General features: G+C 34.5%; 4 protein-coding genes across 5 annotated transcripts in view; all 4 read left to right on the forward strand.

Annotated features, from left to right (window-relative positions):
- Positions 1-4,614, forward strand: part of LOC111810782 (WPP domain-interacting protein 2-like) — a 7,507-nt gene extending 2,893 nt beyond the window's left edge. Inside the window, exons 1-3 of one of the 2 annotated variants that reach the window (XM_023697564.1) lie at positions 929-1,270; positions 1,572-2,724; positions 3,632-4,614. In XM_023697564.1, coding sequence (XP_023553332.1) covers positions 1,665-2,724; positions 3,632-4,335 — 1,764 coding nt within the window. In that variant the 5' untranslated portion in view covers positions 929-1,270; positions 1,572-1,664 and the 3' untranslated portion in view covers positions 4,336-4,614. Of the gene's footprint in view, positions 1-928; positions 1,271-1,571; positions 2,725-3,631 lie in introns of those variants that run through there. The other variant, XM_023697565.1, reaches the window with a different exon arrangement.
- Positions 4,615-19,015: 14,401 nt separating this feature from the next.
- LOC111810830 (subtilisin-like protease SBT5.4) lies at positions 19,016-23,830 on the forward strand. The gene is made up of 11 exons (XM_023697637.1): positions 19,016-19,124; positions 19,211-19,320; positions 19,540-19,637; positions 19,895-20,059; positions 20,148-20,250; positions 20,963-21,497; positions 21,713-21,810; positions 22,247-22,492; positions 22,670-22,781; positions 22,887-23,100; positions 23,259-23,830. Exons 1-11 carry the CDS (start codon positions 19,041-19,043, stop codon positions 23,801-23,803), a joined length of 2,310 nt encoding a protein of 769 aa, XP_023553405.1. The 5' UTR covers positions 19,016-19,040; the 3' UTR covers positions 23,804-23,830.
- Positions 23,831-30,230: 6,400 nt separating this feature from the next.
- LOC111810764 (subtilisin-like protease SBT5.3) lies at positions 30,231-34,801 on the forward strand. The gene is made up of 11 exons (XM_023697541.1): positions 30,231-30,332; positions 30,421-30,530; positions 30,620-30,717; positions 31,010-31,174; positions 31,276-31,378; positions 32,016-32,550; positions 32,736-32,833; positions 33,268-33,513; positions 33,642-33,753; positions 33,864-34,077; positions 34,236-34,801. Exons 1-11 carry the CDS (start codon positions 30,249-30,251, stop codon positions 34,778-34,780), a joined length of 2,310 nt encoding a protein of 769 aa, XP_023553309.1. The 5' UTR covers positions 30,231-30,248; the 3' UTR covers positions 34,781-34,801.
- A 7,008-nt stretch (positions 34,802-41,809) lies between these two features.
- Positions 41,810-46,498, forward strand: LOC111810765 (subtilisin-like protease SBT5.3). Its single transcript, XM_023697542.1, has 11 exons — positions 41,810-41,911; positions 42,000-42,109; positions 42,199-42,296; positions 42,564-42,728; positions 42,814-42,916; positions 43,690-44,224; positions 44,435-44,532; positions 44,852-45,097; positions 45,272-45,383; positions 45,489-45,702; positions 45,861-46,498. Exons 1-11 carry the CDS (start codon positions 41,828-41,830, stop codon positions 46,403-46,405), a joined length of 2,310 nt encoding a protein of 769 aa, XP_023553310.1. The 5' UTR covers positions 41,810-41,827; the 3' UTR covers positions 46,406-46,498.
- The last annotated feature ends 5,708 nt before the right edge of the window (positions 46,499-52,206 follow it).

Here is a 52,206-nt window from a genome sequence, read left to right on the forward strand (position 1 = left end):
TTAATTTTCAAAAATTAAAAACAATATTTTCTTTTTCCGATTATTTTTTTTAATATATTTTCTTATATGTTTAAATTAATATATATATTAATATTAATTATATGAATTTTCCAAGTAATTTTTAAAATAAAATAAAACATATTTTAAAAGTTTATCCTATAAAGGGATTTTCTAAAATTACTTTTATTTTTATTTTAATATAATTATACATTTTAAATTTTAAATTTTAAATTCAAAACGTATAAATATTATTTTCAAGATTTGCAATAAAATAATCTGAAAAATAATTTTTAAAAATTAAAAGAATTTTAAATATAATATTACAAATTTAAGTGAATTTTTAAATACGTCATTTAAACTTCAAAAATTCTAAAAATATCTAATAATGAGTTGAATTTTGATACTGTTATTAATATATCAATTAATTTTTAAATATTTAAGATTCTAGCTATTTAATTTTTTTTTTAATTCACAAATTTATTAAATACAAAATTGAAAATTTAAAGTCGACATAATATTTTAAAAAAATTTAAACGTAAAAAAATTCAAGCTTAAAAATAGAGGGATAAAAAGGTGGGGTGTTCATATAACTTGAACTATCTAACAGAAAGTGTAAAAATTGGATTCTATAGTTGTTCGGGTCATCAACCTAACGAACTCGAAATTTGTAAAAATTGGGTTTTATTCAAGTTGCTCGAGTCATCAACCTAACAAGCTCGAAACTTCGAATTCATTCAAAGGAGTTATCCGACCCACTTCAAATCTATATCCACCCGGGTCAGGAAATATCCTTGATCTGAGAATCCAACCAACTTGAATTACGTAACCAAAGCTTAAAAAATTGGGTCCTATTCGAATTGCTCGGGTTATCAGTTGATGAGAGGGGGCGGAGATGGATCAGACGGTGGTGGAGAGAGGGCGACGGGTGTGGCTGCGTAGTGGGTGGTGATTAAGTAACCCACAGTGCGCCATGTGGCCCCCATCGTTCTCCTCCACGTTCTTGCTCGTTCATCTTTCGAACAAATTTCCCCTTTTCTTTTTCCCTTTTCTCTGTTTTTCTCGTTCCCATATTTTGATTTTTCTCTTCTAAGTTCTTCCCCCATGGTTTTGATTCTTTCAATTCCTCTTTATTTCCATTAATTTCCCACTTCCTCAACGATCTAGGGTTTCCAATTCCCTTTAATTTCCCCTCTCTTTCGCTCTGTCCTTTCAATCCCCCTCTTCTAAACCTTCTACTCTTGGTGGGAGGTGGGGGGCTTTGAAATTCAAGGTACGTTCCCATTTCTTTCTCATACTCTCTTCACTAAACCGCGATTAGTTTGTTAATTGTTTCATGAATTTGGACTGTTTTTAAGCTTCTTCCGCTTTGCAATTTTCTGTCCCTGTTTTGCTTGTTTTACTCACGATCGAGAACACCCAGTTTCGATTTCTTTTTGGTTTCCGTTTTGTGTTTGTTTTTGTTATCTGGGTTGGTTCTGTTTTGGTTTCTATTATAATTTGTTTTTCATTACGTGGGTTGTTGATTGATTGTTTCTGTCTTGTTTTTTGTTTTTTTTTTTGTTTTTGTGTAGATTTAGTGCTGCTGATAGGAAGGATTGTTGTTGTCTTGATCGGACTTACATTTTGAGCATTCGGGCTGTTTGAGATCTCACTGGATTTCTCTCATGGATTTTGAAAGCGAATCTTCGGCTCTTGAATCTGTGGAAGACAATGAAGTGAACCACGAAACTATTCCTTTTGATGATATCAACCGAACCAGAACCAATGGGAGTTGTGCTAATGATGCTGACCCGATGGTATCCATTTCACCGCCTTCGAAGGGAAATGATTTAAGTGGAAAAGCTATGAATTCACAATCTCCTCCTCCTCCCAACATTTCTTCTCCTGTAGCAAAAGGTTATGGATTGAAGAAATGGAAGCGTATCCCTAGAGATTTTGTGAAGGATATGAATTCTAGCGACGATACTAGTAAAATTTTGAAGCGGGCACTGTCCACTTCTGGGAATCTGCTTAAACCTCAACATTCTCCGACCGGGAATAAGCAAGATAACGAAGGTTTAACCCCGTTGAGGAATATCGGAAATGTTGATAGCCAATTCCATGGTTCGAGTTCCAATTCGAGGTTTGCTGCGGGGTCTGCCTTTAACCATGGAACAGATTCGGAAAACAGCGAAGATCGGAGTAGCAAATCTTCCACTGCAGCGAGTGCTCCGAAGGCAAGGTATGATCTGAATACCGTCTTAGGACATGTGCGGGAAAAGAACAGGATAAAGAACGTGAGTGGGAAAAATCCAGGTGGTTCTGGTCAAAAGGGTCATCAGGGAAAGGGACGTGCTGAAGGAAGTAAAAAGGCGAGAGGAGAAAGAATCAAAGTCGAGAAGGAGAATTCTCAGTCTAGCATTGAATCTGACTCGAGGAGATCGTGCTTTGTCTTTAGGCAGGGCATGATTGCTACTGCTAGCAATGGAAACCAAAATGAAAGGTCTGTTACCGACGATGGAGACAACAGCGATGGAGCTTACGCAGGTGATCAACAGTTTAGTGAAGAAGTTGAAACTGCATATAGGAAAGACGACGAGGTCGAAGCTGAAGATAATTTAGCTGCTGACTTGTCTTGGGAAGTTAAGGATGAAAAGGATAGGAATCATTGGTCACCTTTGAATAAGGATCCCATGGAAGAGTCTATTCTCAGCCTCCAGTCAGCTCAACACGCGCTCGAAAAAGGTTCATATACCTTTCTTTTTAAATTTGTGGAATATTTTTCTCTATAGTTTTGTTGCCTTAGAGATGAGATTATTATGCACTCTTTCTAATCAAGAATGATGGTATTCCTTGAGCCTTCATGAACTTAGAATGAAGTAATGATTTATTATCCATCATGGCTTTCTTAGAAAGCTTGTAGATGTTGCAATCTCTCGTTTGGACAATAGTTATAAAGCGTTCTTTGTGACATATTCCATTACGATTGTTGGGGAATCTTTCAGTGACGCGCTTGTGAGTAGACCGTACGATTTATTACGCTAGTACCTCTTACTCATCTACATTTTGTTGAGTTAGAAGTCATATAGGCTGATCACTTATGTATATGTAGAAGGGTGGGGAAGCTTTGTATCGCTGGACAAGTAGCTAGAACGTTTTCGTTGACTTGAATATATGACATGGTGGCTATGGTGTATACCTACGTAGGATTTAATATTGTATGAGTTTCTTTGACAATTGAATGAAGTAGGCTCAAATAGTTGTCTCGTGGAAATAGTTGAGAGTACCTCGTACTCGTTTATATTTTGTTGAGTTATATGTACATTTTGCTGGGAACACCTACCAAGGATTTAATATCATACTTTCCTTGGCAACCAAATGTAGTAGGCTAAAACATTTGTCTCATGAGTTTATTCGAGGTGTCTGCAAATTGGTCTGGACGTTCATGAGGTCGATTAGCTCATCATTCCAGTTTGGATACGACGTTTTTAAAGTTTCCTACAAACCTGATTGTTGTTTGTTGCCATTACACACATGGAGTTTGGTTTTTATCCATCAGTTCTGGTTGTTTCTTGCTGGTTTTTTCTGCACTTTGTTATTTTGAGTTGAGCTAACAATGTGATATCTAATAATGCTGTTCTACACTTCCCAGAAATCAAGAAGCTAGGGGAGATAGGAAGGGACGAGATACCATCTTCCAGCATAATCGACAATACCGAACCTTCAAGTTTTGGGTATGACAACCTAGAAGCACACAAATCAAGTTCTTCTTTCCAAATGGGCTCTGGGAAGGCTGTTTCGAGTTCCTTCGAAGCCACAGTTCTTGGCTTGACAGGAAAGGTTAAATTTCTGGAGAACAAGTTAGAAGAGACGATGACCATACTCAAATCGAAGGAATCCCGAGTCGCTGAACTGGAATCCTCCATTAGCACCAGAAAATCACCCAAGGAGGAAGCAGTAAGGGATGAAAAAGTCAAGGAAATAGAGAAGGAATTTGAGATGTTTTTTAAGCAAAGACTTGAAGCAGAAATTGAATATTTGGCAATAGTAAGAGCCATTGAGAATTTACAATGTGAAACATTAGTTGATGCTAAAAAAAAATTGGCTGATGAGCAAGCAGAGACGATGAACATATTTAGAGAAGCCGAAAGTAAAGCTACGGCGCTTAAGAAACGAGCAGAGGGTTTGGAGAAATGCTGTGGTGATATCTTGGATACAAAGGAGGTTTCAACGACTCGAGGAGACGTATTCAAGGTTAGTTCGTGTGCGTTTCTGCAGTTGATACTCTTGAGCTTGGTTCTTTGGGTTTTTGTCTTGCAAATGTCTTCACCTGCTGGAGTAGTTGTACCAACATAATTAAGCCTAGAAAAGGACATAACATATTTTGTGAATTGATGAACAGTGTTTAAACTAAACGGCTTCGTTCCCCTTTTATCATTTTGCATAGAAAAAAAAGCAAAAAAAAGGAGGAAAAGGGGAAGGGGCAAGTAGGAATCTCAGTTGTAAGTTGTTTAATGGGTTCTTTTTTCCTTTGTTTCTTCTTGTAACTGTTGTTGTAGTCGTGATTTTTGATAGACAACTAATAGAGCTTCTAAAAAGGTTGCAACTGCTGGTTGAATTGTTATACTGTGTTAACATCCTGGCTTCATGTGCATTCATTCATTGGGATTATACATTTCTGGCATCATATTTGAATAATGAACTTTATATTATTCATATTACTAGCTATTGGCTGTCTCTAGAACTTCCGGTCGGGTTCATTGGGATGTATTTGTAATAGCCCAAGCCTACTGGGTGCTAGTGAGGACACTGGGTCCCGAAGGGGGTGGATTGTGAGATCCCATATTGGTTGGGGAGGAGAACGAAATAGTCTTTATAAGAGTGTGAATTGTGAGATCCCACGTCGGTTGGGGAGGGGAACGGAACATTTTTTATAAGGGTGTGGATTGTGAGATCCCATGTCGGTTGAGGAGGAGAACGAAACATTCTTTATAAGAGTGTGGATTGTGAGATCCCATGTCGGTTGGGGAGGAGAACAAAACATTCTTTATAAGGGCGTGGAAACCTCTCCATAGTAGACACGAAAGTCTAAAGAGAACAATATCGGCTAGTGGTGAGTTTGGGCTGTTACGGTATTTCTATTATTAGTTACAATATTTGATCCAAACAATATCGCCTAGCGGTGGGCTTGGACTATTATAGTATTTCTGTTCGAATATTTGGAGTGTTGATTAGATTGGGGAATGCCATATTGTAAGTTAATATTTGGAGTGTTGATTAGATTGGGGAATGCCATATTGTAAGTTATTGAAGACATGAGGTTGATGTTGTGCATTGAAACTGAACAAACTCTTGGTTTTATTTTTGGGAGCGTTTAGTCAAAATGGTATAATTCTCTTATTCATGTTGTGTTACAGTGACTAACAGGAATTCCCCATGGACTATCCCTTATCGGTCTTGAAAACCCGCCACGTTTCGCAAACAAAATAACGTGAATACTGAGGAAAATATCCCGTTGTATTTCTTGCAAAAGATTGAATTGTTTTCATGTGGTTGGAACTTTTGAATCTACATCTTAACTAGTTGAGCTACGTTCACGTTAACTGGTCACTTTGGATTGACTTACGTTTTATTAATATCGTGGTTTTGCCAAACAGCCATACCTCAGATACCATTTGCCTTCGTCTAACAAAATTGTTCCCTCCCTCTCGTGTCTTCGTCACCTCCTCGCTCATCGATTGGCCTAAACTATTTTGAAGTAGTTGGATTTTGAAGTTGCATGTACCAAAAAATCCAAATGTATGGTTGGATATGTAAACCTTTTGATTTTTACATTTGACTTCTCATGGAAATGCAAAATGCTGGTTTAAACAGCGGTAATCCATTGTGATTTCCAATCATTTTCGTTGTTTTGCATTTTTATTTTTGTTTGAACTTTTTTTTTTTAAACTAAAAAAATAGTTTATGCTCGATTTTAGTCCAAACACGCTTTTACGAGGCTTTGCAAAATGATTGTGCGGCACTCACTCCCACCAACAAGTAAGTCAGGCAACTCATATTTGTGTCGTCACTGGCACGAGCGAGGTAGAAAGAAAGGGTCTGTGAAATTCTAAAATGTTTTGAAAGTAATTTTGGAAAGTAATGTTATCGGCTGGCAAGCAAATAAGAGATAACGACATTGATAACATATAACTTCGAGTAGAAAAAATTGATGACTAATCGTATTTCGCTATACACATGTATGTGAAACAATATGACTATGTTATGTTTACGAAACGATATGACTATGATATGTTTACAAAGTGATATGACTATGATATGTTTGTAAAAGTATATGACTATGATATGGTTATGATACGATATATGTGATACGTTTATGAAATGATATGACTAAAATATGTTATGAAATGTGGATGATATGTTATGTTAATGTTACAATATGTGTTATGATGTGACATGTTGACGATACGATATATGTTATGGTGTAACATGTTTGACGATACAAAACATGTTGTGACGTGTTTTATGATATTATCTGATATGATATGTCGAAAGATATATTATGTGCATGATATGATATAAGACCAAATATGCTATGAATGGTACGAGATTCAACCCCGATACATGCCTTAAAGGCTATATTAAAATATGATATGATAGGAAGGAAAAAATGAAAATGTTGGGACCTCGTGCATCATTGTGTATTCATGCATCGGGGAATATCTCCTTATTACGATGTTATGATCATGTATGTTATGAGGCAGGAAAACGATCATTATGTTTATCATAATGCTGCGACGATCGCTATTTCTAACGGGTGTCCTACATCAACAACTCCAGAGAATGCTCGCCTGACCAAGAAAGTGACCCAGAAGATGTGTGAATCGACTGGTAGGCTCATACTCGCACGTGTGGGCCATGTGTAGACTGAAAGGATAGGTCACATTCAATTGCTTGTTTAGGATACCCGCTTATGGGAATATAAACTGAAAGGATAGTTCACATTCACTACTGTATGTGTTTGCATCAAACCCGAATAGTGAGGTCACTTACTAAGCATTTATTAAAATACTCAATCCACGTGTTACTTCTATTTCAAGTAAAGGCAAAATACTCCTGTACGGTTAACGACAATATCACAAGTCAAGACCATGACACATGCATAAGATAGTTGTATTTATTTTTTTAGACTTAGGTTAGAATAACTTTTTTAAGACGTTTTCGAACACTTAAGTCCATGACAGTGCTTTATGTTGAAGTTTCAAATGATTATTTATGCACAAATGAGTATGTTATGTATACAGTAGTGACTTTAAACTTCCATAAATCTAGGGTCGTTACAGATATACCCTCTGGGTCTTCGACAACAGCCCAGATAAGCTAGCCCGACCATCAAGCTTAGAGGGTGTGCGAGCTCACTTGGTAGGCCCATGCTCGCATGTGTGGATCGTGTTTAGAGAAGTACTACACATCCAATCTGTCCAGGTTGGAAAGTTGCTTAAGAGAAGACGATTGTAAATGATAGGTCCCATCATTCTATATATGTTTCCATTCCACGACCCCAATAATGGGATCACTTAATACTTCTTAAATACTCAATCCTTGTGCTATTCTTATATTCACGTAAAGGCAACACACCCTTATACGGATGACGACGACGGCGTTGCATTGAAGACCATGAAACTTTTGTTAAGATAGTTACATTTTATTTATTTTGTAGCTCTTCAGTTAGATCAAGATATCGTCTTAATCTTTTCTTTGATTTATTTATATTTTTGCATTGATTATTTTTCTTTATTTTGTTTCAAGGCTTTTAATGCGAACATTTAAGTCCATGACATCATTTTATGAATTTAACTTATAATTTAATCTATAAAATCAAGTAAAGATTGTGTAAATATTGGATTATTTATTTTGAAAATGTTAATGTAATCAACCTAGATTTAAAGAATTCAAAATAACCAAATCTAATTTAAATTATTCGATCGAAATTTAGAAAAAAGATTGGCACGAACCAAAATCTGATTGATATAAGATATAAGATATAAGAGAGAATAGAACGATATATCGAAAATTTTAAAATTTTGCTACAATTATCTCGAACTTTAAAATCTAGTTTTGATTCACAAAAACTTTGAAAGAACCTTATTTTGGATACCCTCTTCCTATATCTTCATGTTCTTCATGTTCTTCATTCACACAATTATGGGAACTTTTGAGGATGTTATTTATGCTACAATGACATTCACAACCAATAACTCAATGGAGCAATCAACAAAGAGGAATCAAGTAAGTAAAATTTATGTCTTCTTGTCTCCAAACATAAATAAATAAATAAAATAATAGTGATTAGGATGATTGTTGCTTATTTGTTTTGTGAAATACATTTTTTTTTGTTTACCATTTGATGTCTACTTGTTTGTACTCGATTCGATTTGGTTGGTAGTGTGTGTATATATATATATACTCTTGATGTATGAATCTGATACGTGTGGATTTACACGAATCAGACTAAAGAACAGGTATGAGACAACTTGCATTAAAGATCCACTCGTATCAGATTCGTGTATCAAATGGGTGACAGAGATGAGAACGGGGAAGCTTTCTCCATCCTCACTCTATTATCTTGAAGCTTCTCAAACAACACCATCGATTTGCCTAAACTTTCAAAGACTCTTTACAAAGGTGTCGAGAACTTTAACTTCAAAACGCTTTTCGGAGAGAATTTGAGAACATTGTTACTGTTTTTCATTTTGATTAATCTAACTTAAATTTTTATTGATCTGAATTGGAATGGATTCTTATAGCATCCTCTCTGAATGTATGTTTCTCACCGGGATAGGGAGGGTGAAGCCTTCCTTGTCTATGTCATCTGTTTCCATCTCCATACTTTCGAAATTATTTACTTATTAACTGGAAATTTAAATTTTAATATCGTAATCTTAAACATATCTAAACAAATGGAAATTATATATACGACGGGGCGGGGAATTGAGAGAGAATGGGGACGGAAAATATAACTTGTCTCCATCTACATTTAATTAACGAGGAGAAATTTCTTCCCGCTCCCTCCTACCTTTCTTGTCTAGCTCTCTTTACAAATTTTTGTTTATACATTTTTTCGGTCAGGTTCCTAAAGTTTAAATGGACATCTCAATTTTTCATATACTTTCATCTATTATTATTATTTTTTTAATTTTTGTGAAACAAAATACCAAACTAAACTAAACTTGAATTTGGTGGTGGTGTCATTTAATATCCTAAGTTTTTCCAATGTTTATTTTGAAAACTATGATTGAACAAGACTACTATGTAAATATTGATTCTTTTATATATTTGATGTGGAATGCTTTTCATTAATTGGATTTAGGGCATTTTGATGCCAATGATGAGCATTTTCTTTATTTACTTTTGTTGGTATGGCTAGATTTCAAGATTTTCATAATTGGGTCTTGTTATTTCTATGAATTTTGTATGATTGATCGAATTTTCTAATTTAGTTGTAAAGAGTTATTAATTGCAATATTGATTCAAATTTATAGAAGGTAGCGACTCGACTTTGTAAACCTAGACCGACTAAAAGCAATATAAGGTGAGATTCCATATCGATTGGGGAGGAGAATGAAACACCCTTTATAAAGGTGTGAAAACTTCTCCCTGTTTTAAAAACCTTGAGGGGAAGCTCAGAAGTGAAAGCACAAAGAGAACAATATCGGTTAGCGGTTTTTTGAGCTGTTACAAATGGTATCAGAATCAGACACTGGGCGGCGATGTGCCAGCGAAGAGGCAGAGCCCCAAAGGGAGTGGATTTGGTGGGGATCCCACATTGACTGGAGAAGGGAATGAGTGCCAGCGAGGACGTTAGGACTCAAGAGAGGGAGAGGGGGTGGATTGTGAGATTCTACATTGGTTGGAGAGGAGAACGAAACACCCTTTATAAGGGTATGTAAATCTCTCCCTACGAGACGTATTTTAAAAATCTTGAGATGAAGCCCAAAACAATCAGATTCATGACTCGTTACAAAGACAATTTTTGTTCACAAACGTAAGTCCACCAGCTTGTGATCATGGTGATATAATTAACTTATGACATGACAATGGATCGTTACAATCCTTTTTCTTTACGGATCATTTGATTCTATACCTACAAAACATTTCATATATATACAGAACCCATCGAGTCGAGCTAAACTAAACGGAACATTGATATGTTTTATTTTTATAAATATAACCTTTATAATATTAATTTTTCATATACAATTTTAAAGTATTTGGAAAATCTAATCTTGTAGATGCATCAAGATAGTCAAAACCTAAGATTTGAAGGTGGCCCTGCTTCTTCAAATGATGAGGAAGATGCATCGTCTTCTTCATCTTCGTCATCTCCATGTTCGAGGTCGAACGAACAAGCTTTTAGCCATAGCTGCAATATTAGAAGAAAAGGGTTTAAGTCTGAAAACTCTCAAACTACCAACAGCCATATAGCATGCTATAGCTCCATTACTAGAAGTGCAGCTGATAGCTTGGAGAAGCCCAAATGTGGACGGTGCAATGAGGTTTTTTCATCCATGAAGGCATTGTATGTGCATATGAGGTTTCATTTGGAGGCCCCATGGAAGGCTTGTATCTCCTCTTTGAATGATGCTTGTTGGAGCTGGTCTGTCACTGGTCGGAGAGGGCGAATAAGGACGAGAGTGGAAAAATTCGAGGTTAGCCTCATGAATTTTGCTCAAACGGGAAACTCGACTACAAGTTCTCTCAACATCGTAAAGAAAAAGGACAATTAATGAGCTTTATGATAATTGCATTTTTTTAACGTTAGATTCTGATATTCGGATTTTAAATTTGAATCAACATTCTAATAAATAAATTTGATAGTTGCCATTTGTTGAAATTTGTTTGTTCACCTCGTGAAATTTGGCAACATTTTAGGAAAAAATCGTATTTAATTCCTTTTCGAAATACAAGTGTTATCGTCAAACCAAAATCTCATTGATACTTGATGAACAACCTCGATCTACTCAAACTCATGAATTCATCATAAGCATGATTATGCCAATCTAGATAGAGTGTTCATCGGATATTGTCAATTTAAACAAATCCCTTCTTAGGTACGAGTTGAAAATTTCCATATGTGCTTTCGATCTTATTCTAAACTTTGAGTCTGTTCCTTTTGGTGAGACGACTCCTATCCCTATCAATTGAACAACTTAGTTCCTTCACCTTGGTTCATTAGTTAAGTGATGAACAACTTCTCTTTAAATAATAGATTTATTTGTGAACCGATAAAAAAAAAAAAAACTTGACACCTTCATTCTAAACCAAACTCTTCCATGCTATCGCACAAAAGGTCATATGGTATTGGTATACCGCAATTTTATGTCGACGCCTCACTACTACTTAATTAATTAACGGCATTTTTTTTTTCCATATGGTTGATAAGCCCATTTATATTATATATGTAAGAGAGATCAGTTTGAGAAGTAAGTTCTTTCGGCCAAAATTTGAGACCATTCAAAGTGCTGTCAACTAAGGATGTCTAGAGTCGCACAACAATTGGTTTCGAACCGCACAAGAAAGATTAACTAATAGTCTCATTAGAGTGATTACTCATTTAGTATTACTTTGTGTTAATGATATTTAATATTAAATTATAGTTTACCATATATATATATATATATATATATATATATATGTGATGTTTTATTATAAGGCAAATATCTAGATATTTGACTTCTTTATCATAGGTGTGGTGGATTAAGCAAACATTCTCACCATATAGAGCCCTTTTGGTTTAGCAACCCTGATCCCTTATTTTCAATAGCTTTTGAATCTCCTACTCTTCTTCTTCTCCACCACCCCTGCTGGCTTTGACGCCGCAACGACAGTCTCTATGGCTACCGCAAATGGAGCCGATTGATTACTCTTCGGTTCAACCTTTTGACCACCAAATCACCCTTCGTCATACTTTGTACAGACAAACCTCACATTCTCCAACATAATCAGTAGTTTCCCCTTGGCCAACATAGCCTCTCTCATTTTCATCCCAATCAACCCTTCATCCTTCACAGAAACCCTAACCTTAGAATCCTCATGAGCGTTCCCATCGAAAATATATAGAATCTCAAGAAACCTATCGACGTTCTGCAGAGATTTACCTTTGGAATCTAGGCACTGCACTAACCTCTTCACCAACCAAGTCGCCAACCCTTCTCGCCAAAATTGGCTCCTTCACCTAATGTGGCGACTCTTTCGGCAGCCCTTCTCACCAAAATTGGCTTGTTCGCCCAATGTGGCGACTCTTCCGGCTTCAACATTGTTTTTGTCCTTTGCTCTAGGTTTCCCATTCTACTTCTTGGGTTAGACATATTTCTCGCCAGAGCCAAGGCAACATCGCCGCTGAGCAACGATCCCTCTACAGTTTTTGATGGGCATGAAAGTGTTTCTCTATGCCTCCTCCGAATCAGGTTGTTGACATCTTCACGAAAAGTGTTTCTCGATCTCTCTTTGAATTTTTCAGATCCAAAATTCACGTTCGTTCAAATCCGACCCTCAGCTTTCGAGGGGTGTTAACGATATTTAATACTAAATTATATTTTACCATATATTTCATATATGGTATTTTATTATAAGGAAAATATCTAGATATTTGACTTCTTACCATAGATGAGGTGGATTAAGCAAACATTCTCACTTTAGCTTTGTCGTATGTATTTTGCTAGCACAACCAATATTAAAGGAATAAATTGAGTACTTGATATCTAACAACCTTATAAAAAAAGAAAAAGGTAACGGATTTCCTACCATCCGTCAACTCTCACCACTCCGGCAAAAACAAACACGAAGCAGATTTAGTTTCGCTAGAATGTAAGTGTGNGATAGAGTGTTCATCGGATATTGTCAATTTAAACAAATCCCTTCTTAGGTACGAGTTGAAAATTTCCATATGTGCTTTCGATCTTATTCTAAACTTTGAGTCTGTTCCTTTTGGTGAGACGACTCCTATCCCTATCAATTGAACAACTTAGTTCCTTCACCTTGGTTCATTAGTTAAGTGATGAACAACTTCTCTTTAAATAATAGATTTATTTGTGAACCGATAAAAAAAAAAAAAACTTGACACCTTCATTCTAAACCAAACTCTTCCATGCTATCGCACAAAAGGTCATATGGTATTGGTATACCGCAATTTTATGTCGACGCCTCACTACTACTTAATTAATTAACGGCATTTTTTTTTTCCATATGGTTGATAAGCCCATTTATATTATATATGTAAGAGAGATCAGTTTGAGAAGTAAGTTCTTTCGGCCAAAATTTGAGACCATTCAAAGTGCTGTCAACTAAGGATGTCTAGAGTCGCACAACAATTGGTTTCGAACCGCACAAGAAAGATTAACTAATAGTCTCATTAGAGTGATTACTCATTTAGTATTACTTTGTGTTAATGATATTTAATATTAAATTATAGTTTACCATATATATATATATATATATATATATATATATGTGATGTTTTATTATAAGGCAAATATCTAGATATTTGACTTCTTTATCATAGGTGTGGTGGATTAAGCAAACATTCTCACCATATAGAGCCCTTTTGGTTTAGCAACCCTGATCCCTTATTTTCAATAGCTTTTGAATCTCCTACTCTTCTTCTTCTCCACCACCCCTGCTGGCTTTGACGCCGCAACGACAGTCTCTATGGCTACCGCAAATGGAGCCGATTGATTACTCTTCGGTTCAACCTTTTGACCACCAAATCACCCTTCGTCATACTTTGTACAGACAAACCTCACATTCTCCAACATAATCAGTAGTTTCCCCTTGGCCAACATAGCCTCTCTCATTTTCATCCCAATCAACCCTTCATCCTTCACAGAAACCCTAACCTTAGAATCCTCATGAGCGTTCCCATCGAAAATATATAGAATCTCAAGAAACCTATCGACGTTCTGCAGAGATTTACCTTTGGAATCTAGGCACTGCACTAACCTCTTCACCAACCAAGTCGCCAACCCTTCTCGCCAAAATTGGCTCCTTCACCTAATGTGGCGACTCTTTCGGCAGCCCTTCTCACCAAAATTGGCTTGTTCGCCCAATGTGGCGACTCTTCCGGCTTCAACATTGTTTTTGTCCTTTGCTCTAGGTTTCCCATTCTACTTCTTGGGTTAGACATATTTCTCGCCAGAGCCAAGGCAACATCGCCGCTGAGCAACGATCCCTCTACAGTTTTTGATGGGCATGAAAGTGTTTCTCTATGCCTCCTCCGAATCAGGTTGTTGACATCTTCACGAAAAGTGTTTCTCGATCTCTCTTTGAATTTTTCAGATCCAAAATTCACGTTCGTTCAAATCCGACCCTCAGCTTTCGAGGGGTGTTAACGATATTTAATACTAAATTATATTTTACCATATATTTCATATATGGTATTTTATTATAAGGAAAATATCTAGATATTTGACTTCTTACCATAGATGAGGTGGATTAAGCAAACATTCTCACTTTAGCTTTGTCGTATGTATTTTGCTAGCACAACCAATATTAAAGGAATAAATTGAGTACTTGATATCTAACAACCTTATAAAAAAAGAAAAAGGTAACGGATTTCCTACCATCCGTCAACTCTCACCACTCCGGCAAAAACAAACACGAAGCAGATTTAGTTTCGCTAGAATGTAAGTGTGAAAAAAAAAAGGAAACAAATTGGAGGAAAGAAAATATCTGAGAAATGTTAAAGGTAGCATGAAAATAATATTGTAACAAAAATAAATAAACATTTCACGACTTTATTCAGGCAAGAGTCTAATGTTAGCGTGAAATTTAACACATGAACCAATGTAAATTAGGGAAATAGTTTTATAGAAGTTTGAACTTGAAACTGATGTCATGAGCTCCCATAGGTCGTCGAACTTTCATTAAGGATAAATTCGTAACAACAACTTAAGCTTACCAGATAAGTAACCTCACTATAGGATAAACTAAAAATTGTATGAGCTATAATATATGATTACTTGCGATNTTTTTTTTTTCCATATGGTTGATAAGCCCATTTATATTATATATGTAAGAGAGATCAGTTTGAGAAGTAAGTTCTTTCGGCCAAAATTTGAGACCATTCAAAGTGCTGTCAACTAAGGATGTCTAGAGTCGCACAACAATTGGTTTCGAACCGCACAAGAAAGATTAACTAATAGTCTCATTAGAGTGATTACTCATTTAGTATTACTTTGTGTTAATGATATTTAATATTAAATTATAGTTTACCATATATATATATATATATATATATATATATATGTGATGTTTTATTATAAGGCAAATATCTAGATATTTGACTTCTTTATCATAGGTGTGGTGGATTAAGCAAACATTCTCACCATATAGAGCCCTTTTGGTTTAGCAACCCTGATCCCTTATTTTCAATAGCTTTTGAATCTCCTACTCTTCTTCTTCTCCACCACCCCTGCTGGCTTTGACGCCGCAACGACAGTCTCTATGGCTACCGCAAATGGAGCCGATTGATTACTCTTCGGTTCAACCTTTTGACCACCAAATCACCCTTCGTCATACTTTGTACAGACAAACCTCACATTCTCCAACATAATCAGTAGTTTCCCCTTGGCCAACATAGCCTCTCTCATTTTCATCCCAATCAACCCTTCATCCTTCACAGAAACCCTAACCTTAGAATCCTCATGAGCGTTCCCATCGAAAATATATAGAATCTCAAGAAACCTATCGACGTTCTGCAGAGATTTACCTTTGGAATCTAGGCACTGCACTAACCTCTTCACCAACCAAGTCGCCAACCCTTCTCGCCAAAATTGGCTCCTTCACCTAATGTGGCGACTCTTTCGGCAGCCCTTCTCACCAAAATTGGCTTGTTCGCCCAATGTGGCGACTCTTCCGGCTTCAACATTGTTTTTGTCCTTTGCTCTAGGTTTCCCATTCTACTTCTTGGGTTAGACATATTTCTCGCCAGAGCCAAGGCAACATCGCCGCTGAGCAACGATCCCTCTACAGTTTTTGATGGGCATGAAAGTGTTTCTCTATGCCTCCTCCGAATCAGGTTGTTGACATCTTCACGAAAAGTGTTTCTCGATCTCTCTTTGAATTTTTCAGATCCAAAATTCACGTTCGTTCAAATCCGACCCTCAGCTTTCGAGGGGTGTTAACGATATTTAATACTAAATTATATTTTACCATATATTTCATATATGGTATTTTATTATAAGGAAAATATCTAGATATTTGACTTCTTACCATAGATGAGGTGGATTAAGCAAACATTCTCACTTTAGCTTTGTCGTATGTATTTTGCTAGCACAACCAATATTAAAGGAATAAATTGAGTACTTGATATCTAACAACCTTATAAAAAAAGAAAAAGGTAACGGATTTCCTACCATCCGTCAACTCTCACCACTCCGGCAAAAACAAACACGAAGCAGATTTAGTTTCGCTAGAATGTAAGTGTGAAAAAAAAAAGGAAACAAATTGGAGGAAAGAAAATATCTGAGAAATGTTAAAGGTAGCATGAAAATAATATTGTAACAAAAATAAATAAACATTTCACGACTTTATTCAGGCAAGAGTCTAATGTTAGCGTGAAATTTAACACATGAACCAATGTAAATTAGGGAAATAGTTTTATAGAAGTTTGAACTTGAAACTGATGTCATGAGCTCCCATAGGTCGTCGAACTTTCATTAAGGATAAATTCGTAACAACAACTTAAGCTTACCAGATAAGTAACCTCACTATAGGATAAACTAAAAATTGTATGAGCTATAATATATGATTACTTGCGATGACATCTGATGATGTATGCGATATTTATGATTTTTGAGTTGTATTGTATTATGTCGTACACTAGTTATATGATGATATATGAGTTATGATGCATGATGATGTATGTAGATGTTATGATGATGTATGGCGTACTTGACATGCTTGATGCATGTAATGGCACTATTTGATGAGTATGATGTTTTTGCATGATATGTACCTTAATATGATGATGTCTTTCCATATTAAGCATGTTCTATGATGATGATTGCCATATTGCATCATGTCGAAAGTTTGACCTAGGACACTACCCCAAGAGCATGAAAAACGATATTAATATAAATATCTAACGAGCATGTTACTAAGCATAATAAAGAGATGAGACTAGGGTTGTGTCAGAAGAGATGTTAAGATGAGAATTAGAGGGACCTCATGCATGTTGTGTATACATAAGCATCGAGATATTTCCCCTTTATGATGATGAGTGCAGACGCGCACAGTATGATGATGAGGGTGTTCATGGGGAGCATGACACCAGGGGTCTGTTGACTTCCGGACGTTGCTACAGACAACTAGCTTGACTAGAGAGGGTCCAAGGGGTGTGTGAGCCGCCTGGGGATTCACACTCACATGTGTGGATCGTGTGTAAGGAAGTACTACACATCCATAGTAGTCCGAACTGGAGGCCAATCCTAATATGAGAAAGAGATAAAGATAGGTCCCTAGAGCATGATTGCACGTGTTTGCATTAACATGACCCTTGTAGTGGGGTCACTTACTGAGTATTCTTCGGGTCGTGTGCCACATCATTTTTCAAGTGAAGGCAAGGCTCCTATAAATGGATGACGGTGGTATTGCGAGCAGAGACCATGGTACGTGCAGTCTTAGGTTAGAATATATTGTTTTGCATTTCATCATTGTATTTGTTTTATTTTTGAATTCTAGTATTTCGTTTGAAACAAGTAGGACTATGACGATATTTTCCAGAGATGAAGTTGTTTTTAACGCTTTCGATATTTATACTACAAATGATCTTTTATTTAAGAGTTAGATTCCGCATATTAGCTGAGCATGAGACCGTAATAGCAATTCTGAATAGGTAGAAGTTTAGAGTTGTTACCTAATAGAAAGTAGAGCCAATTTCCACCTCCTAATATGAATTGGATTGGTTTGATCTCACACTTTTTCCTTTTCAACCGTGTGCTCATATTAAAATTAACTTAACAATATTACATTTTTTAGTTTCTAAAAGTTAAATTTGATAGCATTTTGGTCTATCACTCAATTAATTAACGGAGAAATAAAACATATCTTTAAACCTTATAGAGATTCATATAACCTTATCATTCTTGTTCAAATCTAATATGATCCTTTCTTGGACTCTACCTTTTTAGTGCTAAGTTCTTATTAAATAATTTTCATTTCCTAACCATAATTATTCTAATAATTTCCACCATTTTGCCTCTTAATCTTCTCTGTTCTCTTCAAATGGAAGGAAATTTCATTACTTTGTATAATATATTATGAATTCAAAAAATGAAATTAATATTGCCCAAGCTCTTATAGAAAAAAGAATAAAAAAATGTTATTTTAAGTTATGAAGCTTATTTCTTATATTTTAACTTCGAAAATAAATAGTATCGTTTAGATATAAAATAGACTAATTAGTTATATATTTCGTATCAAATGTATTTTTTTTTTCAATTAACTTAAATCATTTAAGACTATATATATATATATATGTATGATGTTTGAATTCTTTTTTGAGTTGAGTAAGATGAGTGAGATTCGAACCTTAATAATTATACAAAGTTTAACAAGTTGAACTATGCTCAAGTTCGATAAATTTAAAATATATTTTTGCATTATTATTATTTATACGAAGTTAAAACTTGAAATAAAAGTGAAAAGGTTTAAAATGGAGAGATTCCATTGCATAAAAAGTTGTATCTATTTTGGAAGGTGCCATGAACAAAGTTAAAGAGGATGATCGTGCAATTGGAACAAAATCTCATTTGGTGCTGTCAAATGGCTCAAATCTGATATTGAATAATTTTCATTTCCTTATCATAATTATACTCATAATTTCTTCAAACACACCATGAACGTCCATTATTTTTGACTCTTCATCTTCTCCCTTCTCTTCAAATGGAAGAATCCTTGTCACTTTCTATAAAGAAAAATGAAAGTCCAAATAGAACACTTATCAACATTATAAATACGGGTAAGGATGAGGAAGGAACCATTATTCTGAAAGAGGAAAAGAAATGGAGGCCTTCAATCTTCCTCCTTTACTTCTCTCTTTCTTTCTTTTTGCTCTTTTGCAAACATCCACCATTGCAGCCAACAAGGTTACTCAATCATCGCTTATAAATGCTTTTTAATGTTTATATCAACTGGGTTTTAGACATTGAAACGTTTTGTTTATGTTGTGCAGTCTTATATTGTTTACTTGGGATCACATTCGCATGGGTTGAATCCTTCTGCGGTTGATCTCCAACTTACAACACAAACTCACTACAATCTACTTGGATCCGTGTTAGGAAGGTGAAGCTTTTTGTTTCAAATCATGTAGGGTAGATTTGTTGAATTCTCACTCTTCATTTACGCTCTTATGTTTTTGTTTCTAAGTACAGCTANAAACTCACTACAATCTACTTGGATCCGTGTTAGGAAGGTGAAGCTTTTTGTTTCAAATCATGTAGGGTAGATTTGTTGAATTCTCACTCTTCATTTACGCTCTTATGTTTTTGTTTCTAAGTACAGCTATGAAGCAGCTAAGGAAGCAATCTTTTACTCATACAATAGACATATCAATGCCTTTGCAGCTGTTCTTGATCAGAAAGTTGTAGAAGATATAGCGAGTAAAATGATTCATCCGTTTCTATGTCTATGGCTATCATTTTGTTTGATAATGAAACTTCCTAGTAAAATCATACTTGTTTGTTCCTAATTTATTGAGTTTCATACTTTTATGGAATTCCAAAAACAAAAATGACCCTTTTTAGATTCTATAACCTTGTAAGTTGGAAGTATTCACAAGCTTAATTTCAAAAGTCAAATAGTTATCAAGCGTTTCTTAATTTAATAATGATGATGTTTTTATCCTTTTCTTTTTTAGAACATCCTGATGTGGTATCAGTGTATGAAAACAAAGAACTAAAACTGCACACGACACGATCATGGAACTTTCTTGGAGTTGAGAATAATGGTGGAATTCCTTCAAACTCGCTTTGGAAACTTTCAAGATTTGGTGAATCTACCATCATTGGCAACCTTGACTCTGGTTGGTCTTACTTCATTTTTTAAGTTCTTTTTAATTTTTTTTTTTGAGTTTTTGTAATAATTTTTATATGTACTTCGATTCAATATAGGTGTTTGGCCAGAATCAAAGAGTTTTAGTGACGAAGGATATGGACCTATCCCAACAAGATGGAAGGGAAGTTGTGAAGGTGGCTCCAACTTTCGTTGCAACAGGTCCTTACCATCAAATCTCTTATTATTACTTCACCTCTATTTAATTCTTTTATGCTTAGAAATATGCACTATTAGACACTTTTGTTAGCCTAATAGACAAATATTGAACAATAGTTGGTCAAAGTGAATATTAACGTAAAATTCGCGAATATTAATGTAAAATTTGTCTAAATAGACTCGTAAATGCATGAATTTTTAAGAAAAATTTCATCAAACTCATTTTCTTGGTTAAATTTCAAGTATAGCTCTTAAACTTTCATGTTTATGTTTAAGATATCTTTGAATTTCGGATTTGAACTTTTATTTGTTGTGTCTAATTTTTTTTTTCAAATGTGTAATAGGTTTAGAATATTCAATTATGTGTCTAATAGATGTGAGACATATTCAGATATTTAAAAATTAATTGATCAAATTTTATATCTAATAAAACTCTTTACCTTCTATTTATTTTTAGTAGGTCGATGAATTTTAAATAAATGTCAAATAGGTCAATCATTTAGTATGAAATTAAAATAAGAATTATTGCTATTACAAAATGTAAAGTCTTTTTAAAGTAATGGAATAATTAAAAAAAAAAAAAAAAACTAAACTTGTAGTTTAAACTATGCTTTTAAGCATGCAAAGACATAAACTCATGACTTTTGAATTTTGTATTCTAATTAGTCATTGTATCAAATGCTTGTATCAGTACGTGTGACAATTTTAAATGCAGGAAGCTGATTGGAGCACGATATTTCAATAAAGGCTATGCATCTAACGTGGGACCTCTCAACTCGAGCTATGAAACGGCAAGGGACGATGATGGGCATGGAACACACACCTTATCCACAGCGGGAGGCAATTTCGTTCAAAGAGTAAGCATGTTTGGGAATGGTTATGGCACGGCAAAAGGGGGTTCCCCTAAAGCTCGTGTTGCTGCCTATAGAGTATGTTGGCCTGATGTGGGGAATGGTGGGTGTTTTATGGCCGATATTCTAGCTGGCTTTGAAGCTGCCATTAGCGATGGAGTTGACGTTCTATCGATTTCACTCGGTGGAGGTGCTATAGAATTTTCTGAAGATCTATTAGCTATAATGTCCTACCATGCAGTGAAGAACGACATCACTGTTGTTTGTTCGGCTGGAAATTCAGGACCATTTGCAGGTACAGTCTCAAATGTCGCACCATGGATGATAACGGTGGGAGCTAGTACAGTTGACAGGCTTTTTACAAGTCACGTGGTGTTGGGAGACAAGAGGCACTTCAAGGTACTGTACTCAACACTTGTTACTGCTGTATAGTTGTGTTCTTGACAACATTTATATAAATATTTAAGTTAGTATCGAACAATTTTTAAACATAGTAAATTGTATTGGGCATATGAAGTTATATCATATACATGTCTCTATATTTGTATCGATTGAGTTTATAGCTCCGTACTACGTTTATGTTCTCATCAATGATTTTTCATTGTCAATACCAGGGTAAAAGCCTTTCTAGTAAATTATTGCCAGCTAAGAAGCTCTATCCGTTGATCCGTGCTTTAGATGCAAAATTCAACAATGTCTCTGATAACGACGCGTGAGTATATTTTTATTTAAATGATACAAAATATCTCTAAATTTTAGAAACATTTCAATCCTGCCCTCACCATTAACACTTCAATTTTTGAAACAGATCCAAAAAGCATTTTCTATTTAAACAATGTAAATCATTAAATGATGTTACCTATATCTTTTGAGTTGAACTAAGCAATAAACATTAATCATATTTTTTTAATATAGTTATAAGTTGTGTTATTATCATAATTTTTCTAATTTTTAAGAATGTTTAACTTAATTTGATGGGTATTTTTCAAAATTTTTAAGAGAGTTAAAATAAATTTTTTCAAAATGTAAAATATGTTTTAAAATTTAAGAGTATTTTATATAATTTAATCCGTAGGTTTTCACTGTAATAATAAGAAGAAATTGACAATAGCACATGATATTAAGCAAAATTTATTGTGATCTTGTAGCATACTATGTCGCCAAGGGTCTCTTGATCCTAAAAAGGTAAAAGGAAAAATTGTAGTTTGCCTTAGAGGGGAAAATGCAAAAATCGAGAAAGGTTATGTGGTTGCTCAAGCAGGTGCGGTTGGGATGATTCTTGCTAATGACAAGGAAAATGGGGATGCATTTGAGGCTAATGCGCATTTACTTCCTACTTCACATATAAGCTATACCGACGGTGAATCAGTCTACCAATACATCCAGTCTACTAAGTAATTTCTCCATCTTATTCCACAACTTTAATGTTTATTCATAAAATATTTTAAATTTTATGATCTAATAAACATAAATTTAGAAGTTTATTAATCTATTAAACGTACTTTTCAAGTTAAAAACTTTATTAAACTCAAAATTTGTAACTTATATGTCATGTTTTGTTGTTGAAACAGAACTCCAATGGCTTACATGACTCACGTGACTGAGTTGGGAATCAAACCAGCACCAATTATGGCTTCATTCTCATCGAGAGGTCCCAACACAATTGAGCCCTCAATACTCAAGGTTGGTTAAGAATGATGTGTTGAGTACTTGTATAGTATAAAGTTCAATGTGTTATCCCCTAACAATCACAAAATTTTAAGTACTGCATTTTTTTTTTAATTTCAGCCTGACATAACAGCACCAGGTGTGAATATAATAGCGGCTTTCTCGGAAGCAACATCCATAACTGGTTTACCTTATGATAAACGTCGGGTTCAATTCACTGAATTATCTGGCACTTCTATGTCATGCCCCCATATTTCTGGCATCGTTGGTCTTCTCAAAACCCTTTATCCAAAATGGAGTCCAGCAGCTATCAGATCTGCAATCATGACCACAGGTTCGTTATTCAAAATTCTTCGACCATTTTAAAAGTGAACAGACTAAATAAACTAGTAATTTATGAATAGTAAGAGATATTATTTATGGTATTTGCATTATTTTGTATTAAGAAACATTTTGACTTAAATCTTGCTAACTAATGATTTTGTTTGATAGCTGGAACCGAAGCCAATGACTTAAATCCAATACTAACCTCAGAAAAGGAGAAAGCAAACCCATTGGCATATGGTGCAGGCCATGTCCAACCAAACAAAGCAGCAAATCCCGGCCTTGTTTACGATCTCTCCACCCAAGACTACTTGAACTTCTTATGTGCTCGTGGCTACAATAAAGCACAAATGAAACTATTCACCAATGATACTTCATTTGTTTGTTCAAAGTCATTCAAAGTAATAGACTTGAACTACCCATCAATCTCGATATATAATCTAAAATCAGAGGTAGTGAATATCAAAAGAAGAGTGAAGAATGTAGGAAGTCCAGGCACCTATGTTGCTAAAGTCGAGTCACCACCAAGAGTTTCAGTTTCGGTAGCACCAAGTACTTTGAAGTTCACTAAAACGGGTGAAGAGAAGAATTTCAAAGTTGTGTTGAGGAGGGTGCAAAGTAATCAAACTGAAGAACATGTGTTCGGAAAACTTGTCTGGTTTGATGGGAAACATCGTGTTAGTAGTCCAATTTTTGTAACATTAGAGATTTAGTAAAACAAACACATGAGTTTGGGTTGAGTTTAGCTTGTTTTAGCTCAATCTTTTGAAAATCTCTTTTCTCTTCACAGTTATGTTTAATAATAATGAATAATGAATAATGAGTTATTCCATGTTTTTTTTTTTTTTTTTAAGTTTAATTAATTTAATTTTTCAATGTTGATATTTTCTAGGGTGTTGGTTTTGACAAACTAAGGAAGTATACTAAAACAAAAGAAATGAAGTACAAAAAACAAGTTGAGGGATAGTGTCTAGGACTAAGAATCACTTAACACCATCCTTTTCAATTGGTAAATAGAACATAAATTTGATGGGTATTTATTAACAAAATCACTAACAAGATTTCCTTTTAACTCTCTACTCAAATTAAAACAGCTAAAAGTTCTCCGAAATAAATTACTAACTAGTTTCCAAAAACTTGTTTTGTTTTACAATTTGGCAATTGTGATGTCCCACATTCTTTGGGAGCAGAACAAACCACTATTTATAAGGCTGTGGAAACCTTCTCCCAGCAGATGCGTTTTAAAGCCTTGAGGGGAAGCCCGAGGAAAGCTCAAAGAGTACAATATCTACTAACGGTGGATCTGGAGAAGCCCGAAAGGGAAAGCTCAAAGAGGACAATATCTGCTAGCGGTGGATCTGTGTCGTTACAAAAGCAACTACTACAATTATTCAACCTCTCTTTTGCAACAGGAATTTCATCATATTTTAAGGACCTCTCTTTTGTAACAGGAATTTTATCATATTTTAAGGTACTCCTCTATCTTTCAACCCTATTATTATTGAATTCTTGTTTTTTTTTAGGTTTGCCTCTAGGTCTCTTTGGTTGAGACCGTAAATCTGAAGCACCATAACTTGTAGATTGCTCTTTCCGATTGAAGTGACCTCCAACTTCTTCTTAGCTGTGTTATTTGGTTCCTTCTTTTCCTGAGTCCTTGATTTCTTCTCCTCTTTCTTGCTTGTCAGTGCTAATAGACGCTTCTGGAAGATGTTGATGGTTTTTTTTATTAGTATTCATACTATCAATTTTGCGACCGTTTTATCTTCATCAATAGAACTCTTTTTTGTTGAATATCTTGAGGAATGAGCCAGCTAATCGATTCTGTTGTCTTCTTCTGTTATTTGACCAAGACTAATAATATTGCTCTTCAAACTCGAGATATAATATTCCTTGGTCAATAGACGTTGATCGTCGTTCTTACACTGAAATAAGATGGATCATTTTCCTTGGATCGGTACAATTATTGGTTTTGACATGCGATCAAAATATACCAAAACAAATAGATGAAAGAGAAAAAACAACTTGAAGGAGAATTTCTTGGACTAAAAACCTTAAACCACTTTGATAAAACATACATTTAATAATTATTTATAGGGGAGAAAGACACTAATTTTTCTTTTTAAACTTATTGAATCACAAAGGGATCTTTTGGACTAACAGTTGTTTTACTACCACCGTTCTTTTACTAAGTCAAGCTTGAATCACAAAGGGATCTTAAGATAAGTGATAGTTATACAAGAATGTGTGCTATATAAATTAGGTTGTTTTATGATATAAATCACAACAATTTTCTACATGCACTATAGCGAGTGAGACATGCATGAGTCCTAGAAGAGACTCTGCACCCAACATATTTATCTTAGAGAACGATGAGATATGTTTGTAATACTAGACATTCTATGTAACTCTCGAACACTTTAGCCTAAAGATTTTTTTTTTTAATCAAAACGACGGTCATTAAATAGTCATTTTGGTCACTAGCACGATACTTTCTCTCTCAAAATCATTTCATATACATTGATCTTTCATTATTTCCTTGATATCAATTTGTATATTAATATTATCATAACAAAGAGTGACACATGCATTTACTATAAAGTCAAGATTCAAAATTTGGGCTAGGTCATGAATAACAGATTATGCCATAAAAACATGTATGAAAGATAACATTAAAAATTACAATAAAATTTTATGTGATTTAAAAGAAATAAATGAACTCACATTAACATACAAGTACGAAGGTATGAGATTTTTTACAAAGTAGAGAACGAGATTGGGATAGTAGAGTTATAAAATATGACATTCTATAACATGCAGACACACTAGATGCCCAGGGTTGACACCCTCTATGGCTTCAAAGCTCCCGAGCACCTCTGGCCTCAACCAGTGACATTGGTCACTTGAGAAAAAAATAAAGGAAGGAAGGGGTGAGTATAAAATTATACTCAGCAATCAACCTACTTGTAGGCTCTCATCACATCCATGATCTAGTTGGTGTCTACAAACTTTTCTCTAGGCTCAAGGCATGCAACCTTTGCTTCTCTCGGACTTAGGTAATTATCTTAGCCTAAGTAGCGGTTACTCCCAGGTTGAGACATTACCTCATAAAACTCTTTCATTAATGGGGACATCGTGGTATGTCTAGCCTGCTCTAATCATCCATGGAAGGTTAGCTGGCAAACCCTACCTACAATATGCTGGAGAGATGGGGAACTCTTTGTCTCCCATTTCGGTGTAGGAAATTCAGCCTATGGAAGTCAGAGATATGGAATCCCCGGTTTTGGAATAGATTTACCAGAGGTAAAGACCGGGTAAGGATTTGGCATTGAATCCAATGGGGAAGTGATTTGGCTTTCTAAACTTTTCTTTCCTTCCTGTGTTCCCACGTGATCAGTTAAGAGTTGATGCACAATAGATCCATCATGTTACCCAAGATTGGTGGAGTGGCCCCTCTATGCTTGCTAGCAACTAAGACTATCTATGTAATCCTACATCCTCTCTCAAGATGGATCTATTGTGCAAAGTAGTCCAACTAACTTGTCATGTCACACAAACCTAACAAATCTAGGCATGACTTAACGGTATTGGTACTGGTATGGAGGAAAGTGGAAGTCTATTTGATACCATACCTACTGCTATAAGCTTGGACACTACTTTAGTCTTTCTAGTTTGCTGTGGCAGTACTCTAGGTTACTAGGGCGGGTTGGTGGCTTTGACATGGACTCTCCTCTCCATTATTCTCTGTTCTTGCTCCTTGACGCTTATATGGTTTGAGAGTACTAGGGTCTAGATCCATTGATTGCCACTCGTGATCTTAAGGTGCTTAATCTGTTAGAGTCATATGGTCTCTATGAATCGTCTAGCCAATTTGTCTTTAACGACCTAGGTTTATCTCTTAATAACTAAATTATTTCTATAAGTGAGAACACACATTCATGCACTTGAAGCTAATGTACAATAAGACATGCAATTCAACCACATATGCTCAACGGGGTTATGACATCCATCAAATAACCGGAGCGCATATCACCCGTTTTCATCATCTTTCACTATATTTATGAACATATTAGTAGTAAACATTCCCTAACAACCGTTCTTAAATTCCTATAATATTGGTGACAAATCTCTTGCTTAATTGATCTCTCTAGGCTCTAATCATACTCAATCTATCCACCAAAGATAGGATTTACTAACCTGAATGCATTTTCAAGAAATCCCTACAAGTATTACTTGCCTAAAATCTGTGTGTTTACTTGGTTGATGCATGCCTTCTCGAATACGATTTCTCTCAAATGAGGTGTTCAAAATTTTTGAATTTCTTATGATGGAACCTAATTCACATTAAGATAAGGTTAGTATCGAAGTTGGGATACAAGAGTGACATACAGAGGCTGAATAGATAAAAAAGGGACACAAACGATCGAGGATAATCTGTGTACGATCGAGTTTCAAGTTACATTGGGTAGAAAATTTTTATGAAACGTGAGCGAGGAAATGTATTGAAAACAATTTGATAAAAAAACAATGTTACACGTAAAAGCGAACAAGCAATAACCACAAGATTGATAACATATAACCATTAAAATGAATTATTTTCGAATTAAATATTCATGATATGTATATAACAGCGACTTTAGGTTCCGTAAAAAATCTAGGGTCATTACAAATTGTATGATGTATGTTATTTTGCACGATCCTTTGACATGATGCTTACCAGGAATATTATGCTATGATGTCAATTATGCCCGTCTTGGTATGATTTTTTTAATTTCATGTACTTATGCTAGAACGTGTGACTTTAGATTTCTACTTACCTAGAGTCATCACCTTCATCATAGCATATTTATTTATGTACGGAAATGAACGTTTAAACTTTTTCATAAAACATAAATTTCATCTTAAAATACAGTCATGAACTTATATGTTCGAAAATATCTTTAAAATGACATAATAATAAACTAAAGGAAACAAATAAACATTTAAATTAAAAACATCCTATTCTAGCCTAAGTATAAGAAAAATAAATGTGACTACCCTATGTATGTGACATGGTCTCGCGGTTGTCGTCAACCATACATGAATGTCTTGGCTTTACTTGAAAGAGAAGTAGCCTATGACTTGAATATTTTAAGAAATATTCAGTAAGTAACCCCACTATTGGAGTTAAATGCAAACACATACAATTTCATGAATGAGACCGATCATAACAGTCTATTTTCTTACGAAGGCTATCCTATCGAGAAATTGAGATGTGTACTTAATTTTCCTACACACGGTCCACACGTGCGAGCATGAACATATTAGTCGGTTCGCACACCTCCTAGGCCTCCTTTCTAGTCGAGCGAGCATTCTCCAGGAGCTGTTGATGCCGGACACCCATTAAGAATATCGACCATCACTGCAGCATTATGATAAACATAATGAACGTTTCCCTGCCTAGTAGTGTAGGCGTCTCTACTGTGAATAGGGATATCCCCCAATGCATGAATACACAATAATGCATGAGGTCCCAACATTTTTCCATTTTAATTATCATTAATACAACCCCGCTAGCATCTTGTACTTATCATATCATTTCTCATATCATTGCTTATATCATTTATCACAATTTTTTGTGTATGTCCGGGTTGTATTTCATACTAGTTCATTGTTTTGCATGTCAATCATATCATATCATTCATGTCACATATCAATCATATCATAACGTTTTCATGCTTTCAGACCTAACAATCCATATCGTGCACATATTATATCATATTGTGTATCATAACAATCACATAACATATCCCTAACATATCGATTCACATTCTACCATATCATAAACATGTCCATAATCACATATATCGTACCATAACCTAAATCATATCAATCACATACTATTTTACTATATATATATATATATATATATATATATATATATATATATATATATATATATATATATATATATATATATATATATATATATATACATATATATATATATATATATATATATATATATATATATATATATATATATATATATTCATCATTCCTATATCATATCATATCATTTCGTAAATACTTTGTGGTCATGTCGTTCCCTAATTTATCATAGCCTTAACGTTCTTATACATATCATAGGCGTATCATTTCATGAGCACAACTTAGTCATATCGTTTCCCAGATGTATCCTAGTCATATCATGAATGCATCTTACTCTTATCGTTTCATGAACGTTTTTTAGTCAGATCATTGCCTGAACTCGTATCCTAACCATATCGTTCTATCAATCCATTATAAAATGAGATTATGAAACGTATTTTTTGCATTATTATTCTAAAATCTCAATTTTCAATCAACTTAAAACATACCCTATAATTAGTATGAGTATCGATGAAAAGTTTGAATGGTTTAGAATCAATTCTAAACAAATTTAGAATAAAAAAATTCCTTTATAAAAGAATATACATATAATCTACTAAAAACTTTAAACTAATAATTAAAAAACTAATTCATTTTTACTCTAAACTAGCATAGTCAATCAAATTTAGGCTTGAAGTCTTAATTTCATTAAATTAGATGAAATTAATATGAATTATTTTATTTTATTTTAATTTTTTTAATTAACTTAAGTGATTTTAAGACTATATACGTATAAAAGAGATGGCATAGATAACAAATTTATTATTATTTTTAGTTCAATAAGAGAAGCAGATTCGAACTCTAATCTCTTGATCAGCTATACATACTTTAACGAAATTAACAATGCCAAAGTTCGATAAAATTAAAAGATATTTTTGCATTGTTATTATTTATTCCAAGTTAAAACTTCTAATAAAAATAAAAGGGTCTAAAATGGAGAGATTACATTGCTTAAAAAGCTCTATCTATTTTGGAAGATGCCATGAACAAAATTTAAGAGGATGATTCTGTCAAATGAGACATAACCATTTAACCACACCATATTCATTTTGATAATATCCCTTATTGATTCAATGCTTTTAGAACAGTATGAGTTGTTAAATGATTTACATTCCTGCCATAATTATCTTAATATTTTCTTCAACAAACCATGAATTTCCACTATTCCCAACTCTATAAAGAGAAATGAAAGATGAAGCCCAAATCAAACACTCATCACTAAGGAATCATTATTCTTAAAGAGGAGAAGCAATGGAGTTCTTCAATCTTCCTCCTTTACTTGTGTCCTTCTTTCTTTTGGTTCTTTTGCAAACATCCACCATTGCAGCCAAGAAGGTTAGCCATTGATCACTTATAAATCCTTTTTAACGTTTATACCAAATGCGTTTTAGACCCTCAAGTTTTTTTTTTTAATTGTGTGCAGTCTTATATTGTTTACTTGGGATCACATTCACATGGATTGAATCCTTCCGCAATTGATCTTCAACTTGCAACACAAACCCACTACAATCTACTTGGATCTGTGTTAGGAAGGTGAATCTTTTAGTTTCAAATCATGTAGTGCAGATTTGTTGAACTCTCACTCCTAATTTACGATCTTATGTTTCTGTTTCCAAGTACAGCAACGAAGCAGCTAAGGAAGCAATCTTTTACTCATACAATAGACATATCAATGCCTTTGCAGCTGTTCTTGATCAGAAAGTTGTAGAAGATATAGCAAGTAAAATGTTTCATCTGTTTCTATGGCTATAACTATCATTTTGTTTGATAAAGATTTTGTTTCTAGTAAAATTATATTAGTTTATACCTAATTTATTGGGTTTCATATTTTTAGGGAAACATTATGATACTCATTAAAAAAAGTTCCACAAACAAAAGGACCCTTTTTAGTTTCCAAAATTTTGTAGGTCGGAAGCATTCACCAGCTTAATTTCAAAAGTCAAATAGTTATCAAGCTAGACTCGTTTTTTTAATTTAATAATGATAATGTTTTTATCCTTTTTCTTTTTTAGAGCGTCCAGATGTGGTATCAGTATATGAAAACAAAGGGCTAGAACTGCACACGACCAGATCATGGAACTTTCTTGGAGTTGAGAATGATGGTGGAATTCCTTCAAACTCGCTTTGGAGCCTTTCAAAATTTGGTGAATCTACCATCATTGGCAACCTTGACTCTGGTTGGTCCTACTTTCCTTTTATATATATATATATATATATTTATTTATTTTATTTTTTGAGTTTTTGTAATGTTTTTTATATGTATTTGGAATCCATATAGGTGTTTGGCCAGAATCGAAGAGTTTTAGTGATGAAGGATATGGACCTATCCCAACAAGATGGAAGGGAAGTTGTGAAGGTGGCTCTAACTTTAGTTGCAACAGGTCCCTAACATCAAATCTCTTACTAACATCAGATCTCTTATTAATCTAAACTTTGTTAGATGCATATCTAGTTACCGAATAGAAATAAAAATGTAAATGCATAAATTTTGAAAGCAAAATAACATAAATTTATTTTCTTAGTTAAATTATAAATATAGTTCTAAACTTTCACGTCTATGTTAAGATATCTTTGAGCTTGAAAAACTATCTAATCAGGATTTAAAATTTTATTTTTAGGTTTGGAACATTCAATTATATATCTAATAGATTCGAGACATTCAAATATTTAAAAATTAATTGGATATTCAGTTTATTTTTTTAGTACGTTTGTGAATTTTAAATAAATGTCAAAATGAGTCAATGATATATCACCAAATTAAAGTTTCAAGATTTATTGGCAATTACAAAATATAAAGTTAAGAAACTTATAGATAAAGAGTCTTATCAAATATTTCTTTTAGTTCAAATATATATNAAAAAAAAAAAAAAAAAAAAAAAAAAAAAAAAAAAAAAAAAAAAACTAAACTCATCATCTTTTCAATTTTCTTCTTATATAAAAATGATAATAGATTGGTCCTTTCTAGCTAGTCATTCTATCAAATGCTTGTATGAGTACGTGTGACAATTTTAAATGCAGGAAGCTGATTGGAGCACGATATTTCAACAAAGGCTATGCATCCAACGTGGGACATCTCAACTCAAGCTATGAAACGGCAAGGGACGATGATGGGCATGGAACACACACCTTATCCACAGCTGGAGGCAATTTCGTTCAAAGAGTAAGCATGTTTGGGAATGGTTATGGCACTGCAAAAGGGGGTTCCCCTAAAGCTCTTGTTGCTGCCTATAAAGTATGTTGGCCTTCGGTGGGGAGTGGTGGGTGTTTTATGGCCGATATTCTAGCTGCCTTTGAAGCTGCCATTAGTGATGGAGTTGACGTTCTATCGATTTCACTCGGTGGAGGTGCTAGAGAATTTTCTGAAGATATACTAGCTATAATGTCCTTCCATGCAGTGAAGAACGGCATCACTGTTGTTTGTTCTGCTGGAAATTTTGGACCACTTGAAGGCACGGCCTCAAATGTTGCACCATGGATGATAACTGTGGGAGCTAGCACAGTTGACAGGCATTTTACCACTAATGTGGTGTTGGGAGACAAAAGGCACTTCAAGGTACTCTACCCAACACTTGTTAGTAGTATATAGTTATGTTCTTGACAATATTTCTACGAATATTTAGGTTAGCATCGAAACAATTTTTAAACATAGTAAATTGCATTGGGCATATGAAATTGTAGAGTTTATGGTTTTGTACTACGTATATGTTCTCATTAATGATTTTTCATTGTCAATACCAGGGTAAAAGTCTTTCTAGTAAATTATTGCCAGCTAAGAAGCTCTATCCGTTGATCCGTGCTTTAGATGCAAAATCCAACAATGTCTCTGACAATGACGCGTGAGTATATTTTTATTTAAATTATATAAAATATCCTTAAATTTTGGATATGAGTCCTAATTCTTACAATTAACCCTTCAATTTTGAAATATATCCAAAAACAATTTTCTATTGAAACAATATAATTATCCAAAAACAATTTTCTATTGAAACAATATAATGTAAATTATTAAATGATGTTACTATATCATATTTTTTCCCTATAGTTATAAGTTGAGTTATAATCAAAAGTTTTTTAATTTTTAGAATGTTTAACTTTGATTGGTATCTTTTCACCATTTTTACCAGAGTTAAAATAAACTTTTCAAAATGTAAAATGTGTTTTAAATTTTAAGAGTATTTTGTATAATTTAATCCACATATTTTCACTCTAATAATAAGAATAAATTGACAAGAACACATGATATTAAGCAAAATTTATTGTGATCTTGTAGCATACAATGTCACCAAGGGTCTCTTAATCCCGAGAAGGCAAAAGGAAAAATTGTAGTTTGTCTTAGAGGGGACAGTCCAAGAGTGGAGAAAGGTTATGCGGTTGCTCAAGCAGGTGGTATTGGGATGATTCTTGCTAATGACAAGGGAAGTGGGGATGCACTTTCGCTTGATGCACACTTACTTCCTGCTGCACACATAAGCTATACCGACGGTGAATCAATCTACCAATACATCCAATCTACTAAGTAATTACTCTATCTTATTCTATGAAATTTCACGTTTATTCACGAAGTATTTTAAACTTTATGATCTAACAAAAATTTAAGAAACTCAAAATTTAGAATTTATATGTCATGTTTTGTGGTTGAAACAGAAGTCCAATGGCTTACATGACTCACGTGACTGAGTTGGGAATCAAACCAGCACCAATTATGGCTCCATTTTCGTCGAGAGGTCCCAACACAGTTGAGCCCTTAATACTCAAGGTTGGTTAAAAATGGTGTGTTGAGTACTTGTATAGTATAAAGTTCAATGTGTCATCCCCTAACAATCACAAAATTTTAAGTAATGCATTTTTTTTTTTTTTAAATTTCAGCCTGACATAACAGCACCAGGTGTGAATATAATAGCGGCTTTCTCTGAAGCAACATCCATAACTGGTTTACCTTATGATAAGCGTCGGGTTCAATTCACTGAATTATCTGGCACTTCTATGTCATGCCCCCATATTTCTGGCATCGTTGGCCTTCTCAAAACGCTTTATCCAAAATGGAGTCCAGCAGCTATCAGATCTGCCATCATGACCACAGGTTCATTATTCAAAATTCTTCCCACATTTTAAAAGTTAAGAGACTAATTAAACTAGTAACTTATGAATAGTAAGAGATGTTATTTATGGTATTTGCATTATTTAGTATTAAGAAAGATTTTGACTTAATTCTTGCTCACTAATGGTTTTGTTTTGTAGCGGTTACCGAAGCCAATGACTTAAATCCAATACTAAGCTTTGAAAAGGAGAAAGCAAACCCATTGGCATATGGTGCAGGTCATGTCCAACCAAACAAAGCAGCAAATCCAGGCCTTGTTTACGACCTCTCCACCCAAGACTACTTGAACTTCTTATGTGCTCGTGGCTACAATAAAAAACAAATGAAACTATTCTCCAATGATACTTCATTTGTTTGTTCAAAGTCATTCAAAGTAATAGACTTGAACTATCCATCAATCTCGATGTATAATCTAAAATCAGAGGTAGTGAAGATCAAAAGAAGAGTGAAGAATGTAGGAAGTCCAGGCACCTATGTTGCTAAAGTCGAGGCACCGCCAGGAGTTTTGGTTTCGGTAGACCCAAGTACTTTGAAGTTCACTAAAACTGCTGAAGAGAAGGATTTTCAAATTGTGTTGAGGAGGGTTCAAAGTAATCAAACTGAAAAGCATGTGTTCGGAAAACTTGTGTGGTCTGATGGGAAACATCGTGTTAGTAGTCCAATTTTTGTGACATTAGAGATTTAGTAAAAGGTTGAGTTTAGCTCGTTTTAGCTCAATCTTTTCAAAATTTCTTTTCTCTATTCACAGTTCTCATTTCTATTAATCTATTAATAATGAATATCATTTCCTTGTTTTTTCTTAAATTTAATTTATTTAAATTTTAGCACTAAAATTTGTTGAGGGGGATGGCTCTTTCCCATGATCGAAATATATTAAAACAAAATAAATGAAGTAGAAAAAATCAACTTGAGAGGAGAATTCTTCTATTCTCTCTTCTGTCTTTGAATCCTATTATTATTGAATTTTTGCTTCTTTTTAGGTTTTTTTCCTTTTCTTTTTAGGTTTTCCTCGAGGTCTCTTTGGTTGAGACCGTAAGTCTGAAGCAAGTCTGAAGCAATTTAAGTTGTAGATTGCTCTTTCTGATTGAAGTTTACTCCAATTTCTTTTTCTTAGCTCTGTTCTTTGGTTCCTTCTTCTTATAACTCTCGAATTTCTTCTTCTCTTTTTTGCTGTCAATGTTAATAGAGGCTTCTGGAAGATGTTGATAGTTTTTTATTAGTATCTTATACTAGCGATTTTACAACCGTTTTATTTTCATCAACAGAGCTCCGTTTTTATCGAATATGTCGAGGAACGAGCCAACTAACTCTATTCTGTAGACTTCTTTTGTTATTTTGACCAACGCTAATAATATATCTCTTTAAACTCGGGATGTAATATTCATTGGTCAATAGACGTTGATCGTCGTTCTTACATTGAATTAAGATAGATCCTTTTCATTGGATCGATACAATTATTAGTTTTAACCTAGGATCAAAATATACCTAAACAAATAAATGAAAGAGAAAGAACAATTTGAGGGAAGAATTTCTTGGACTAAGAGCCTTAAGCCTTGAGCTTTTTAGTTCTTCTATGTATGTTGTGAATAAAACATACCTTTAATGAGTATTTATATGGGAGAAGGTACTAATAATTCCCTTCAATAAATCACCAACTATTTTCCAAAACTTGCAATTTGGCAACTATTAACGGTTTACTAACAGTTCTTTTACTAGAATCACAAAGGGATATAAAATAAGTGATGATTATACATAACTTGTCCTATACAAAAATTAAATAATAAATTATGAGGTTTTATAATATAAATCACTAACTTCTACTTACACTATAGCTAGTGAAACATGAGTTCTAGAGCAGACTCTACCTCCAACATTTGTCTTAGAGAAGATGAGATATGTTTTATAATATTTGACATGGAATGTAACTCTTAAACATTTTATGTTACGACCCGAAATTTTTTTACATAATTTAAGGTCGCTACTGTATACGTACCATAAACATTAAATGTAGATGTGAATGTTTGATTAATCCACCACACCTAAACGGTGTGAAAGTTATCTTATTTATAATCAAGTAAATTACAAGGATATAGAAATAGTAATAAATGGAAATAACCATAAATGGAAAGATACCTATGATAATAAGACAAATATTAGATATTTGCCTTATAATAAAATATCAAATATAATATATATGGTAAACTATAATTTATTACTAAATATCCTTAACACCCCACCGCAAGCTGAGCGTCGGATTTGAACGAACGTGAAGCTTGGATCTGAAAAATTCAAAATGGTTGAGAAACACTTTTTGTGAAGATGTCAACAACCTGGTTCAGAGGAGGCGTACAAAAATACTTTCTTGGCCATCGAAAATTGTAGAGGTATCGCCGCTCAGCGGCGATGCTGCCTTGGCTTCGGTGAGAATATGTCTAACCCATGAAGAGGGATTGTCGCTTAGCGACAATGCTACCTTGGCTCTGGTGAGAATATGTCTAACACCAAGAAGTAGAAGGGTTCTAGAGCAAGGGACAAAGACAATGTTGAAGACGGAAGAGTCGCCACATTGGGCGAAGGAGCCAATTTTGGCGAGAAGGGCAGCGGCAACTTAGTTGGCGAAGAGGCCAGTGCGGCGCCCAATTCCAATGGTAAATCTCTGCATAAGGTCGATGGGCTTATCAAGATTCTATATATTTTCGAAGAGAACGCTAATGAAGATTCTAAGATTAGGGTTTCTGTGAAGGATGAAGATGAAGGAAAAATTGGGAAGAAAACAGAGGCTATGTTTGGAAAAGGTGAGGTTGTATGTACAGAGTATGGCGAATGATAATTTGGAGGTCAAAAGGGTTGAGCCGAAGAGTAATCAATCGGCTCCACCTGCGGCAGCCATGAAGACTGCCCCTGCGGCATCAAAGCCAGCAGGGGTGGTGGAGAAGAAGATTAGAGGATTCAAAAGCCATAGATGAGAAAGGATCGAGGTTGTTAAACCGAAAGGGCTCTGATACCATGTGAATGTTTGATTAATCCACCACACCTAAACGGTGTGAAAGTTATCTTATTTAATAAATGGAAATAACCGTAAATAGAAAGATACCTATGATAATAAGACAAATATTAGATATTTTCCTTATAATAAAATATCAAATATAATATATATGGTAAACTATAATTTATTACTAAATATCCTTAACCGTGGAAGACTTCATTAAAATTCCATAAAACATAACCTTTATCTTAAAATACAGCCATGGACTTACGTGTTTCGAAAACATCTTTAAAACGACACAACAAAAGACTAAATAAAATGAATAAAAGTTTAAGTTAAAAACATCATATTCTAGCCTAAGACTAAGAAAATAAATACCACTACCCTATGCATGTGTCATGGTCTCAAGTTGCGATGCCGTCGTCAGCCGTACAGGAATGCCTTGCCTTAACCTGAAAAAAGTAAAGTAGCACGAGGCTTGAGTATCTCTAGAATACTCAGTAAGTTACCCCCTATCGGGGTTATGCGACAAACACATGCAATGAAATGATGGGACCTATCGTTTCGTTTCGTTTCGTTTTTCCTACGGTGTAATCCTAACAAGTAATCGTGGACGTGTACCATATACTCTGCACGCAGCCCATACGTGCGAGTATGGGCTCACCAGCTAGTTCGCACACCGCTGGGCCACTGTCCCTAGCCAGTGAGCATGCTCTGGGATCCCTTATACTGGGACCCGTTAAAACTAGAACCGTCACGGTAGCGCTATGCAGGGCATAACGATCGTTGTCCTGCCATTGGATGTACGCGTCCGTACCCTCGTGATGGGATAGGGGTATCCCCCCAAATGCATGAACACACAATATGCATGAGGTACCACTAGTCCTACAGTTATCATTAATGGACATAACCCCGTGTCACGTTTCATGCTTACATGTCATTCTCATTCTCATTTCGTTACATATCATATATATTCCTAGCAGGGTTATGTATCATGCAATATACCGTATTTCATGTCATACAATTCATACCGTTACATTCAAATATTCATACAAACAAGCCATAGTCGTACAAGGGCCACACATCGTCACATGCATAACATATCACATCAACTAAGCAGCATACATAACATATATTCATGTTCACATGATTTCGTACTTAAGCATATTAAGCTAGCATACAATTTAATGACACGTGCATATCCACGGGCACGTGCCAACATACAGCAATTAACGCGTAACCTACGATGGGTGAGCCACTTACCTGGTTGGCCTTAGCCGAAGTATTCCCTAATTTTTTTAACGTAATCTCCCGTTCCTCGAGAACTACACCAAATGTTGCCAAGGTTTGTTTCCTTTTCAAATGACATCTCTCTTGCTTTATTTGTCTACGATCTCATTATCTGCCTTCTCCTCGATCTCTCCATTATTGTCTAACAATCTCTCTTATTATCTGCCTTTTCGTGGATCTCTCCCTTATTGTCTAACCATCTCTCCATCATTATTGTCTAACGACCTCTCCATTGTATACATTTTTTTTTTCTCCAGAAAATTTTTCTTTGTTTTGTTTACTGAATGAGGGAGGTATTTTAGGGGAGGGGCTGAGAGATTAAAGGAGAGGTGGTCAGTTTTTTTTGTTATTTATATTTTAATATATATATTAAACTATTTCTTTATTTTGTTAGTTTTATTTTTATATATATATATATATATATATATTAAACCTNTTTTTTTTTTTTTTTTTTTTTTTTTTTTTTTATAATAAAAACGACCATAATTAAATAGCTATTTTGGTCACTAGAACGATACTTTCTCTCTCGAAATCATTCCTTATACATTGAACTTTCATTATTTCCTTGGTATCAATTTGTATATTAATATTATCATAACAAAGAGTGGCAACGAGTGACAAATTAAATTGCATTTACTATATGGACTTAAAATTTTAGCTAGGTCAAGAATAACAGATTATGCAATAAAAACATATATGAAAGATAACATTAGAAATTACAATAAAATTTTATGTGATTTAAAAAAAATAAACTACATTAAAACTAAATTAAGAGCGTTTACAAGTGCAAAGGTATGAGATTGTTTACAAGGTAGGGAACAAGATTGGGATACAAGAGTTATAAAATATGACATTCTATAACATGCAAACCTACTAGATCGACACCCTTTATGGCTTCAAAGTTCCCGAGCACCTCTTGTCTCAACCAGTGATATCAGTCACTTGAGAAAAAATAAAGGAAGGAAGGGGTGAGTATAAAATTATACTCAGCAAGCAACCTACTTGCAGGCTCTCATCACATCCATTATCTAGTTGGTGTCTACCAACTTTTCTCTAGGCTCAAGGCATGCAACCTTTGCTTCTCTCGGACTTAGGTAACTATCTTAGCCTAAGTAGTGGTTACTCTCAAGTTGAGACATTACCTCATAAAACTCTTTCACTAATGAAGACATCGTGGTATGTGCTATCCTGCTCTAATCATCCATGGGAGGGAGGTTAGTTGGCAAACCCTACCTACAGGACCATCATGTTACCCAAAGTTGGTGGAGCGACCCCTTTGTGCTTGCTAGCAACTAAGACTACCTACGTAATCCTACGTCCTCTCGAAGGATGGATCCGTTGTGTAGGGTAGCCCAACTAACTTGTCAGTCACACAACCCGTGGTATGTGCTATAAACTTGGACACTACCTTAGTGTTTCTAGTTTGTTGTGGCAGTACTCTAGGTTACTAAGGCGGGTTGGTGGTGGCTTTGACATGGACTCTCCTCTCCATGATTATCTGTTCTGGCTCCTTGACCCTTACTTGTTTGAGTGCACTAGGGTGTAGATCCATGATCGCCACTCATGATCTTAAGGTGCTCAGTCTGTTGGAGTCATTCGGTCTCTACGAATTGTCTAGTCAATTTGTCTCTAATGCCCTAAGCTTATCTCTTAATAACTAAATTATTTTTATTAGTGAGAATACACATTCATGCACCTGAAGCTAATGTACAATAAAACATGCAATTCGACCACATATGCTTAATGGGGTTATAACATCCATAAAAAATAACCAGAGCACATACCACAAGTTTTCATCATCCTTTCTGCATATTTATGAACATATTAATAATAAACAATCATGGACTTACGTGTTCGAAAACTTAAATTTCATCTGAAAATACATTCATGGATTTACGTGTTTGAAAATATCTTTAAAATGACATAATAATAAACTAAATTAAACATTTTAAATTAAAAACATCTCATTCTAGCCCAAGTCTAAGAAAAATAAATGTGACTACCCTATGTATGTGACATGGTCTCGTATTGCGATGTCGTCATGAACCATATAGAAATGCCTCGCCATTACCTGAGATAGGAGTAGCATATGGCTTGAGTATTTTAAAACATACTCTGTAAGTGACCCCACTATTAAGGTCAAATGCAAACACATACAATCTCATCCATGAGACCTATCATAACAGTCTATTTTCTTACGACGGCTATCCTGTTGGGCAATTGGGATGTGTACTTAATTTTCCTACACACAGTCCACACGTGCGAATATGAACCCACCAATCGGTTCGCACACCTCTTGGGCCCCCTTTCTAGTCGGGCAAGCATTCTCCAGGAGTTGTTGATGCGGAACACCTGTTCGGAATAGCAACCATCACGGCAACATTATGATAAACATAATGAACGTTCCCCAGCCTAGTAGTGTACGCATCTGTACTATCATCAAGGAATAGGGGTATCCCCAATAGACGTACACACAATAATGCATGAGATCCCAACATTTTTCCATAATTCTCATAATTCTCATATCATTTATCATAATTCTCATGCGAGTTGTATTTCATACTAGTTCATCATTTTGCATATCAATCATAGCATATCATTCATGTCACATATCAATCATATCATAACGTTTTTATGCTTTCAGACATAACAATCCATATCGTGCACATATTATATCATATTGTATATCATAACAATCACATAACATATCCCTAACATATTGGTTCACATTATATCATATCATAAACGTGTCAATAATCACATATACCGTAACATAATATCATTTAAATCTCATCTTTTTACTATGTATATATATTCGACAAATGGGTTAAGACTTCTAATAATAAAAGATATTTATGCATTGTTATTATTTATTCCAAGTTAAAACTTCTAATAATAATAAAAGGGTTTAAAATGGAGAGATTCCTTTGCATAAAAATCTCCATTTATTTATAGCAGGTGCCATGAACAAAATTTAAGAGGATGATCTTGCAATTGGAACAGAATCTCGTCTAGTGCTGTCAAATGGAACAAAACCATTTAACCATACCATATTCATTTTGATAATATCCCTTATTGATTCAATGTTTTTGGAACAGTATGAGTTGTTTTATAATTTACATTCCTTCCATAATTATCTTAATAATTTCTTCAACAAACCTTGAATTTCCACTATTCCCAACTCTATAAAGAGAAATGAAAGATGAAGCCCAAATCAAACACTCATCACCAAGGAATCATTATTCTTANTCATTTTGATAATATCCCTTATTGATTCAATGCTTTTAGAACAGTATGAGTTGTTAAATGATTTACATTCCTGCCATAATTATCTTAATATTTTCTTCAACAAACCATGAATTTCCACTATTCCCAACTCTATAAAGAGAAATGAAAGATGAAGCCCAAATCAAACACTCATCACTAAGGAATCATTATTCTTAAAGAGGAGAAGCAATGGAGTTCTTCAATCTTCCTCCTTTACTTGTGTCCTTCTTTCTTTTGGTTCTTTTGCAAACATCCACCATTGCAGCCAAGAAGGTTAGCCATTGATCACTTATAAATCCTTTTTAACGTTTATACCAAATGCGTTTTAGACCCTCAAGTTTTTTTTTTTAATTGTGTGCAGTCTTATATTGTTTACTTGGGATCACATTCACATGGATTGAATCCTTCCGCAATTGATCTTCAACTTGCAACACAAACCCACTACAATCTACTTGGATCCGTGTTAGGAAGGTAAATCGTTTAGTTTCAAATCATGTAGTGCAGATTTGTTCAACTCTCACTCCTAATTTACGATCTTATGTTTCTGTTTCCAAGTACAGCAACGAAGCAGCTAAGGAAGCAATCTTTTACTCATACAATAGACATATCAATGCCTTTGCAGCTGTTCTTGATCAGAAAGTTGCAGAAGATATAGCAAGTAAAATGATTCATGTTCATATGACTATGACTATCATTTTGTTTGATAATGATTTTCTGATGAAATTATATTTGTTTGTTCCTAATTTATTGGTTTCATACTTTTATGGAAACATTACCATACTCATAAAAAAAATTTCCAAAAACCTTTTTTAGTTTCCAAATTTTGTAGATGGGAAGTATTCACACTCAATTTCAAAAGTCAAATAGTTAATCCTTGTTTTTTTAATTTAATAATGATGATGTTTTTATCCTTTTTCTTTTTTAGAGCATCATGATGTGGTATCAGTACATGAGAACAAAAAACTAAAACTGCACACTACACGATCATGGAACTTTCTTGAAGTTGAGAATGACGGTGGAATTCCTTTGAACTCACTTTGGAACCTTTCAAGATTTGGTGAATCTACAATCATTGGCAACCTTGACTCTGGTTGGTCTTACTTCTGTTATTTATTTTTATTTTTTTTTTTTTGAGTTTTTGTAATAATTTTTATATGTACTTCGAATCAATATAGGTGTTTGGCCAGAATCAAAGAGTTTTAGTGACGAAGGATATGGACCTATCCCAACAAGATGGAAGGGAAGTTGTGAAGGTGGCACCAACTTTAGTTGCAACAGGTTCTTATTGTTACTTCACCTCTATTTAATTCTTTTAGAAATATGCACACTTCCATTTGCCTAATATATTAGGCACAAATTAGACACTTTCATTCGCACAATAGACAAACACACACTTGACAATAGTTAAATTACGAGTATAGTTCATAAACTTTCAAGTTTATGTTTAAGATATCTTTAAACTTTAAAAATTATCCAATAAGGATTTGAACTTTAATTTTTTGTGTCCAAAAAAGGTTTTCAATTGTGTACCATGTTTGGAACATTCAATTATGTTCTAATAGGTCTTAGACATATTCAGATATTTAAAAATTTCTATTCGACATAAAATAAAATTTTATGTCTAATAGAACTCTGAACCTTAAATTTATATTTTTTTAGTGGGTTTGTAAACTTTAAATAAATATCAAATGAATCAATGATTTAGTACACAAAATTAAAATTTGAAGATTTATTGACTATCACAAAATTGTAGGTTTAAGGAACTTAAGCCTTTTTAAGGTTTAGGAATAAAATATATCCAAAGTTAAGAGTTTATATAGACTTACGGACATTTATTTTAGTTCATATATAGACTATATATAATATATATAAACAAAAAAAAATTAGGAACTAAACTTTTCGATGAATCTATGTTTTTAACCATGCAAATACATAAACTCAACTACTTTTGAATTTTCTTCTTATATACAAATGATATTAGATTTTTCCTTGTCGTGTTTGTATTTTAGCTAATCATTGTATCAAATGCTTGTATGCAATTTTAAATGCAGAAAGCTGATTGGAGTACGATATTTCAACAAAGGCTTTGCATCCGACACGGGACCTCTCAACTCAAGCTATGAAACAGCAAGGGACGTTGATGGGCACGGAACACACACCTTATCCACTGCTGGAGGCAATTTCGTTAAAGGAGTAAGCATTTTAGGGAATAGTTATGGCACTGCAAAAGGGGGTTCTCCTAAAGCCCTTGTTGCTGCCTATAAAGTATGTTGGTCTACAGATACAGGTGATGGGTGTTTTATGGCCGATATTCTAGCTGGCTTTGAAGCTGCCATTAGTGATGGAGTTGATGTTCTGTCGGTTTCACTCGGTGGAGGTATTCAAGAATTTTCCGACGATCTTATAGCTATAGGGTCCTTCCATGCAGTGCAGAATGGCATCACTGTTGTTTGTTCAGCTGGAAATTCAGGACCAAGTGATGGTACTGTCTTAAATGTCGCACCATGGATGATAACTGTGGGAGCTAGCACAATCGACAGGCTTTTTACAAGTTACGTGGTGTTGGGAGACAAGAGGCAATTCAAGGTACTCTTTCCAACACTTGTTAGTAGTATATAGTTATGTTCTTGACACTATTTATACATATTTAGGTAAGTATGGAACCAATTTTAAATATAGTAAATTGCATTAGGCATATGAAATTGTATGTATACGTGTCTATATTTGTATCGATTGAGTTTACGGCTCTCTACTATGTTTATGTTCTCTTCAATGATTTTTCATTATCCATACCAGGGTGAAAGTGTTTCTAGTAAATTATTGCCACCTAAGAAGTTCTATCCACTGATCCGTGCTTTAGATGCAAAATCCAACAACACCTCTAGTACCGAAGCGTGAGTATATTTTTCTCTAAACTATATAAAATATCTCTAAATTTTGGATACATTTCAATCATGTTCTAAGCTTGAACTTTAAATTAAATCCAAAAATTTTCCTTAAAAGAAATTTTCTATTAGACCCTATAATGTAAGAATAATATTTGCATCTTTCACAACTTTTGAAAGTTTTAAAATAAAATTTTTCAAAAGGTAAAATATGTTTTCAAATTTATGAGTATTTTATATAATTTAATCCCTATAGTTTTGAGGGTAATAATTAGAATAAATTGACTATAACATATGATATTAAGCCAAATTTATTGTGATCTTGTAGCATACTATGTCGTAAAGGGTCTCTTAATCCTGAAAAGGTAAAAGGAAAAATTGTAGTTTGCCTTAGAGGAGAAAATTCAAGAGCAGAGAAAGGTTATGTGGTTGCTCAAGCAGGTGGTGTTGGGATGATTCTAGCTAATGACAAGCAATATGGGGATGATCTTTCGGCTAGTCCTCACTTTCTTCCTGCTGCACATATAAGCTATACCGATGGTGAATCAGTCTACCAATACATCCAATCTACTAAGTAATTACTCCATCTTATTCCATCAACTTCCATGTTTATTCACGAAGTATTTTGAACTTTTTGATCTAATAAACATAAAATTAGAAGCATAGGACTATTAAATATATTTTTTAAGTTAAAAAATTTATCAAACTCAAAATTTGTTATATATTTCATGTTTTGTGGTTGAAACAGAACCCCAATAGCTTACATGACTCAGGTGACTGAGTTGGGAATCAAACCAGCACCAATTATGGCTTCATTCTCTTCGAGAGGTCCCAACGTAGTTGAGCCCTCAATACTCAAGGTTGGTTAAGAACGATGGGTTGAGTACTTGTATAGTATAAAGTTCAATGTGTCATCCCTAACAATCACAAAATTTTAAGTAATGCATTTTTTTTTTAAATTTCAGCCTGATATAACAGCACCAGGGGTGGATATAATAGCGGCTTTCTCTGAAGCAGCATCCATAACTGATTTACCTTATGATAAGCGTCATACTCAATTTATTACATTATCGGGCACTTCCATGTCATGCCCCCATATTTCTGGCATCGTCGGCCTTCTCAAAACGCTTTATCCAAAATGGAGTCCAGCAGCTATCAGATCTGCCATCATGACCACAGGTTCATTATTCAAAATTCTTCTAACATTTTAAAAGTTAACCGACTAATTAAACTAGTAACTTATGAACAGTAAGAGATGTTATTTTTTGTATTTGCATTATTTTGTATTAAGAAAGATTTTGACTTAATTCTTGCTCACTGATGGTTTTGTTTTGTAGCGGTTACCGAAGCCAATGACTTAAATCCAATACTAAGCTTAGAAAAGGAGAAAGCAAACCCATTGGCATATGGTGCAGGTCATGTCCAACCAAACAAAGCAGCAAATCCAGGCCTTGTTTACGACCTCTCCACTCAAGACTACTTGAACTTCCTATGTGCCCGTGGCTACAATAAAACACAAATGAAACTATTCACTAATGATACTTCATTTGTTTGTTCAAAGTCATTCAAAGTAACAGATTTGAACTACCCATCAATCTCAATGAATAATCTAAAATCAGAGGCAGTAGAGATCAAAAGAAGAGTAAAAAATGTGGGAAGTCCAGGCACGTATGTTGCTCAAGTCGAGGCACCACCAGGAGTTTCTGTTTCGGTAGACCCAAGTACTTTGAAATTCACTAAAACTGATGAAGAGAAGGATTTCAAAGTTGTGTTAAGGAGGGTGTCAAATAATCAAACTGAAGAGCATGTGTTTGGAAAACTTGTATGGTCTGATGGGAAACATCGTGTTAGTAGCCCGATTTTTGTGATATTACGGATTTAGTAAAACAAGCCCATAAGTTGGATTGAGTTTAGCTTTGTTTTAGCTCAATCTTTTGAAAATTTCTTTTCTTGTTCACAGTTTTTATGTCGGATAATAATGAATTTTTAGTTGCTTTTTTTTCTTAGTTTAATTTATTTAAGTTTTCTATGCTGAATGCTTAAAAAGAGGGATCAAAAAATGTGAAGGGTTGGTTTTCATGCACCATCTAAATATCCTAAAACAAAATAAATGGAGTAGAAATAACAATTTGAGAGGAGAATTTCTTAGACTAAAAACCTTTAACACTATGGTTTTCAATTCTCATATGTTGTTGTAAATAGAGTGTTGTTGTAAATAGAGCGTTGATCCGTGTTACATTTATTGGGAAGGAAGTACTAACAAAATTTTCTAAACTTTCTACCGCAAAAAGTTCTCCTAAATAAACCACTAACTATTTTCCATAACTTTGCTTCACAATTTGTCAACTACGGACAATTCTTCTACCTCTCTTTTACAGTCGAACTTCATCATGTTGTAAGCTACTACTCTTTTTAAACCCTATTATTATTGAATTTTTGTTTTTTTAAGTCACGTCTCTAGGAGGCCTCTTTGGTTAAGACAGTAAGTTTTATGAAACACCTTTGACTTGTAGATTGCTATTTCGGACTAAAGTTGCCTCTAATTTCTTCTTAGCTCTGTTCTTCATTCCTTCTTCTCACGACCCCTAATATCTTCTTCTCTTTCTTTCTCTCAATGCTAATGGAGGTTTTTGGAAGATGTTGATGGTATTTTATTAGTATCTTATACTGCGATTTTGCGACTGTTTTACCTTTTTCAATAGAGCTCCATTTTTGTCGAATATCTTGAGGAACGAGTCAACTAACTTCATTATGCTACCTTCTTCTGTCATTTGATCCAAGCTAATAATATTTTTTTTTCAAACTTGGGATGTAATATTCTTTGGTCAATAGAAATAGACATTGCTCGTCGTTCTTACACTGGAATCAGATGGATCCTTTGCCTTTGATCGTTTCAATTATTGGTTTTGACCTACGATCAAAATATACCAAAACAAATTAACGAAGGAAAAAGAACAACTTGAGGAGAGAGTTTCTTGGACTAAGAACCTTAAGCACTATGTTTTTTAGTTCTCTTTTGTAGTTGTGAATAGAGCGTACATTTAATGAGTATTTATATGTGGGAGAAAGCACTAACAAATTTTCTAAACATTCTCCTTATATTAAAACGTCTAATAATTCTCTTAAATAAATTACTAAATATTTTCCAAAACTAAGCTCCACAATTTGGCAACTACTCAAAGTTGTTTTACTACTTACAGTTGTTTTACTAAATCAAGTTTATTCACTCACATAAGGATCTAAGGTAGGTGACAGCTATAAAAAACGTGTCCTATACAAAAGCGCTTGTACCCTTCCGATTAATCCATAAGGATCGGATACCCATATTCTCAGACCATACAATTCGGTTACATGAAATGCACCAAAATCNCAAAAGCTGCAAAAAAGACAGCAGCGATACTACTCGAAAGGACGGTTTCAATATTTCCCATACGTAATCCTTTGTATAGACGTTGGGGCGGACGAACACTAAGATGGAATAGGCCCGCTAATATGCCCAATGTACCTGCTGCAATATGATGAGAGGCTATTCCGCCCGGAACAAAAGGATCAAACCCTTCGACACCCCACGCAGGATTTACAGCTTGTACCCTTCCGGTTAATCCATAAGGATCGGATACCCATATTCCCGGACCATACAATCCGGTTACATGAAATGCACCAAAACCAAAGCAACCCAACCCTGAGAGAAATAAATGAATTCCAAAAATCTTCGGCAAATCCAAAGAAGGTTTTCCTGTACGTTCATCACAAAATATTTCTAGATCCCAATACACCCAATGCCAGATAGCGGCTAAGAAGCACAATCCAGAAAACACAATATATGCTCCAGCCACACCTTCGTAACTCCAAATACCCAGATTCGTTATAGTCCCTCCTGTGATACTCCAACCCCCACCATGAATTGGTTATTCCTAAAGGAGTCATGAAGGGTACAACGAACATACCTTGTCTCCACATTAGATCAAGAACAGGATCAGAGGGATAAAAAACTGCTAATTCGTATAGGGCCATTGAACCGGCCTAACCAGCAACTAGAGCTGTATGCATTATGAACAGAAAACAAACGACCGAGATCATTCAATACAACCATATGAACACGATACCAAGGCAAACCCATGGAAATACCCCTTTATCAACGAAAAATAGACACTATGTAACTTTATTGCACTGAAAAAAACTATGCTATGGACCTCCCCCTTTGAGGTGAGGGGATTATCTTGGCGAAAGGATTAATATTTGGTCTATTCTTTTAGTAATAATGGAACAATTCTATTCTATTCGTAGGAACAAAAAGAAGCAGATCTATTCTATACTCGATAAGTACCAATACGCAATGGTGGATGGGAATTGATCCTATTTTTTATGAGTGAATGTATACATATTTGTTCATCATTCAAAAACCTATTCGGAAGAATTTTCCTTTATTCCTTCTGTTTTCCTTTTTTATGAACTTATTCAATCTATGTATAAAATATGCTAAAAGATAAAATATGATAAAGAAAGGCCGATCTTATTTATTAAGACAATAAACCCGTTGTTACGCTTCCACATCAAAGTGAGCTATAGTACTTAATTCTTTTTTGTTTGCTTTAATGCCTGTTGGTATTCCAAAAGTCCCTTTTCGAAGTCCTGGAGATGAAGATGCATCGTGGGTTGACCTATAGTGCGACTTGTCAGATATATTGGGTCATATGGTATTTCCCCGTTCTCTTCCCCGATCGAGGTATCCTCTCTTTCGCCCAAGACGGATTGATTTCATTATCAAAAATTTGGAGCGTGAAGTGGAATTAGATCTATTTTTTGGGGGGTATCCAGATTAATATTATCAATTAGAATAATTTATGGTTTTCTCGGTTGTACTAATAAAATGAAGTATCCAGGCTCCCCTTAGAAAAACCCAATTTGAAAATTTAGAATCTATCTATTCTAGGATTACTACTTGTATCATATTTTATTTATAAATAGGATTGATAGAAAATTGTTAATTAATGGAATAATATGATGGATAAGTTAGTTGAATATTTGTTTACCCGCATGAAGTAAATTGAAAAAAAAAATAAANTACCTTGTCTCCACATTGGATCAAGAACAGGATCAGAGGGATCAAAAACTGCTAATTCGTATAGGGCCATTGAACCGGCCCAACCAGCAACTAGAGCTGTATGCATTATATGAACAGAAAGCAAACGACCGGGATCATTCAATACAACCGTATGAACACGATACCAAGGCAAACCCATGGAAATACCCCTTTATCAACGAAAAATAGACACTATGTAACTTTATTGCACTCGAAAAAAAAACTATGCTATGGACCTCACCTTTGAGGTGAGGGGATTATCTTGGCGATAGGATTAATATTTGGTCTATTCTTTTAGTAATAATGGAACAATTCTATTCTATTCGTAGGAACAAAAAGAAGCAGATCTATTCTATACTCGATAAGTACCAATATGCAATGGTGGATGAGAATTGATCCTATTTTTTATGAGTGAATGTATACATATTTGTTCATCATTCAAAAACCTATTCGGAAGAATTTTCCTTTATTCCTTCTGTTTTCCTTTTTTATGAACTTATTCAATCTATGTATAAAATATGCTAAAAGATAAAATATGATAAAGAAAGGCCGATCTTATTTATTAAGACAATAAACCCGTTGTTACGCTTCCACATCAAAGTGAGCTATAGTACTTAATTCTTTTTTGTTTGCTTTAATGCCTGTTGGTATTCCAAAAGTCCCTTTTCGAAGTCCTGGAGATGAAGATGCATCGTGGGTTGACCTATAGTGCGACTTGTCAGATATATTGGGTCATATGGTATTTCCCCGTTCTCTTCCTCGATCGAGGTATCCTCTCTTTCGCCCAAGACGGACTGATTTCATTATCAAAAATTTGGAGCGTGTAGTGGAATTAGATCTATTTTTTGGGGGTATCCAGATTAATATTATCAATTAGAATAATTTATGGTTTTCTCGGTTGTACTAATAAAATGAAGTATCCAGGCTCCGCTTAGAAAAAACCCAATTTGGAAATTTGGAATCTATCTATTCTATGATTACTACTTGTATCATATTCTATTTATAAATAGGATTGATAGAAAACTGTTAATTAATGGAGTAATATGATGAATACGTTGGTTGAATATTTGTTTACAAGCATGAAGTAAATTGAAAAAAAAAAGAAGTCGTAGCAAAAAGACATGCTATTGGGGCATTTGTCCTATATGTGCAAATCCAAATCGGGATATAAATTACGAGTTTTTATGACATAAATCACAACAATCTGTCTTAGGAACGATGAGATATGTCTTATTTTTATATAAATCAAAACAATTGTCATTAGTCATTTTGGTCACTACCACTATATGTTCTCTCTCAAAAATCATTCCGTAGACATTTATCTTTCCCCCTTTCCTTGAAATCAATTTGTACATTAATATTTAAATAACAAAGAGGGACAAATTAAATCAAATTTACTAATACTGAAATTTGAGCTAGGTCAAGAAAAGTGGATTACGCAATAAAAACATGAATGAAAGATTACTTTGAAAATTAAAATTTTACGCGATTTAACAAAAATAAATGAACTCACATTAAAACAAAAGTAAGAACGTTTACAGGTGAAAATGTATGAGATTGTTTACGAAGTAGGGAACGAGATTGGGATACAAGAGTTATTAAAGTATGACATCCTATAACATGCAGACACACTAGATGCCCTGGGTCGACACCCTCTGTGGCTTCAAAGCTCCTGAGCATCCCTCGCCTCAACTATTGAAATCAGTCACTTGAAAAAAATAAATGACGCAAGTGGTGAGTATAAAATTATACTCAGTAAGCAACCTACTTCTAAGCTCTTATCGCATCCATGTCCTAGTAGGTGTCCACGAACTTTTCTCTAGGCTGTTGGTATGCAACCTTTGCTTCTCTCGGACTTAGGTAACTATCTTAGCGAATGTAGCGGAAACTCCTAAGTTGAGACGCTACCCCATAGAACTCTCTCTCTAGTGGGGACATCTTGGTATGTGCTAGCCTAGTCTAATTATCCATGGGAGGTTAGCTGGCAAACCCTACCTACTGTCACCCAAAGTTGGTGGAGTGACCCCTCTATGCTTCCTAGCAACTAACCTGTCGGTCACACAGCCCTAACAAGTCTAGGCCAGACTTAACGGTATGGAGGAAAGTGGAAGTCTATTTGATACCATACCTATTGTTATAAGCTTGGACACTACCTTAGTCTTTCTAGTTTGTTGTGTCAGTCCTATTAGGGCCGATTGATGGCTTTGACTTGGACTCTCCTCTCCAAGTTTCTTTGTTCGGGTTCCTTAACCCCTTACTTGATTTGAGAGCACTAGGGTCTAGACCCATTGATTGCCACTCATAATCCTAAAGTGCTCAGTTTGTTTGAGTCGTCCGGTCTCTAGAAATTGTCTAGCCAACCTGTCTCTAATGTCCTAGTCTTATCTCTTAATAGCTACATTAGTTCTATCAGAGAGAACACACATTCATGCATTGGAAGCTAATGTATAATAAGACATGCAATTCAACCACATATGCTCAACGGGATGATAACATCCATCAAATAACTAGAGCACAGATCACAAGTTCTCATCATCCTTTCAACATATCTATGAACATATTAGTTGTAACGACCCGGGAAAGAAAGAAAAAAAAAAAAA

This window comes from Cucurbita pepo, chromosome LG14, assembly GCF_002806865.2.
Source record: "Cucurbita pepo subsp. pepo cultivar mu-cu-16 chromosome LG14, ASM280686v2, whole genome shotgun sequence".
Taxonomy (NCBI): domain Eukaryota; kingdom Viridiplantae; phylum Streptophyta; class Magnoliopsida; order Cucurbitales; family Cucurbitaceae; genus Cucurbita; species Cucurbita pepo.

Bases quoted from the DNA above. Each gene is read 5' to 3' on its own strand.
- LOC111810830 (XM_023697637.1), top strand. From the start codon at position 19,041: ATGGAGGCCTTCAATCTTCCTCCTTTACTTCTCTCTTTCTTTCTTTTT. The intron at 20,251-20,962 runs GTCCTTACCATC...TTTTAAATGCAG, and splicing joins TCCAACTTTCGTTGCAACAG to GAAGCTGATTGGAGCACGAT. The intron at 21,811-22,246 runs GTGAGTATATTT...GTGATCTTGTAG, and splicing joins AATGTCTCTGATAACGACGC to CATACTATGTCGCCAAGGGT.
- LOC111810764 (XM_023697541.1), top strand. From the start codon at position 30,249: ATGGAGTTCTTCAATCTTCCTCCTTTACTTGTGTCCTTCTTTCTTTTG. The intron at 30,333-30,420 runs GTTAGCCATTGA...AATTGTGTGCAG, and splicing joins CCACCATTGCAGCCAAGAAG to TCTTATATTGTTTACTTGGG. The intron at 32,834-33,267 runs GTGAGTATATTT...GTGATCTTGTAG, and splicing joins AATGTCTCTGACAATGACGC to CATACAATGTCACCAAGGGT.
- LOC111810765 (XM_023697542.1), top strand. From the start codon at position 41,828: ATGGAGTTCTTCAATCTTCCTCCTTTACTTGTGTCCTTCTTTCTTTTG. The intron at 45,098-45,271 runs GTAATTACTCCA...TGGTTGAAACAG, and splicing joins CAATACATCCAATCTACTAA to AACCCCAATAGCTTACATGA. The intron at 45,384-45,488 runs GTTGGTTAAGAA...TTTAAATTTCAG, and splicing joins TTGAGCCCTCAATACTCAAG to CCTGATATAACAGCACCAGG.